The 70,050-nt window shown below is 42.0% G+C and overlaps 1 protein-coding gene across 1 annotated transcript; it reads right to left on the bottom strand.

Moving 5' to 3' along the window:
* Positions 1 to 15,387: 15,387 nt before the first annotated feature.
* IRS1 (insulin receptor substrate 1) lies at positions 15,388 to 65,650 on the bottom strand. Its single transcript, XM_027650580.1, has 2 exons — positions 61,088 to 65,650; positions 15,388 to 16,453 (listed from the first exon to the last, which is right to left on the bottom strand). Exon 1 carries the CDS (start codon positions 64,636 to 64,638, stop codon positions 61,111 to 61,113), a length of 3,528 nt encoding a protein of 1,175 aa, XP_027506381.1. The 5' UTR covers positions 64,639 to 65,650; the 3' UTR covers positions 15,388 to 16,453; positions 61,088 to 61,110.
* Between the last annotated feature and the right edge of the window lie 4,400 nt (positions 65,651 to 70,050).

Genomic DNA, 70,050 nt, shown 5'->3' with positions numbered 1-70,050 from the left:
ACAGAAGGACCCTACTGATCTGCTTTACAAATGGAAAATACCAAGAAACTAATGTAAATAGGGGCAAGCTGCAGGAAATGTTCTGCAGCCTTAAATTAACTAAGAGCATAGCAGGCATTTTGCTGGTAGTTCTGCACTTCACTTAGCTCCTACAGTCATTCAATCCTAACAGCTTCAGTGGAAAGGAAAATGAAATCCTCCAGTCCTTAGGGAAAAGTCACAGTTTATCTCTAGAAAGCATGAAGCTGCAAATCTGAAAAGATGCCAAAGTTGACAGTTAACTGCCACATACTACTGAAGTCTTTTTTTCCGCCTTCCTCTTAAACTCTTTCTTCCATTCCCAGGCCAGACTCGAGCTTGGAAGTCAGTGAATGAATTCCACAAGTACTACAGTTTGTACTTTCACCAACAGCTCAAAAGCGGAGGTATCAGATTTCACAGCCCTGTGAGGAGGCTGGCACAGCTTCAAAGCACTTCTGAAATATCTATCACTTTATCCTGAGGAGACAATAGCCTCTCCCAGGGACACTGCAACAGCCCTTCCCTCCAAAAGCTGATTTTAACACACACGGTCTCAGCTTCAGCAAAGTAACACCAACGTGTTGGAAATTTCAAGACCTTGTGCCAAGGCAGAACTTACCTGTAAAGCCTGAACCAAATCTGAAAGCATTTGTGATCTCAGCATTTCTAAAAAGACATCTTGGGCCCATCATGACTCAAAAATGGGTTGGATTCAAATCCCATATTGGCTTCAGTGTGCTAGTCCTGGTGGAAAGCAAGTGCTTTTGACAAGCTTTTTAAGTTACTAAAAATAGCTCTGTACTACATTATCAAACCCACATAATCTTTAATTTTTCTCTTGACTGCAGTTAAATTTTAACAAGACAAAAGGATCAATCTCAGAATTTATAAAGACAGGTCTCATCAAACCTTTCTATCCTGAATTATTTCAGATATAGCCATTTTTGAAAGACATAATTTTCTCATTTCTCCTTTGTTATTAAGCCAACTTTCCTAGTTTCCTGCATAGATAAAACAAGCAGAATTTTGTATATTTTTTGATAATCCATTTACAATCAAAGCCTTTCACTCCATGTCAAGAATGGTTGCAAACTTCACTTCCTATAAAGGCAAGGGCATGCCAGAGAAATGGATTTTTACTAGGAAGAGCAAAATGAAATAAGAAAGAGGAATATAAAAAGAAATATAAATAGATATATAAAAGACAAATAGACATAAATATATCCAGATCAGCAAAACTGACTAAGCAAATACTGCACTGAGAATATCCTTCTAAGTTCCAGCTCAATGGAAAATTTTAATTTACAACTGTATCATGTGCAACAGAGCTGCTACAATTCCAAACATGACAACTGGGTGATAGATATCATTTCCCATGTTCCTATATGTCCCAGTATTTCAGTTATTAAATAACAAGCTGAGAAACAGTAACACAGAGACAATAAAGCCGGTGAAAGGATTAGTCAAAATTTGTCGAAGTGTGATGGAAACTATGGGAAGAACAAAACATGAGCTGCACTGGTGCTTAGAAACAAACTAAACTAAAACAGCAGAGAATTTGAACCAAGGACAAAATGAAACACTAGACACATTCACGAGGCAGGATGGCACATATTTGGATGATCCTTGACAGAAAAGCTTCCTAAGGGAAAGGGAAAGGCCAGCTGAAAGCGCGGCAGTCTAATGCTTTATCATCCCTTCTCCCTCTTCAGAACCTACTGGAACAAACTGTACAGGGAAGAAACAATCCCAGCATTGCTGTTCATCCACAGGTCTCCTTGCTAAAGAACAAAGAAAAACAACAGTTTATCAGGAAAAAGAACATACCCTGATTACTTAATCCCCTTTTATCCCATTGCTCTGGTGCTCTGCACCTGCACTACTGCAGTGCAGTCCAGTCCCTGGGTGACAAACTGTCCACACAGCTTTGCTGCTGCACTGTCCCTCTCACAGCACTGTCTCACCTGAGTGTTTCATGCACAGAAATGAAGGGAAAAGGCTCTTCAGCTGAATTTGCACTGGCTCCATCAACTTGAGCTGGTTTTTCTCTGTGGGGCTGGCAAGGTTTGGATGCTGAGGAATCTACTCTGCTCTGTTGTTCCCACCCACCATCCACATAACTCTATTACAAACTTCAGGTAGATTATGAAAAGTGTTGAAACTGCCTCTCAGAGCCTCAGCCCTTAAGCCACTTAAAAGGAATGAGCTGTTCTTAGATGATGCTACTAAATTTGGGAATCTCTCACCAATACTGAATGCAGAGCTGTTAAGTCAAAGATCTAGTTCATCTCTTGCCCCTTCCTTTCCAATAATCTTATCATGAAACCTTTATTTTTTTATAACTTCAAATGCTGCAATGATGCTTCAGGCTAAACTACTCAAACACTTTAAAATAAAGAATCAGCTGTACATTCTGTGAGGCAGAACAGTCACAAAAGGCAAAGGCAAAATGGAAGAGTCTTCTGTGATATAGTTTGCTTTCTCTAACGAGTCCTCAAAAACAGAAACAAGGGTTAAAAAAAAGAAAAAGGAATTATCCTGAGATAACATTTTAAAAGTAAAAAAAAAAAAAAAAAGTAGAATTTGAAAACATAGCACATAATAAAGATCAGCCACAAGCCATAGTACTGGCTGCAGTTTAAACTTCTTTAAACTAAGTATGCTGACTCTTCTCCAATGTAGGCTCTATGAGCCTGTATATTGTTGAGCAAACTTTTTCCCATGAAACCATTCCCACTCCAGTTCAGGGATAGGCATTATGGTCAACCCATGTTTCTAACAATAATGTTTGGTTTGGCAAGTTGTACCATGGTTATCTTGGCAAACAGATACTTTAGCCTATGCCATTTATTTGGTCCCAGTACATTTCGAATTATTTTGATGAAACTTCAAGTGTGATATGAAGGGAAAGTCATAGCTAGTAAATCACCTGGAAAGACCCATAAAGGATAAGTCTTGATGGCCTCACCCTGCCAAAGAAACAACATTGGGTTGCTGATCTGTTACAAATTGGAAATGCTTACAATAAAAGCAGGGGGTCTTTTTATTGCAAGAAGGCAAGGAAATATATACAGCACAAAGAATAGTAATATGACCCCACAGCAATGCTCACCATAGAACAGAAGGATCATAATTCTTAGGAGCAGTCAGCACTTAAGTTCATAAAGTTACTGAGGCGGTTCTCACAGCATTCCCTCTCTCTCTCTCTGTATAAATTGTTATTTATGTGCATGCACATGTATGTGCATAAACACACACTTTTAAATATCTTAAAGGCAAGAGTTCACATCAAGCAGGAGGAGGAGAGCTGTTTCTTTATCAGCACTACCTCCCTTCAACAGAACAAAACAGAAAAAACACTGCAAATGGTAATAAAATAAGAAGACATTTAAATCCTCAAATGATGCATGATAGTTCAAGCAAACATGCTTTTTGCGGTTTTCTTTTATAGGTTTGTTGCTCTTTAATGGTTTTGTAAGAATTGCAATATTTTTCCTGAAAATACAAGTTTTTTGCAAATAATTCACAATATCTGCAAATTATGTGAATCACTTTTTATAGACCTGAATACCTTAAGAAGTTAGTTTCAGGAGTAGCAACAAATGTCTTGGTTCTCAGAAATGTGCCATAACCTCAGAGCTCAATGCAAAAGACAGCATCTGTCAGTACCTTGCACTTGTGGAAATCTGGCCAATTCCAAAAAGTTGGAAATGAAGATACTTTCTATGTCTGTCACACCAAAGTAATTTCCAGTTATTTTATAAAAAGCTCACTTGCTTTAAAAACAATAAGTAGAAAATTCACAGTGTTTAGTTGTGATTTCTGTTCACACAGCTTTTCCCCACAAATGTTCAGATGCACCTCTCCAGCTCTAAGCTGTGCTCAATAAGAAGCACAGACATGAAATACCTACTTTTCATCTTCCTCCAACCCAAACACTGACTGCTCAGGAGTTAAGAATAGCAGCAGAAAGCTGAGAGAAAACTAGGAAAAGGAGAGTATTTGAAAATTAATGCTCGGATTCACAGCATTATCAGAACAGGCTGAATGAAAGCTAATCTTACATACATCTATAGGAAATTTAATTATTTAATTTCCTTCATTGCACACGGAACAGGAATAATTATGCAATGACTACTGTTAAATGTAAATATTTGGCTATTTAATTTCATCAGCATTCTTCAGATACCATCTAAACAGATAGGCAGATTTATATGTGTTTGTCTTTTCCAGAATAGACATCCCTCAAATTAAACAGCAATAGGATTATCTAATTTACTGAGCAGCCTGCTACAGAAACACAAATCATATATGGACCTCTTTTACATGGATAGAGTTCCAGGTGGGTATCACCTGCAGGAAAGTAACTCCAAACTTACCTTGGTTCAGCAGAAATTGTTGAACTGTAGCCCATCTCACAGGTCTATTACTGAAATTGAGCCCTGGGTGAATATTTAACATCCTCTGAAACACAAACAGTTCAACATTTCTTCCAACAGATGAATATCCAACTTTAAACAACATCCTATAGAACATGTGCATCTCAACACAACAGAAATCAAAACATAACTTGAACCCCATACAAAAAACATCACTTTGTGTAATTCACTAATGAATTGATATCTACTAAATACAGATGTGAAGGCTGTTCTGGGATAACAATAGAACTGAGTTTTCAAGGGTGATTAGTGACTTTTGATTAACTTGCAGTCAGTGCTGTTGGAGCACTTGTTGGTTTTACAGACATACATTCACACATACAGACTTTGTCTGACACAGTCACTCTCATGCTTTCCCCATTTCCTCTTTCCTTACTTCTACAGTTTTACTTAATTCCCTTTTTCCTTCTTTTTATTTTCTCTTGAATCAGAACACACCTGCACCTCAGTGTATTTTAGGTCCTTCAAGAAAGAAAGAAACAAGTACAAGGAATTTGCACTAACCTCTGCATAGACAAACACACTGCTATGGGCACCGTCTTTTCCTTCCAGCAAAGTAGTTTCCCTAAACAAGCTGCACTCCACCAAAGGACTGAAAAAAACATGTCTTAAAAACAAATTAATTAGCTTCCTACAAATTAAATTTTTCTTTTCCGTACTCCTAAATCTTTTATCTACGATTTCCTCTTTAAAAATAAAATTCATTAAAGACAAATTACATTTCTGTGGGCATTGATTTGCTGAAGCTTTTGATACAGCCCATTCCGGATGCATTAGCTGATAGGACAGATCCTGCTTGGGAAGCTGCCACGGACTCCAGACAGCTTTTGAAGTGCAGTTATGCAATGGATACCACAATGTCCGAGTAGGCAAATTATCCGGTCTTTACAACTCAGCTTTTTGGGAGATGGTCAATTCACACGGATCTGGGCTGGTGTCTGTCTGTAGACACTGCAGCACTCTGTGGGCACAGCACAGCTCAGTGTGTGCTCAGAAGCTGCTGCACAGCCACCACAGCAGTGGTCATTGGGAGAAGTTCAAAATGCTTTACAAGAATGCTTTGATGCTGTCCAGAGCTGTGCTAATGGCCAGTAGCTAAACTGTAATTATGTGAGCTGGATCACAAAGTCAGGCTTGAGTTGCAAGAATTCCCTTCTCAGCTCACCCGTTCCAGACCCTGATCAAGGCCAATGTACTTTTGGGAAAGTTCAGTTCCAGTGAAAATGTAAGCCTACAGCTGAAAACCTCTGGGGTTCAGTTTTTGTTTTAAAATCTAGGTCAAGTCACTCTGGTAGCAGTGGCAGACTTTCCACACAGGTGGGGATACGCTGTACTCAAGGAGGTACAAACAAAGAAATGTTTACGAAAATCTAACTGTATGTGTTAAAAACCAACAAATTAGCATCAATTCATTATAAGCTTTGTGTCTGGTCTGACTACCATCTGTGATGGGGATTTTGTTATGCAGTGAAACGAGACCAAGACAGAGCTTTAAACAACTGCCTGGAGCACACAAGCCCTATGTTTATTCCTAGCAACATATTCATAAATTATAAAACTGAAAAAGGACGACTTTGACTGTACAGGCTGCAGGAATTTACTTAGTCATGACATGTTCTGGCTGCCTCTGTGACCAGCCTCATTCCCACTTGTTGTGTTCAGGTACTTTACACCTGAACTGCTTGGGTCAGAGATGGGTGTCTAACAGCACTCAGCTGTTTCCCACCAAGCAGGGTTGGGTGCACCCACTTTCTAGGCCTGGCAGACCCATCACATTGCCCTTCCAAGCACTCCTGCTCCACAGGGAGGGCCAATGGCAGGGTCACAACAGCAGTGACTCCCAGCTCACGAGGTGCACCTTGCTCCTGAGGACACTTCTGCTGAGCAGAGATCAGGTAAAACTAGTCAGGACAGAATCATGTGAGTGAGGTTAAATTCAGCATCCAAGCTCCACTTGGATCATGCCATTTCCATGGGCAAAGATCACAGTCAAGGATTTTGTTAGGCTTTTCCCAATCCTTGTCGGCTGTTTTTTAACCCACTGCATCCCTGCATGTCCAAGCTTGAGCCTACCACCCACTTTTCAGCTCCTTCAAATCTTGCTGGTGGGAGGAAGGGTGACATCTATTCTTCACTCTCCAAACTGGCTCTAAAACAGGGGCTCAACTAAACAATAATTATAATCTCAAATATGTTTATTTGCTGTGTGCCTCAGGATGTTTGTTTATGGAAGCCTGTGCACAACATACTCCCACACCAACCTGTGTACAGTTCCCATTATCAGACAAAAAAACTGGCAGGGAACCACGATTTCTTTCCCCTCACCCCCAAAGAATCCTTATGACATTGAACTTCCTTTAAGGAGACTCATTTTAAGCCTCGCTATTTAAAGGAAACACAACACAAAGCAACACTAATATCTTATGGACTGCTTCATATGGTAAAGAATTATCTTATTAATTCACCACCGTCTCAGAAATTAATGTTTCTTTTTCCTGTCTTAGGAAGTCAGAATACCTTATTGTGTTTGTGTATTTTAGTTCACTCGGCCATGCACTACCCTGATTAATTTTGGCAGCGACAAAGTCGGAGAATTTAAAATTATGATCATACGGAAGCATTGCATTTTCCTGCAGCAAAATCTGCACCCCTGTTTAGGCTCTCCTGACCTTTCATTTCCTGTGAAGGAGCACAGGAGGTAAAACCTGTTTCTGAAGGCACTGCCTTAAGAGTTCGCACAATTTTGGTTTTGAATTATTTTCCTTCATAACAAATGAAAATGCAAACAATGTTACACTTAGAGAGACCACAGTACTGCAATGGCACCAAACAGCTACACTACAGGAGGAATTAGACTAGAACACTAAGGCTATTCAATCAAAGAAGGTCAATCTAAATTTATCTTTGTCAACCTTAGAAAACAACAGAGAAGAAACCAAAGAATGCAAATACTAGTGATGAGAAATCTCATTCATTTGCTGGGTAAAGTTTGCTTTGAATAAATACGTGAAAAAACTGAAAACAACAAAATGTGCAAAGATGACAAAGGGAGTATTTAAGCACACTGCACTTGCAATTTGTTTCCTTTGAGTTTCACTTCTCGTTTCCTTCTCATTATAGCTACTGAAATATTTTTAGGGAAAGATTATAATACAATTACAGTTATCTATGTGAATTGTAAGTCTTACATGGCTTAACTCCTCTTTTTAAGAACTGGCTTTAACTATATTCAGACTAAGCACGTACACCTCCTGTAACTTCCCAAAATAACTTCTGGCAATCACTGGAGCTAGAAGAGCTGCTGCTTGCTGCAAAGAGACACTTGCAATGTCTACACAAAGATCAAATATAAATTTATTAGAGAGCACCCATCTGATTGTCTGCTGCAATGCAATCAGTCATTGATTCTTCACTGACAAGCTCTGGGAAGTTGTTTCTACCCTGCACACCCCCAAACCTAATAAGCAGCAAAAACATCCTCAAGGAAACAAAGAAAAACCACCTCAAAAAGCCATCAAATTCATAGAGGTTTCATCACAGCTCTTCCTAAAAAATCTCATCTGTTCAGCATCAATTTATATTCCTGTTATATATGACAAACATCCTGCTTAAATAACAAGGCTGTTAGGAAAATTGACTGACAAATCCACATCACAGTTATGACAACGTTATTTGCTTAGCAAGGATATGTGACTATTTCAAAGCAATGGAAGTTTCATTAGGAAACAATTTCACTGCACTGCCAGCCAGCAAGGTGTGTAACAAACACTGTGGGGAAGAGACCTTGATCTGAACACCAAGTTCATTTGGAATCCCATCAAAAAGAAAGTAGCATGTTCTCTGAGCCGTTAGACTTCTAGTTTCTTGTTTCTCTTCTTCTAAAGCCAGAGTAAGCTTAATACGATGCTTTCTCATGCTGAAAGGTTCTGCCTTTTGAGTAATGTTGTTACCTGTGTAATCATGTCCTAAATTGTGTTTATTAAATAATGTTAAAAAAAACCTCCAAACAAATGGTGAGTTCACTTCTTATTTCAAGTGAAATCATTCCACATATCTATTCAGGAACAAAGTTACTCAACCAGGTAAAAACCACACAGTATTCTGTCAGGCCATCATTTCCAGCTGAAGATACCTGAGAAGACTGAATCTTTTAAAACCAAAATAATAATAATAACAACCTTTTTCCACCTCTCCCCCAAAATTATGTTATAAATCCATTTACTCTTCAGTAAAACTAAAGAGGCTGTGGTTTCAGGACATACTGCCTACTGTGGCAATTTCAAGTTAAGGATTTCACACTTTCCCCTATTCGTGGGTCATTTAAGCCCAAGTCAATTCTGCTTACAGTATGTCTCCAGAAAGTTCTGCTGGCTTGTTGTGGTGTACAGTAGCAGCAGACTGTGCAAGAGGGCAAGGCTTCACTAAGCCAGCACCATCGTCCAAGAGATAGCATATGGCAGTCAAAGAACATTCAGGTGCTAAAAGTGCTTCACAGAAAAGAAAAAATCAAAGAAAAAGTTCAGAAAGGCATGAGGAACTCACCAGCAAGGTGAAGAGATGAGCTCAACAATAAGAAGCTCCCTCCTTGAAGCATCCATGGGAAGAGGTTTTAGGAGGAAGAAGACTAGCTCACTGTGACTAAAAGAGACTTCTGTTTTGACAAGGCATTGGTGGAGAAGAGCATTGTACTTCCAAGGAAGCTTTGAAGATCTGCACTTCATAGAGCTCCAGCTCTCCCAATGCTGGAATAACAAGCACAGACTCCCCAAAGCACTTATATGTGTGGGTAGAGCTATTCTTAATTTAAGGATACGCTTACTTTAAGCTTCCGTGTTTAGTAGAGATCACTTTAATGAACCTTCAGCAGGCATTGCACTGGTCTTCCTGAATAGCAGCAGTCTCCTGAGTCAGGGATACTTATGACTTGCACTAATAGACTACAAAGAAGGGTTTTGAGAACTGCACACCTGGCTTAAACTGCTTGTCTTCTGGTGAGAACACCTTGGCTGTGCAACAGGTATAACAAAACCCAGAAGTGGAAGGGACTGCTGGACTAAACACAGAATGAAACCTTCCAGCAGCTGAGTTTTTTGACTGAGCAAGATGGTATTAAAAAGAACAGAGGAAGCACTGAAGTGGACACTGAAATGTGGAGAGATAAAAAGGGCTGGATAGTACTACTGTTCTGCAACAACACAGTTTATGTAGTTCCTTTACAAAAATTTCTATGTTGTCCAACACTAAGTATTTCTTATTTGTTACTTAATCTTCCTAACAACTCACTGAATAAGGTAAAAATCAGTTTTATTTTGCATACACAAAACTAAGGCATAAATCATACTCAATGATTTACTCACATTCATACAATGCTTTCAAAGAGACAAAACCAAACAGCTCACTCATGTCCCATTGTTAGCTCTAATTTTAAAAATAACATAGCAGGCAGAAGTCTCTTGATCTTTCACATCCATGTGTCATGTTCAGACCCTTCTCCTTATCTTTCACCTCAGATAACAACTCTCTGGATTACCCACATGACTGGGAGATTGGTGATGAGCCAACAGATTACCAGGCCACTTCACACAAAGCCTAACATGGAAGAAACGCAGGCAAACGGCTTCCTGGCAGATTTAGGAAAGGGAATTTCAGCTTACCTTTTCCTGTGGGACCCTGCTGAGGTGGCACCAACAGTGTGGATGAAGGAGATGGACTGCACGGCTGGAGGGAGCTGCATAAACCCCACCAGGGCCACGTTCCCGCAGTCACAGGAGCACTGTGAAGAAGCTGAAATTAATGCAAAAACATGCTCCTGATAAGGGCATGGTGTCAGAATGAGCCACATCAGTGCCATGTGGCTGAGGAAAGCCAGACCTCGTGGTAAAACAGGCTGGGCAGCACAGCAGTGGCTGCTGAGGAGGAGGGACAAGCACACAAAGCCAGAACATGGGCTTTCAGGCTGCCAGGAGAAAGAGCAATCAGTTACTGAAACCACAGGAGTGTCTAAAGGCTATTAGAAGACACCAGTTGTTCTCTGAAGTCATTTAGAGTACAAATAATGACTTTTTGGCCCAGCATGGGCTCAATCCATGTTTTGGACTGCGACTACAACCACAGGAACTGGAATTCACTGTATTTCCATCAGAATTTTAAAAACAAAAGCCAACAACCTGTCCTTGATTTCAAAAGATACAGCCTGAAGAAGAAACAGCATCAAGTTTGCAATCAGCTCAGCAGATTGCACAATCAGGATGTGCCAGAAATTTGGGATTTGATGTTGCTCTCAAACTCCTGCCATAATCAAATTTCCAAACAACAGTTTAAAGAAAAATGAAATGCTGTTTCAAATTCACCAGCTGAAGGTGAAATAGTAAACTGATAGTTAAAATGACCATTTCTGCTTTCAGTTGATCTTCTAAAAAGTGGAAAAGCAGAGCATTACCACTGTGATGAGGAAACCCATCAGGACAGTAGTCCTGTCCACAATAACCTGAGCAGCAAAACCCTGACATACCAAGAAGGTTCAGTCATGACAGCCAATGGCCAGACAATGCCAGGTTGATTTTGAAATTAAAAAATAAAAGAAAAGCATGGATTGTGACTGCCATATACAATATATTGCAATGACACAAGCCATAGACAGAAAAGTCAGAACTTTTCTTCTTCAAAAATTACTGGTAAAAATACCAAAGACATTATCTAGCATTTTTAATTTTTTATCAATTCTGTAGCAGCATTGCTGCTTTAATGGTTTTTCCTTGCAACACTCTATCTTCTACAAACACAAGTAGGAGAGTTCTACAGGTCTTTTTCCTCTAAATAACCAGCACTTCAATGTCTATAGATAGAAGTAGGGCCCATGAGTGGCTGAAAAAGCAGAACCGTTTTATCAAGCCATGACACAGCATAACTCCACTTCCTCTTGTTCTGATTCAATATAGTTTATCTGCCTATAGATAACTTGATTTCTCCGAGATGTATTCAACTTATTCGATCTACAGAAGGCACATTGGTTTTATTTCATTCTCTTGCTGTCCATCTCCAAATACAACTGTCAAATATCCTAATACAGCAGAAATGGGAGTTTTGGGAATCCTTGAAGCCAGAGAGATACCACCCAGCAGAGCCCTTCCACAGGCTGTGCAGCATTAGGGGCATTTCCCAGCAGTTATCTTTCCATGGCCCTTGGGTTCCAAGTTCCAATTTTCAAACCATTTATCAATTGAGATCAGGAGTCCAGAACAGTACAGAACCTTTTACAAGAAAACATGTCCCCAGTAAGCTTTGCAGGGCAGAAAGTGCTTGAGTTCTCCCTCCATCCTTCCCTCTGAGAGGCCTTGTGCCTAGTTTTACTGTCTTATAGTAGACATGCAGTTCTTGGGTTGTTCTGTAAATCTCAGCCTGCCCATTGCAGGCACACATTAATGACTGGTTATCCCATTACTGCTATGCCAAATGTAGAACCCAAACTTCCAACCTGGAAGTATTTAAATACTGAAGTTAGCATAACTCCTACTTTCCCAAGTAGTCACAGATTACTCTTCACCTTTTCCTGATTCCTTAGGTATCGATGTTCTTTCAGAATATACATCTGGAAGTCACAGATTCCTCATGTCATCTTTTTGGAAAATAGCATCACATAAAGATACAAAAGCAAAAGAGCTTTTTTACAGACTGAAAGTCCTGAACTTTTTTCCACCTCCACTCTTTTACATTCTCCATATGGGCACCTGGTAAGTTCACTAACAACTTATTTATGGTATCTTTAAAGTCACAGCTCAAAGAAAACACTAATAGTCAGACAAAAACAAGGTGAACTGGAGAAGGGTGAATACCATCACTTTACACCAGTGAACCAGTCTCAAGGTTTGCAGGCTGAAAAAAACCAAAACAGACAAACAAAAAAACAACCAAAATAAAATCAGCTGCACCCAAAGCCGGGTTGGAGGTCACACAGGAGATGGGCAAATATTTTCCCTAACTTCATTATTTTCAGTATTGTTTCTTTAACCTAAGCTAGCTTTGGTGAATTAAGTTGCAGAACAAGGGCTCAAGCATCTACAACTGCTATCAATTAGCAGTTGACATGCAGTGCTTAGGCTGCTACTAAGTGCTAGACCCAGCTAATCATTCCAAAAACAATCATGAAGGCTGCTCATCCTGCTGCATCCACCCATGGCCACAGAGCTCTGTGCCTGAAATACAGCACACGCTGGTGGGACCCATTCAAGCACACAATGCTCATTACCTGGCCCCTCAGTGCAACAGGGGCATGAAAACAGCTCCAGCTGAAAGTCAGCTGGTAGCAAGATGGACACGGTGCTTAGTTCTTAAATATGCAGAAAGTAAGGCTATAGCACTAGAATAAGCTTATAAATGTGGCCTGAGTTTTCTTTTTTTCTTTCTGAATTTGTACTTTTGCTGGAAAAAAAACCAAAACAACACTAGGGAAGACATATGACATTTTTAAATACTAAGTAAAGAGGTTAATAGCAAAGACTAGAAGGACAAAGATTTATTTAGAGTTCCACAACATACATATCAACTCAGAATCAAACTGAACTTGAACACAGCAATCCTTGCAAAACCCCAAGTGTGTAAATGTTCCTTGTTCTCCTAAAGATGGCTTCAAATGGTTTTTCCAACTCCATTCATTTTCAACCAATAGCACTTATAAATGCATTCAGTACAGACTTATTGAAAACTGAAGCTATCCCAGTAACAAAGCCAGAAAGGAACTCAAATAATAACCAGAAACTCCCACCTGAAAAAAAATATAAATGCAAAATAAACTCCCAAGCATCTGAGTTTTACCAGCTGATCTAGGACTGATCCCATGTGCTCATTTTCAAACTTAAAGAAATGACAATCTGTTCTGTGGCAGAGAGCACAAAAGAATTCATAAAAGGATAAGATAGTATAGTACTGTATTTTTGAGGCATTTATGCTTTCATTAAAAAGGGTTTGGTTCATAATGGTCTGTTTAATAAAGTTTTTAATTTATAAGAATAAAAATCTATGCAATAACCAAGAGTTTCAGGTTTGGTTATGAATACGTTTTGCTTCAAAAATCTTTTCAAAACATTTGCTGAACAGGCATGTTTGACTTTACTTAGGAAAAAATAACAATTAATATAAACATCTTTAACATCTCTAAGCTGCTTCTCTGGCTGTGTGTTACTATTAACATGAATGGAAACCCATCACATCAGCACTATCCTCCCCCTACCATTCCCTTTCCTAATAACCACTGTGAATGCATACAATTTTCCAGAATTCCTGTTTTATGAACAAAATTTGCTCATAGATGTATCATTGTGAAATACTCCTACCAGGATTAAATACTGTCTTTTAAAACTTAACAGGAGCTTCCAGCACCTCCAAACTTGTGATTTCAGTAATTGCCAGTTTGCAAATTACCTGGAACAATGCAAAGCACAATGGACATTAAATAATTTTCTATTCAAGGCACTTTAACACAAGCTAATATTTAGCAACCAAATCAACACAGTGAACATTTAATTTAATTCATTAAGCTGAAGAAGACTGTGGGCAAAGAGGTTGGAGATTAGTTGTTTTAATGTTTTTACTTCTGAACACACACAAGCTTTCATTGCAACTAAACCCCGCCTGAAAAAAAAAAGGAACAAAAAAAGAAGGCTCAAGATAAAATGGGTAAATTAGAAATTTAAATACTGGTCTGATGCATGTGGCTTTCTTTTTAAAGCAAGTGTTGCCTTCTTAGATATTAATGGTTCTTTGGAAAAATCCACATCAATGCTCATCAAGAGTAACAGGTGAGTTACTCCAGATCAAATTGCCCCTTCCTTCATAAAAAAGAAGCAAAGCCTCTTGTCTGCTACTGCTGGGTATCAGCCTCTTTGGGAGGAGACTGTTCTCTCAGCAAGGGCCAAGATTTCCCAAGGCAGCACTTGGGCAGGTGCAGGTCCCTCTCAGGCTGCAGCCTCCTCATGCAGCAACATCCTCATGCTGCCAGCACCACCCCTCCTGCAGCTGCTCCCAGTGATCCGGAATGATTCAAGTATTCTTAACCTGCAAGTCCTTTTCTTAAGTGAATATTCTGACTTGACAGGGTCGAAGTGGTTTTATAGGTGCAATAATACCAGCAGATCCAGGGGAATGGTTTGCCTCCAGCCAATGGAGAGGTGAAAAGCAGCTGTGCAATGGCCCCTCGGTCTATACTGCAGTCAGAAGTGGACACTGCATTAACCACAGCCTAACCCCAGACATCATAAACATCTCAGCGGGAACAAACTCCTTCTTTGAGGGTCTGACAGCCTTCCTGCAGGGAGAGCTGGTGCTGTGAGTGCCTGCCTGTTCCTGATAACAACAATTCTGTTGAATGTGCACTGGTCCATGGAGTTGCTTCGCAGAAGCAGGAGGGACCAACAGGGACCTGACACGGCTTCAAGTTCAATTATCACTTCAACAACAATTTACTTGAAAATCCATGATCTCAGTACTTTTCCAGTCCCCAAAAGAATTAAGACTCTGCAAGTGCTATGTACAAAAGAATTTCTATCTGCATAAAACCAGAGTGGTGCGAAGGAGAGTCACAGAAGAATTCTTCCTCATCCTTCCTCTTGCACTGATTTCCAGACAATCAGCTGAGCTGTTCTTTTTAGATTTTTTGCTGAAGTCTTGCTATGTCTTCCAAGTGATTTCATGTGCTCTTCCACCAACTTCAGTGGAAGGAGGGCTGTATCCTGAAGATTCTCCAGAGAACTGAAACAAGGGCTTTAGTGAAATAATGCAAGGAAGCATACTTCCTACTACACCTAATTACACTTGACTTCATTCTTAAGCTATGGAGGTCCACAGACGTTCTCAGTGACACACAGAAACCTGGAGGGACAATTTGAGTTGAGACAGCTTACCAAGAAAACAAAAAAAAACCACCAAAAACTACTACAGCAGATAAAACAGTATCTAGTTTATTACATATAGAAAGAGATTTCCAGAATTTACAAACACCCACATTTTCATTCCAGGGAAAGAGTCAATTTGAAAAGTTCACCCTTTTTTTGTTTTCATTTTGTTTTGTGGTTTTCTGTTGGTTGTCTTTTTTGTTTTTCTTCTTTACAATATATACAATGGAAGACTTTGATTTCCTTTTTCTGATTTTTTGTCGGTTCCTGTGCAATTGATGAATTCGAGTTGACACTTGTAAATACCATGTACAGTAACGTTTGTCTTCATTGTAGTTAATACAGACTATTATTTTACAAGGAGTACAAAATTATTTTTCTTTTGGAAAGAATTCAACTCAACATCAGGGTTATCTTACAACTGATAGTATCAGTAAATATGACTGTACAATCAAGGCCCAGGGACCAATGACTCATATTATATTATTTTCTGAATTACAATCTTAAAACAAGAATAGTACCCTACTCTATTCTTAGAAGCCTTGTTTTAAGCAGGTTTCCCACTCTGTTTACAACAGAATATAGTATACCTCAGTTCCACATCAAAAAAGATGTGCTGTAGGAAAAGTTACATTTTAATTAAAAAAGTACATGTATAAATCAAAAACTATGTTAAATATTTAATACTCTTCAACCAACATTAAGTTTTGTATGTAATAATTTACAATGATGATTTGTCATACAGGTTTTCAGCAGCAAATGAAGTTGTGTAAATGTGCTAGTAAAATACCCATTCTCACCATGACACAGTGGTGGGCACATCAGTTCATGTGGCCAGCTAAGTCCTTATGGTAGAGGATGAAGTAAGAGAGACTCGTTGTCCAGGTGTCACAGTGCTTCTGCTTGGCACAACACAGGATGTGCAGCTCAGTCAACTAACTCCTGAGGTTTGTGTAAAGTAAACAAACTGAACTGGATGCATCGTACCCATTTACAGAGGAAGAAGAGGAGGAGGTGAGGTCCTAGTTGTGATAGCATGAAACATTTATAGTCTTGATACCCATGAGTTTAAAAGAAGGATTTGTTGAGGTTGTGTAGGTCATCGTTCTGAAATTGAAAGAGAAAGAAAATTAGCATCATGGGGATTTTAAAAGCTTTTTTGCAATTATTTCCCTCCTCATATTTCCTTTTTTTTTCTTTAAAAGAGTTATCATCTAAACTGAAAGTGTTAGTACCTTGAAAAATTATGGCATACATACAGTTGAACTGTACTCCAGCATGTGAATCCCAAAAGCATTTAAAACAGATGTTGGCAATAAAATTCAAAGCAGTCAGAAACACATTTAAAACTTGCAAGAGATTCACCTAAGCAGAAACAATTTAAGTGTCCATACTGTTTAACTCTGACATGCTCCTGTGACAAGGGGAAGAAAAGCTCCACACACCAGCCTGCTGTTGGCGTTTTTACCGGCTACAAGAAAGGTTCATCAGATGTCAGACCCTATAAGAGGGTTTCCTGGCCAGCTGCAAACACCACAGCTTGCATGAGAAGGATGACCAAGGAATGGCACATTCTGGGTGCAGTGTTACCATTCCCTATTGACACACAAGCTATAAAAAAAATTGTATCCAGAAAATCCTGCTGAAGTCCATAAATTTATCTACGTCCTGCTTCTCTCTGAGAAGGCTGGGTAAGTAACAAGGTCCTGCAACCCTGATAATGCACAGCACAGGTTTTCCAAGGAATGAATGCCAGAAGCTGCCTTTGAGCCTGTCCTACCAGTCCTCATCTGGCTCCAGACTCCTTGATCTAGAACACAGTGCAACTGTGTCAGTAAGTCCTCTGGACTCTGCTTTTCAGTAAGGCAGGTTATCACTCCCAGAGCTCTGATCACACGTGGAGCCCAGCTCCACTCGCTGCCGATCGGCCCCGTGTCCTGCCAGCAGTGCTACGGCAGATCCTCCGGCCCCAGTGGGGAGCAGTGTCCCTGCTGGAGAACATGGGGCTGAGGTGGCACACTGGGGCACCAGGGCTGCCTCCCCACTGCTCCCACAGCCACGGCTGGCCACACAGACAGCACCCTCCTCCTGGCCCTGCCACCATCCACCACCCCGGCCTCCTCTCCGCACCAGTCACACACAGCAGACCCGCTGGGGACTGAACAGAACACCAGTGAAATGAATATCATTTTTGTTCTAACTGGGGTTAGAGGACTACCACTATTTACATTTCAGGAGCTTCGCCTCAAATCTGCTGAAGCAAGACTTAGATTTTTACATAAAAGTGTGTCTATTTCTATATTTGATATTAACTATGCTCCTGAAAGGATGGTAAACACTGCATTTTCCTCAGTACAAATAAAGGCTTCCCATAGACACGCTGAGGTAAAAAAACTGAAAAGACCTCCTGTCCTATATTCTCTAATTGCACAAGAAACAGAATTTACTTTGTGTGGTCCTTCAAGTGAAAGGAAAGCCTATCCCTGCAAATGATGTGTGGTATGCTGTGAAAACTCCCTGGAGAATTATCTCACAGATCTCTTATTTACTTTCAACTTTCTTCTGCACTCGCATTGCGATCTACTGGAATGTTCCTACCCAAATATCTCTATACAGCTTCACACAGCTTTACAGCTTTCAACTACATTTGACCTAAAATTAGCCAGTAATACCATACTTTATTAATAAAGACAAGCAACAAAGGAAAAATGGCTTCATTTAAACAGAGGAGCGTGATTTGTGTGCTGCATATCCGAGGTGGGTGTTCCACACCCAGCTCCCATCCAGCAGGGCCAGAGGAACAGCTGGGTGCCCACCAGCAGGGCCCAACAGTCCAACCTGCCCTGCACTGACAGGGCATTTGGAAGGAGAGCAAGTAACAGCTTTTCTACATTGCTAGACATTATTCTAGGAGATTTTAAGTACATAAATAATACATAATTTGCAGTATGAGGGCCCAGTACTACACCTCTTCACTAGTATTCAGGTCATCTAAACTCAAATACATCATGTACTCAACAAAATGGCCTGTCCTATCCAATTCCTCACCAATTCCACCAATATGCACAACAGCTACTATCGGGCATTTATTCTTGGATTCCAAAGTCAGAAGAGCAAAGGAAGAAAGAGAATAACAAGTCTACTGGAAAAACTAAACAGTTTCTAGAGGAATTCATTAAGAAAATAATACTGAAGAAACCCACAGTTACAGAAACCCAAGCACTCATATATTGAAGTCCTGTACATGTGTAAAAAGAGTGAAAAAACACAGCAGGCTGACATATCTGAGAGTTTGAGACAGGATGAAGAGCCAGAATCATGTAGGACATGACCTGATGCAGGTTGCACTTCATACAAATGTCAGCTGCAGGTATGACAGGGCACAGGGGCACAGAGCAGCTTCAAGCTTGTACTTACCCACCAGGATCTTCAGCAGTGCAACATGGAAACCTGTTTGTCACCCTTTCCTAAAAATGATTCGGTAGCTTTTGTTTTCTTCTAATTTTGTCAAGTTAAAAAACACCGATATGCTTTGCTCTGGACCACTTGAAACTGCAGATTGCAATTATTTGTTTTCATACCCAATTCCTCTGACCAATCTCTTTCCATAAAACGCAAATTATGTAAGTGAGAATGACAACCCTTGCTGCTATTACAGTACAGCAGTGCCTGCTCTGTCTGCATGAACAAAGATGTATAGAAAACAGCCATTCTGAGAGCAAGGCTGCTCCTCCAAGGTCACTGGAAATACACTCACCCCATAAGGTTGTGTATATCCAGGGAATACTTATTTGCACCTAATGCATAGACAAAAGCCTCATCCTCAGTTTCAGCATACAAATGCTCTTTGCTGGACTTAAAAAGAGTATTTCTTAAATTTCTGACAAAACAATCTGAATCTCCCCTCTCCCCAGTGAACTATTACAGTACGTTTCGAAGCGGAAGAACCTTATTTGGAAATGAAGCAATGGGTTGGACACCTACAGCCATCAGCATTTCCTTAACAACACACAAAACAGTGCAGAAGACAAGGGTTTTAATAGAGAGTGCGAGGTTGGCAGCAAGCTGAGGTAAGGATCATTAAAACTACTGACATCACTGCTGGCAACCAGAGAAAAGGGAAAACCTGTGTTTAATCTATTTCCTATTCACCACAAGTTTCAGCTGGAATCCCCAATAATGCAGTTTGTGGTTGACTTTATGGAAAAAATTAGTGATGCAAGAAAAATGTACTGAAACAAACGAGTATCTTTAAAAGTTACTACAAGGTACCTTTGACAAGTAGTCTCTGCTCAACATCTGTTACAACACACATGCAGATAACACTGACAGACATTCCAGCTGGCAAAGCTTCCTTCTCAAATCTCCTAGTCCAGGATGGATACAGCACAGCTAGCTGCAGTTCCTATTACAGCTGAAATCCCATTCTTAAATCCAGTAACTAAAAATAAGTTGGTATTTCATTTTATTTCCATTATTGGGGAGCTGGAGAAGAGAACCTAAAATCTGAACTAAGAGCAGAGTGTCTAGACAATTTAATATATCTTTCCTGAAGTTAACAGAATTTTCATACATTACATAGATGTGTTGTTAAAATACACTTTGAGTGTAATCCTTACTCCTTTCTTTCAACCCAGTCTCTTTGAAAGTAACCAAGGAAGAAAAATCAAAAGTGAAAATTCAAGCAATGTTCAAGCAAAACACTGTCCAGTAGCCAATTAAACTTTCTTTTGCTATTAAGAGGCAATAACGTGTCTTGTCCCTAAAATACCAATGGAAATGCCATTCCAAAGGGTCATTCAATTCCAAAACAAGTCAAATAGCACCAAGTTGCTGTTGAAGTTCCATGATCATTTCATCAAATAAATGGCAACTACTTTGTCACTGATTAACACACCAGGGCAAAACATGGCTCCCAAACATCAGGTTTGTTCAGTACACTGTGACACCCTTCCAGTGTCAGCTGGCATCTGTTTAGGAAACAATTCTACAGGTGACAGAGCCAGGTCAATGAAAAGATTATTACTGACTGAAAAAAACACAGATTTTTTCCAAATCTACTGAAGGAGGATCATTTTGCAACTCTGCCATCGACCCTGCTAATCAAACGTGTTCTCCAGAACTGTACCTATCCCATCAGCATCTCATTTGAAGCCATGAACAACAAGGACTGGTTGAAGACTCCCTGTCATAGTTGTAAAAAAAAGGTTTTAGAAGTTAATGCATTTGCTGTTTATTTTAGGATCATATAGAGTATCTTATTCTGTGCAGATTAAACAATGATTTACCACATAATGAACAGATCTACCTCGTAAAAAACCAAAAAGCTCAGGAACAATAGTTCAAAACAAAATGAGAGCCATTATGAACATTCTCCTGCAGAATTCCACCAGTCCAGGTCTTCCTGCAGCCTGGGCACCCTTTGCCCGGGCAGGTATAACCGAGTGTCTTTAGAAACGCCGACACAAAGTAAACACATTAAGAAGTCCTGAAAAACTCATTTACAGCTCTTGTCTTGCTGACATCTGCATGAGTCATCACCTAATTATAATGAAACGGTGCGTACCTACCTAAAAGCTGAATCCATCCCCGTTTCGTGATCTCCATACTGATGAGCAGAAGCAGCGCCTGTTTACATTTTTCTTGGCATTACTAATGTGCGCACAGATACAGGAAGTATCTCGTTCGGATAAATTAAAAACATCAACCAAAATTTAGGCTAGCTCAAATAACCTCTTTTCAAAGAGATGCAAATAAGCTGTTTCCCCACTCACAGGGACGCTGAAAGAGCAAAGGAATGCAGGAGAGAACAATGGCTGCTCCAGTGTGTTAACTACAGCCTGAATCTAACAAAAGGAATTCCAAATAGAACCAAACAAAGTAATTACCACATTGCTATTTAACTTGACAGGCTGTAATCTACATTTAATAGAGAAGCTTTTCTTCCTTGCCTATTTCAGCTTTCCTGCGAATGTCCTAAGTGGAGAATTACTGACGATTTGGTTTCACCAAGTCCTTTCCTATCAGGCAGGGGAACTGAATTTGGTGTTTCCACCCCGTTTTCTTCTTCCTATAGGTAATCTTTCACTGCTGTAGGAACCTAAGTAAAGGTACAGATGATACAGATGATAGTCTTCCTGCCATTGGTTCAGACAGAATTAATGTGTAGCAAAAAAAAAGAAAAAAGAAAAAAAAAGCTGTTCTCACCACAGCAGATTTTCCTCTTTTCCCCAGAAAAGAGGACGGTGGGAAAAGAAAACAACTGTGAGACTTTAAAAATCAGATGAGCAGAACCAGGTTTTTACATTTAAGAACCCATTTCCTGGGTTGTAAGTACAGTGGGAAAGCACAAACTAAACCACACACATTCTTTGGATGAGCTTCTGCCCAGCAAAGAATTCGTATGTTTGATTTCAACTTCACAGCATGTCAACCTGATTTATACTCATTCAAGAGAAAACTAAACCCATCACTGAGGTCAGCAAGAAAGGCTGCTGCCACAGACAGGAAGCCAAGGACTGCCTGCCCCGAGCACCTGGCATGGGAGAGTGAAGCTGCTGGAGGTTGGATCTGCCTGGTTCCCCCATAAGGAGGAGGACACGAGCCAGCTCTCTGCACTGGTATAAAAAGATACAGAAAAAGGAATTCACAAAGTTTCTACATACAAAAAATATTGAAGGCATCTCCTGCTCTATTACACAAAACCAGCAGCAGTTAGGGGTTTGAGCAGGACTGATCACCCAAATACTGAATTTCTGATTAAATAGTTCATATTTTCAATTTTGGAAAAAAAAAGTTAACGAGTTTTTGATTTTTTTGAAGACTAAAGAAAAAAGGTACTACTAAGTCTAGCAAGAAAGAGCTTAAATTCAACAGTGTGTTTTGTAAAAAATTCTACAACTTCTCTTGCAGTGATAGAGCTAAGCAAGCAATAAAACATAACAACCGTCCAACACTTGCAAAAGGTACAGAAATCCAAGAGCCTGGAGATTTTTGGTTGGTTGGTTTTTTATGAAATGGCAAATATGGGAACTTATGACACTATAAATGGGATTCTCACTTTTTTTCTTCCAATTGTGTAAGGACTGAAGATCTGGACCTTTCCCCCTCCTTTACTATTAGTCTAGCTGAGTAATCAACTAAAGGTCGAGATAAGCTTACAATGAAGAAAAACTCCCTTTGTTTCAGGACTGAAAATAATGATGTTACTATGAAGCCAGGGATCTCATGAGATCAATACTCCAAGTTCATCCAAATCTTCTCATAATGCCCCTGTAATACTCTTGGTAGCACTGGTTGTGTTTGATACCCCTCAGACAAACCCACCACTGGCCCAGGGTCTTCTCCCCTCGCCAGACTGCAATAATGAGAAGGGATATCAAACCCTAAATGTGCATCACCTAGTTAACAGCTTCAGCCCTAACAGGACAACATTGCTGCTGGTTTTAAGATTCAAAGAAACTTGCAACTTCAACAAGTGGGGTAATTCGTTATTTTGGAATTTACACTGTTCAATTCACCAAGTTCTCAGCCTAACCCTGAAGAATTTGGGGCATTCACACTTCCCCTGATGACCCAATAACCCACAACCAGTTCAAGAAAGCAATGGTGAAGTGCACTTTGTATGGCTGTACCCTTCAAAGAGGAAAACACTGCTCAGTATTTATCTTTATCAAACATATAACCATATATGAACAATATTAATAAGGGGAATCCAGAAACAACTTCCTTATGCGATTTGTTCTTCAAAAGAGCTTTCTTGGAACTTTTTTTAAAATTAATTTTATGGCAGTTTGGAATTCAATAAAACTCTCTGATGCTGGGAATCACTACAGGGGCTCTGCCTACAGGGAAGCAGATGACCTGGGTGCCTTTAAATGCACTCACACCCTCCCAGCTTGTTAGTAATTTAAACAAACACAACCGAATTTGACCAAATTTGAGTGCTCTGAAGCTGTGCTCATATTATATCAACTAAATTACATCAGCAGTGGAGCTCAGCAACACGTAACATCCAGTGTAGCTACCACATAATCAGAACAGATCTCAGCTGCTGCATATTCATTTTTTATTCTTCTTCTGTGAATCTATATTTCACATGCCTTTCTGGCACTGTGGTCTGGTTCCCCATTCCAAAGTCAAACGCTGCCACTTTCTCCTGTGCTTTTCTGACCCGACTTTATAATGCTCATTTTCTGCCAGATTTACTTTTCTCTGACAACATATTAAAAAACCCTACATAAATAGTCTCAGCTGCCTTGAAACTGTTCTCATGGTACATGCTAAACTGTGAGAGTTACAACTTTGAGCAAGGAAGGATTCACACCATTCAGCTTTGCTGGAGCCATTTTCCTCCCAATGGACAAATAAGGGGAAAATGTAGAATAGACAGAAGAAAAATGGCATTTAAAAGGAAGGGATACAGAAGCCCCGCAGGGGGATAACCTGGCCAGCTGACCTTCACTTTGAAATTTTGCCAGTGCAAATTAAGTAGCTAGTCTGCAGCATGTCTGGCAGCAGCGTGGGAAGGAAGTTGTGCAGTGATTTTGGATGAAACACTTCCTCAATTCCCAACAACAGCGCATTAAATATCAAAAAAGGTTAATAAGGAAGTATTGGAAAACACATTGTGAAAAACATGCCAAGAAAACAGAGGGGGAGAGGATAAGAACAAACAAAATATCATGAAGTTGACAAAACTGTACCAGGAAGTTTCAAAAGCCAAGGTAAAAGCAAAGCATCCATTATTTTGACACTATCTGCTACGCCTTAATACAAAAACTACCATACAGCATAAATAACATTTGAAAACAAATTAAAGGCTGTGTTTTAATAAAGTGAAAGGAGAAGGCCTTTGGTAAAAGACAAAAAGCAACAGCAACTTTGTTACACCTTGAAGTTAGACTAGAAAACAACTGTTTAACCACAGATTTAGCTTCTCACCAAGATATCACCATCACTGTGATATCAAATGAATTATATTAACCACTTTGACCCATTGCTTTCTGCTTTGTAGACCAAGATAACAAATCTTACAAGACTGATATCTGACATAATGTTTCAGTAAGAATGTATTTTCATGTACATCCATATAAATTCACAATTTATTCCTAGTTTCTAGCAACTTGCACTCATTTGACCTGACCTTTTTACCTCCTATCTCTGCCATAAATTCTCTAGGAGTCACATGGCATTTTCCTCTTCCCAGCACTTCAAATCTGATGTTCAGATTCCTTTGGCACAAAAGCTGACAACTGAAATCCAAAGCATCAGTCATACCCCAAAGCTGCCAACAGTAAAGTGCTGTGGCTGGGATACACAACCCAGAGGCAGGTGGACAAGCACACAACCGGATGCAGAAAGACCCAAAATCTAATTCTGCTCTTGGTTTGATTTGACACGTAGTTCTACTCAAGTTCCTTTGCCTTGGTCTCATGGAAAACAGATAAAACATCCACCCCATCTACTGTCTACATGAAATTTTCTTGTGAGGAGGGGGAAAAAGTCATGATGTCTCAAACATGCACAGTCACTACAACACCGAGGGAATTATTTTTCTGCCTTAATCTTCCCATGTCTCAGTGCTTTGCCTGTGAGCTGTGAACTGCTACCTGACAGAAGAGTTCAGACTGTGCCAGGGGCCAGACAGCAGGATGGGAAGTGTCTTGACAGTGCCCACATGACAACAGACACAGGGCAGCATCTGGACAAGGTGCTATAAATAAAACATCGGGCCAGCCAGACACTGCTGGGAATAAAAAGAACTGAGAAAATGCTTCATTCGGATCACTGCCTACAAACTGAAGGATGTACGTGGGAAATACAAGTTTCTTGCTACATGGTCTTAAACTACGAGAATGCAAATGCATGAGGGTCAGGGCAAAAGTATCAATGCTTACAAAAATAAGTAACATTTGAGTGTGACTGTACATATGGGCAAGCATTATTCCACATCAGAAGAGATGTAAAGAATTAAGTAAACTCTACATGCAAATACAGAATTTTTAGCTGGAAAAATAAAAGGACAACAAAATTCCAACATCAGAAAACAAGCCTTTTTCTGGTAAAGCAAGAGTTCTACCCTTCTCCTCCCACTGAATTAGCAATCAACATACCCTGGACTGCAATGGGATTAACCTCAATAATAATGCTGAGCACTTTAATGAGCTCTGAGGTAGTTCATGGCTAAACTATTCATTGCACCATTTAAACACCGAAAAACTTGTTTGTATATAGATTAGGTTTTCAAAACAATTGTCATCCAATTTATTTCCAGAAACCACAGCAACAAGAAAATAATACATATAGGGAGATAAAGGCCACAAAGGAAATACAATTCTCATTACAAACAATGGAGCTGTCTCAAGTTTGAAGTACATGGGCAGAGGAGGCAGCACCTGGCAGGCACTTGGGGAGGGGGGAGCCTTATTTGGATACAGCTGTGGATTAAATACAAATTATAAAGACCAATCAGACAAATCAAGTCTTTTACTGCTGTTTCTTTAGAGTTTCATTCAGCAAAATCCTAAAAGCCTGAATGACTGCCAATGTTATATTTAAAGTTACTAACAGCCTAAATGGACTAACCTTCACATGCTCAATTGCCATGATTTAAATGGGAAACTAATCAACAGTCATGTTAGTTATTTAATTTGAACCCCACTCTAGCATTATGAAGCTGTGAAATCACACAAGCGGAAGTCAAAGTAGGTAAAAGTTTTTCTCATCTCAGAATTTTCAGATATTTTAATTCAATAATTCTTAAACTCTTTTGAAAAAACATGCCACATGAAATTCTTTCCATGTAATCAAAGTTGTTCACAACAGTATCAGTAGGAATCTCACTGAATGATAAGACACTGTATTATTATAACACATAAATCTTCCATCAGTTGTCAAATCCAGTATTAAGGATAACCCTTTAGAAGCTATTAGTATAAGTCAATTGAAAATTAAAAGCATATAGTAATACAGATTAAAGGCTTAGCACACACACTGAAGGATCTGTACATAATATCACACCTCATTAAGATGTGTTGGTTAATGAATGACTGAAAACATCCACTAAACATTAACCTTGACAAAATATAAAAAAATTCAGCCTTATCATGCTGTATCACTGCACCATATAATCTCATAAAATGCAAAGTTCTCTGTTCTCATAAGCTACCACACAAATTAGTACCACTGGCCACCAAGTGTTCCAAGGATTTGTAACTAACTTGGCCTGCTGATTGTGTCAGTGATTACAAAAGTGACTGATGAGGCACTTAAACCTCTCCCCAGAGTAAGGAGCAGAGCAGGGTGCTCAGCACCCACACTCAGCCCCCCACACTCATGCCCTCATCAGCCCCAGCAGTGCCAGTCAGATACTGCAGAGAAGCAGCAGAGGGGGGAAAGGGCCAGTTAATATATGAGACAAATCTATAGGAAACAGAGCTTCATTAGTTCCACTGCTCACAGATCAGCTGTTTGTATAAGCAGTTTTGCTTGGAGCAGTGCTTTGTCAGTATTATTACTGTTATGTTATGCAAAGAATGTATTAAATTCTTAAATATTACATGAGATTTAATGGATTGTGTATCGCATGTGGGAGGTCAAACAAGGAGGGTAATGTTCCATTCAGCATTATAGATGTAACTTAAAAACCAGAAGCCTGCATTATACTTCAAGGAGCAAGTCCAGATCAAACATGCGCCTGAAATGGAGGAAGGCAGCCTGAAAAGTAGCGGGAAAATAATAAAATAAAATTAGGAATATAATTTAAAAAATAAGCAGTGGTTGTGACAAGCAACAGTGCAGTTTTCAAGAAAGTTCTCATTGCTCTGATCTCTGTTATAAAGGTAACCCAAACCACAGCAGGACTGCAACCAAGCAGCTGTGCCACTGATGGTACCCAGCACTAAGTGACTTCCAAAGCCACTGTCTACAGTAAGAAGTTTTACAGCTCAGTCTCTTTTAAAACATTTGCTGCTTTCAGAATCTAGATATAAATTCTTCCTGTATCCCTCCCTCATCCAACAGAACATTGCATTTGTTTTTTAAGTTCTTGCTTCATTTGGAAACTCCCTGCAGCTCCAGTGGCAGGGACTGTGAATGTCCTTGCTGCAGCAAGAACATACAAAGAATGGCAGAAAGTACTCCAACTTCTACTTTTCACCTCTAACTTCATGACAGAGCCAAAAAAATTCTAAGTCTAATTTTAGGTCGAATTCTCTTAAGTTCTATGAGAAGGTATATTGCTTATCACACTTTCCTGTGACAGGAGTTTTTTACTTAGCACATGCATTGAACAAAAGGTAAGAGTATAACACCACTGCCTCTAAGTATGTATATATACAAAAAGGAGCCAAAGTAGGCTATAGGAGCATGAAAAAAGTAGTTCAATTGCATTACTGGGAAAAAACCTTCCAAAATCAGGACAGTTCCCTGCCTCAAAAACAAAAACACCCACCCCCAAACCTCTGTATTGTCAGAAAAAAATTCACAATTCCCAGTTCAGATTCTGAGGACTGTTAGAAATAAGAATCCTTATGGAAGGAGAAAGTTAAAATAAAGAACAGTTATTTTCTACACATACATGCATCCTATATTGGTAATGATTGTTTTTCTATTGTGTTTTCTCCAATCTCAATAATTGCATATTCATCTCTCACTAGTTGCCAACTACGCATAATGCTTAATGCAATGTTTAATTTTAATTAAGAATCGTGACAATTAGAAGTCAAGAGTTTCTGCAGCATCTGTAGGCATCTTGTTCTACAGAGACAACATGATGAAATACAAACACAGGAACCTTTTTTTTTCTGTAAGTCAAAGTTCTGGTACTTCAGCATCCTAATTGCAAGAGAAAAGATACACTGGGGTCTGTGGAAGGACAAACAGTGGGAGCCAGAGCTTTTAGAAATAATAACTGAAGGTGTAGCAAGTTCTACTGTAAACACAACGTGGCCTTTCTCAGTTACTCAGAGTATTGACACAACAAAGCCTCGCTTTCAGGCAAATACAACCCCTGAAACGTAGCAAGTGCTTCCTTCCAACTTCAAGGTCACTTCAAAAACTGCAAAAGATCAGCACTGTCTGAGGTATTGGTTGGAAGGGATGAAAAACGAATAGTGTTCTCATCTCACTGAGGATGGTTAAATTCTTTTAGCTAAAGTTTTGCAGTGAATTTCAACTGGAGGGAACTGGTAACAAGCATGGGAAATTTCAGCCTTAAGCACTGAAAGTTGTCAAAAATATGAGCAGATTAGATGTTCTGCCACTTTACCATTGAAAATATAGACAATATAGTCATTCACATGACTTTTAAAGTAAAAATCTCCTTGTAATATACATTTTTAAAAGAATTAAGCAACTTAGCTAAAATACTCTGAACTTCCTTGTAGGACACAATGTAACAATTATGTTAACATTAACTCATCTTAGACCATCAGATTTTTGCTAGCACAGTTTTTGCATAACTGTAAACACAGATTTTTAATAAAAAGTCCTATAATAACCCCTCTTTTACTACTATTTTTATTTGTCAGGTGTCTTCCACATGGGTTTAAGAATATGTCCTCACATACTCTTCCACACTCCTATTTTCTTTCCTATGCTCAGAAAACACCTTGCTGCTGCTATATTATTTCTCAGTTTAAATATTCAAGAGCAGAGTAAATAACCAAATTTTTCTGCATTGTTCTTTCGGTCAGGGCAATCTTATAATGACAAAAATACTATATTCAGAGGTGTAAGATTTCAAAGCTGTGTATTTTAAATCTTGAACTGGCCTCTACAATTATACGATGTACATGAAATATAGAAAATATTAACCCACTTAACTAAACAAAGCCATGCTTCATGGAAAATTAATGGAAATATAAGAAAGGAAAACGAGTTTGGAAACATGCCACAGTTGCAATTTAGAGGTAGTGATTAAACAAGGGAAGAACAGATTTCTACTGACATTTGGCTTTAAAACATTTAAAGAAGACTTTCTCCTTCACTTAAGAGTTTACAAATCAGATTCAGTTACAGGAAGATAATGCTGTAATCTTCATTTACAACAAATCCCAAATTTAGTAAGCAGAAGTAATCAGTAGTAACAAACAGATTTTAGCATGGAGAGAGCAAATATCTGAGCTATGGGAAGGGCAATGTAAAAAGCAGGAGCCTCCTGCTCCCACCCTTCTACATCAGCTGTTTCTTTGGACTTCCCTGACTGTCTCAGTGCAAGCATTTCTATAAACCACTATTCTTTTCTTTCTTTTATTTAGGAAACCAATATGCAAGTATAAACTATGTTTATAAATTTATAATCCATATTCTGTAATAAGTAAACAAGTGCCCATTACTTAGAGGCCACAGATGAGCATAATATTAGATTGTAATAGAAAACAGCTGCATTTCCCTTTCTAATTGTTTACATTGCCAAAGCATCCACTCTTTAAAATACTCTCCATACAAATCAAAACATGTTGTGCCTGAATGAAAGACAAACAACAACAGTAGTTTTAAAACACATGCACTGTAGTATCATGCAAACTAAACTGCAGCCTTTTTAGACAGGGTACCCCAGAGGTTCCTTGCTGTCAGGTGGCAGGGAGAAAAAGGCACACTTCACTCTACTGCAGATCACCCATCCCACCGCCCAAGTAACCTTGATATTGCAATCATTTATACAGGTGTTTTTATGTGACTTATCTCACTTTTTGCCTTCAATTTGCCATAAGACTGTTTTATCTCCCCCTCCCTGTATACACACAGAGGTAAAAATTACATTCACAGATTCATCAATAGTTTCAAAAAATGCACCCAAACCACGATGCAGAAGTTTTCACAGCTCTTGTCCTGCAGCAGCCTGCAGGCTCACCTTTTGAGAGGCAAAACAGAAACACTACAATCACTTAACAGTTAAAGGACAGCCTTTGTGTCAGCAGCAGTACTTTGAGCTGGATTACCTTTTGCATTCGCCTGCCACAAAACAGCGGTTCAAATAACTGTAACCGGCACTACAGCAGTGCCTAAAAGAAGCTACATTAGGCAAGAAACTGAGTTTCCCCAAAAGAGGAAAATAGCTTATATAGAGGCTCAGATGTCTTGTGAGAATATAACTAGACTTTTACTTTCAGTGATTTGAACATTTATCAGAAAAAAAGCTTAAAAGAGGCCCTGGTATACACAATACTGAAATCAAACTATCTTAACAAGCTATATTTGGCCTTTTATAGCTTTAAACCATTCTCTGCCCTTGGTGGTGAAGATCAAATAAAGTGTTAGTATCCATATATGCCCACATAAGGGCATATATGCCAACATTAAATAAAATACAAAAAATTAATCTCATGTCTACACACTTAAAAAAAAATATAATTTCAAGCACCCCCCATTTTATAGGCTGTAAAGACAACACAAAACCAGCAGTCATTTATAAATCAGTATAACATCAGTTTACCAAGAGGGAACCAATTACTTGCTTTGACTTTGAAAAGAATTTATATGTTTTTTGGATTAGGTTACAGGAGAGAGGGCTCACCAGCCCCTCTTCACCTTCTCTGGATTTGGCCCCTTTCCAACTCAAGAAACTAATTGTACTCCCTGCCCCACAATGTGCAGCTCCTTCTGCAGCTGATACTTCATTTTTAAACTTATCAGCTGGGTGGTGGGAAGTCAAAAATACTGGAATGGATTGTTTAGTGTTTAATTGTATTATCATTTGTGAAAAATACTGATTATAATTTTCAAAGGCCACTACTAAACACTTCCTATCCACAGGGCAGAGCATCTCTAACAAGTCCTCTGCTTCACAGTTTTCTTCCATCATGTCATGTGTACACCTTTCATTTGGAAAAAGCAGATACTCTGGCTCAAACCACATACAAGCACCAAGCCCTGGCTACAATATCAAGTTTAAGGGGGTGGATGTGTGCCTGTGCCCACTCTAGCAGCCGGGAAGCAGCCGGACACACCAACCACAGCAAATCCCACCCCGAGACCTTCCTGCACCTCCTGGATGTTTTGGTATGCACTAACAATTATTCCCATACTACAGCTGAACAAAATCACATGAATGGAGTGCAGCTAAGCCAGACAGCTCTTCCAAAGGAAGAATTACATTAATACTGGAAAATCATAGCATCGGGGTTTCTAATACAGTGAGCAATGATAAAAGGTGGGAGGGTTTTTTTAAGGAGTGAAAAGATAGTGTTGGTTCCATTTCATGTAGAGTAAGATATTTATAGTCACCAAACAAAGAACAAGCAAGAGTATCAGATATGTCACTAATATGATCATTATATTGCAATTTTTCTAGTTGCCACAAACATGTAAACATCTGCATGAACTGCAATAAGAGCTCTGAGTTACACTAAGAAAAAACAAGTTCATGTCACTACGAAACAAATCATTAAGTAAGATTCACACCAGATAAGTACCTGACACCCACGTGTCTTAACTTTCCTGAGCAGCGCTTCTTCCCAGCATTCTACTCCATCCATCAACTGTTCCATGATACACCTGGGTGCATTTGCCAAAATCCTTGCATAAGTGTGCTTACAACCTGAATGCAACACTTCAGAGAGACAGCTATAATTACTTCAGATTTCAAAGCGTATCTAACTGCCTGCTGGCTCTTCTGCATGTCCCTGCACATCAGTTGAGAACCATCATTCTAGATGGATCTATTTTTGTAATTTTGGAACAACTACAACTAACCTTGACAGAGAGCAACTGAACTGCACGTTTATGAAAAACATTTGGGGGGGGGGAAGACAACAACTTCTTACTTGCATTGTATTTTGTTTTCACACCAATCACAGAATAATTTGAAGGAATTCAACATAATCTTTCCACATCACCCAAAGGTCCTAACAAGGCACTAAGAACAACTATCAGTATAAAACATCACACCCCTATAGATATTTTTGTTTTTCTTAAAAAGTCAAGCAACTATGTAATTACACTGCTTTCTTCTATAATTAGAAGCTACAATATATCGGGGAAAAGACAACACCAAGGCAGCCTGTGGCCACAGCACAGGGCCAGGCATGCTCTGCAGCACAGCTGTGTGGGCCTCTCTCAGCAGAGCTGCCATGAAAGCCAACACCTCCACGTTCCACTGCTGGCTGGATGCGTGAAACTAAAGTTGGAAGCCAAGCAGAGCACCATCGGGGGTGAAGTTGGGTGTCAAGGCAAGTGTGTGGCCAAGTGAGAAAATGCAGAGGGAGCCTCATATCCTCCTTACTCAAGTAAGGAAATAAAGGAAGTAAACTAAAGAGTTATGGCAACAAATCTGCAAAGCAGATTTTGAGATGACAAAAAGACAGATGCATGTTTTTTAGTAACACGAAATGCAAGCGCATTTCCTGAGGAGTCAGCTACCCTTCCACAACTAGTCTCAATGCCAATTATAGCAGACAACGAGCTAAATATAAAACCCCATAAATCTCACAGTTTGAGATAACTTTGAAGCAGGTGTTAAAGTTAACTTTGAGATTATGCAACAAGACTTCAGCCTTCCCATAATGAATATGGCAACCACGTCCATCAAAGCACCCCGTGATTTGTGGGAACAGAGAGGCTGAAGAGATTATGTGAATACTTCACATATTTCTGCAAGAGTTACAGAAGGAATTTTCTGCTCACAGAACTTCAGGGATGAGAACCTGACTGTGCAAAATATCAATGGCAAGACTTTAGCTTGCAGCTTCAGTAATCTCTGCATGTGACTGGGCTATGGTCACTCCGAACTTCAGCAGCTGGATTAGTGAGGCTGTCACGGGAATACCACGATGTTTGACTTTCTCCAACAGGGAGAGAACAGATCCAGCCCACAGAGACTTGCAGCCTTCAGAACTTCATCTTTTTATTAAAGTAATTCCTCCACTCTAACCTCAAGTGCACAGACAGGCTGCCATCCCCGCACCAGCCAGACCTCAGAACGTGGTTTATTTGACAGCTCATCATATGGCCTGTCCCTTCCTAACAGGTTCCTCTAACATTTGATATCACCAAACTGCATCTTTTCTGTTCATAGTAACATACTGCAGCTCTCCCCTCTTCCTGGCTGATTCAGACCTGCATGTTTTCCTCTGCTTCTCCCAAGCCTCTGGCTGCCCAAGGAGCCTTCCCGACATGCTACGATACAGTCAGTTACCTCCTGATGGGAGAACAGTATTTCAAACAGCTTTTGTCAACCTCTCAAAGCTAAACAGCCAAGGAAAGCTTCAAATCCAGCTGCCAATAGGAATACATATATATTAGGAAGTTGGATTGAATTTCAATTTCTGCTCTACAAATATAGCTGGGGAAAAAAAACCCACCAACTTCCACAAAACCAGAGAAACTGAACCAAGTTACCACAGTTTTCTAGGCTGTGAGCTGTAGCTCTTGTCCTTACGTAGCCATACAGGATGTGTACATTACCTGTACACATCCATCTGCAGAACAGCAATACCTGTGCTTTAAGTAGCAAGGCCACTTTAATACAGAGAGCTCTCAATTCACCACTGCTGGTATGCAGTTCACAGCTTAGCCACAGAGGGAACCTCAGCATCCTTCACCTCCTCTTGTGCTGCATTTGTTAAACGCTCTCTGAGCATATTCAGACACACATTTTGAGCTCCCCCGATCAAAAGATGTTGGCATTTATCCCTAAGTACCTCTATGCAGTATGGGGGATGAGGTGGGCCCTCACACTTCCCTGTGCTACAGAGGTGGCTCCACGACATACTTAGAAGTTGGTCAGCCAGCACCAGGACCCTGTCCCTGCATAGACCAAACTGTAGCAATATAATATATCAAAGAGTGGTAGGACTATCAACAGATCAGCAAAGCAATCTAAGCAGCTTTACACTGTGGCTTTCCATAAAAAAACCAAACAGGTTTGAGGAAGATTTCATTATCTACCACTTCCTTCAATCTTCACAGTTGATAATTTCTAGGAAGGAAAAAGAAGTCACCATCATCCTCCTTCCACAACCCAAGAGCACTAAGATGGTAAGAGGATGGGGAAGGTCAGTTCCTCCAGAATTGCTCAGGGAGGTACATCCTAGAAAGGGACAAAAAGCCAAGGAGGTCTTCTCAATACATTTGTTGCATGCTGTGACTGGAACCAAACCATCCAAAACCCTGACACTTCTACGCTCAGGTCTGCAGTGTCAGTGCTTATCATGCAACCAACCACTCTGTCTGTATTCTTCTAGTGCTTACTTTCCACCCACCAAGAATGGCTTTTAGATCAGCTCACCAAACTTGCTTAATGCCAATTAGAAGATTATTTTGACCACTAAATACAGTATTAATATTTAAGAGTATTTTCAGTGCATTGAGTGGAAATACTAGACACTCTCAAAAACTAACAAAGGTACAGAACTGGCTCAAAGAGTAAATACTAAAGACTGTTCACAGAAGAGTAAACTGACATTTTTGATTTATTTTGTAACTTAGTAAGAAAGTATTCTCTTGGTTAAAGAAAAGCGGGGGGGGTTGGTTGATTGGTTGGTTCTGAAGTTAAATAAATACTTAAGTTTAATAAATACTATTCAGTATTTATTAAAAAAAAAATAAAAAAATATTAACCTAATCTCCCCTTCCTTCCCTGAACAGAAGCTCCTTTCCTGTATTCTATGAAATATATTGCTGAGATTTAAAATCTCTTTCAAGGAAGGACTTATATAATTTAGGATTAATTTACACTTTGGGCTATCAAATCTTAATGCAGAGTTGTGGAAAGAGAAAGTGTGGCCCAGGAAGGAGGGAAGGAAGGAAGGAGGACAAGCCTTTAAAGAGCTCATACCCAGTGTTCTTCCAAGACAACTACGCCCAGCAAGAAAATTCAGATGTGTATATCCACATGAATAAGAACTCTTGCTAGCATAGCCTTCACAGTGATGGATTCTAGAGCAGCTTGACATTAGACTGTGATAAAGCTCAACAGTGTCCAGATTTAGACATAACCCAGCTCTTTTCATTAATTAAGTTTTCCTGCAGGATAAAATACACTGTGGAACATTACATTAAAAATGAGACCTTTATTTCCCTGTTGTAAGATACTGAAGTTAAAAGTAAAATAAAACCCCACTACTTTTGAAAGGAATGCCCTCACTATTTTTCAGTCTTAACATTATGCAAAAACCTTCAAGTTCTCTTTATTAATATCTCATTTAGATTATATCCACCCAAAATTAATTCTAAAAATATAACAAAAAGCCACTAACAGCACTATGCTCACTGTGTTCTAGTTACCAGTGGTTACCACCCTACAGGCCACTGCTATATTGAAGTTAACTTTGTGAGGATTTTAAAAAAACACATTTACTTGATAATATTTTAATATTCTATCCTAGACTCTAGCAAAAGAATTACTCACTTTCTTCAGATTAAAATTCAATGACTTCTAGCTGTAGATTTTACTCTCACTCCTGAGCAAGGCCCACTCATTTATCTGTACCAATATGCAGCGCTGGTAACTGGGAGATCAGGGGCTGAATAAATCACAATTTTCAAAGCACACTGGGACATAACCAAATATCAGGGAGTGTGTCACACTGATGAAGTGATAAAAAGTGTTTAGAGTCTTGTTGTATAAACAGCAGTGCCCTTGCTTCCCACTACAACTGAAAGCAGCTAAGTCTAAATAAAATCTTATCACTAGTATCTGAGCCTATCCCAAACCTCTCTTTGGAATCTGAAAGGATAATTATGAGTGTGGACCAGATGAATCACATTCCCAGATGGATTTCCTAGTATTTTTTTCCTGGCTAGAAAGAAGGAAACTTTTTCCAGCTTATTAGGAAGCAATAGCCATCTCAGCTTGCAGCACCGATGCATTTAAGCAAGAAGATCTAAGAGTCTCCCTTGGAGGTGCAGCTTACTGAACATAGAAAAAGAGAGGCTTCATGCCTTCCATCCAACCCTGCCACAAATGAGAATATAATTATAAGTGAATGACAAAAAGATCCCACTACGCCTGAGAGCTCAGGAATATAGGGAATACCCAGCTGGGTCAGATCGATGGTTCATCTAGTTCAGAATTCATCTCCAACAGGGCAGAAAAGGTGCTATTTAGAGAGAACCAATAGACCATGTTCTGTGCTCCACTCCCCTCACACGCTCCCTGCTGACCATGAACTCTCCCAACCCTGTTTTGAACCTGCCTACATGGCCTGTTTTCAAAATATCCTCTGGCTGCAAGTTGCATAAATTCACGACCTGCTGTGTAAACAAATACTTACTTTCATCTGTCTTAAACTGATTCCCAACCGGTTCCATCAAGTGTCCTGTAATTCTGGTACTGCAGGGTTTCTGTCAACAAGAGTCTGGAATTTACCTCACCACCAACTCAGGATTTTGTAAACCTTGATCACACTGCCCCTTCTCAGCCACCCATCTTCTAAACCAAGCCTTTTAATGACCCAGCTCCACTCAAGGCAGCAATACCATCCCCTTGGATGGAGGGCTGCCCTTCTCTGTACCTTCCCTAAAATAAAGGCACGAACTTGTATCTTCTTAAGATGCGGGCACAAAAACTGGACCCCGTGCTCAAAACGTGGTGAGTGTTTTAAACCAATGTTTTAAATACCAACAAAGGGTATTTTCTTGTCCTCAGTACCTTTTCCTGATGATGCAAAAGGCACACACTGCACATGTGTTTCTGGCTTTTTTTGGCTGCTGCTGCTCCACATTGCAGACAATGATCCTGGAGAACTGTCAGTGACAACCACAAAGGCTTTTTTCCAAGTTGCAACCGTCAGTTCTGAGTTCAGCGTCACATAAGCATGGTTTAGTACAATTTTTTCCTTACTGGAAAAAAATTATGTTTAAAAACCTATGTTTACCTATGCTGACATAAGTCTACCACATTTTTGCCCACTTAAGTTACATGATGGCCTTCTGGAATTCCTCAGCACTGACACAGCATCCAGCTACCCAAAAGAAACAGTACTACCATTTTTCATCAGAACTGGAATTATTCTGGGGCTGGGACAAGTTAACAAATCGAGCTGTTGGGTTGAGTGATGCCTAGAAGCCACAGGGAAGACAACTGAGATCAATTAAGACCACCAGAGCGAGTTTTATCATTGTGGGAAAATTACCAGATACAGGAGATTTATTAAACAGGACAGAAATCAGGTGCAAAATAACAAAACAAAATAAAAAAAACCCCTCACACATCACACCTCCACAACTGATGATGGCAAACAGTACAAAACCTGCCATGGATTGTCCATAGAATCACAGACTGTTCATGGATGTAGCTACTTTGGCCACTTATTAAACCAACACTGGTGATCCTCTAGCATGGCAGACAGCAGAGTTCCTAATGTCATTTAGTATCTGTCAGCTATTCATCCTCACCTTCACCTTACAATGAAAAAGGATTGTCAAGGACAATCTTCAAAACTACCATTTAAAGAGTTAATGTAAAAATCCAAGAAACATTGGAGAAAAAAAATTCTAATTAAAAGTCCTCCTGGAGATTGAAGCAGGATTCTTCTGCTAAAGAATTCTGTATTTGGTAAGTTGAATTACCGCAATACCAACAGAAATTATACAAAAACTTACCCAAATTAGAGGGCTACAACAGCTTGTCATGCAAGAAAATTAACCACTAACTGTAAACAAAAGTCTTAAGAACTTCTGTGATTTATGTAAGATCTTAAGAAAATAAGTATTTTGGCTCAGCTGCATCCTGAGCACTGTTAAACCACCACAGAAATCATCATTTATCATGTGCAGCATTGCCAAGGGCTGTCCCCTAAAATGTACTACAGAAACTTCATGTAGTAAAAGTAGCAGATCTAAAGTTAAAAAAAAAACCTGGTAATTTCCATTTCTGGATAAGACTGCAGTTTGCTCTGTTGAAAGAAAAGAAAAAACCAAAACCACAATACCTTTAATCAGAGTCAAAAGTTAATTTAAATTAACTATCGAAACTCCATTGCCTTTTTTGTCAGTCAAAGGAATGAAAGAATTCTATGACTGTTCTCCTGAGCATCAAATAATTTCAGACAAAAAAAAAATGCCCAATTTTAAAAGTTAGACTTAACAGATTCTGTTGTCCAGACAGTAATTTTACAAGAGAAAGTTAATTTTTTTAGCCATACCTAGTACACTTGGGAGTCTATTTCAGGTTTGTGGGTACAGACTGCTTCCTAATAAATATAAATATAATATTCATTTTGTATTTTTCATCCTCAGAGATACATATACATTGCATGTAACAATTAGCATGTATCACACTTACTGAAAAAATGCTATAACTCACGGCCTAAACCAAAAGAACCCCACTAACTTCCAGATTCCAGAGTGAAAATTAATTTCTGATTACAACAGATCTGAAATCTACTTTCTCTGTGTTCCCCCTAATGTGTGTGTTGGGATTTTCTGACTGTTTGCTCATGTATCTGTTTTCAGAAATCCCTGTTCTGTAAGAATCTCCCATTTGGGATCTCGTGATGGATAAGTACCGCCTTCCTTTTCCTGAAATTCTGATTGTTAACATACTTAATAGCAGCCTAGAGAAAATACTTGGTACCAATGGAGTGTTATTTTCTGCAACTGAAAGCACTGCACTTCTGTGGAGGGTGCTGAAGCCCAGTCTGCCATTGGTCCTCTACAGCAGCTTCCAGCATCTTAATTCTATCTTTCCCAGTATGAAAATAATTAAAGCAGAAAACCCATGAAAGAAGAAAACTTACTTTTGTTCTCAAATGAAAAACCTTGTAAAATCTGTGCACGGTCTCCTAAGGATTTTTTTCTTTCTTTCTTTTCCTACAAGTTCTGCCTGTCAGCTGTAACAGAACATGCCCAGGAATGGGTATGGCAAAGTCACCCTAAATGCAGAGAAGCTTTTGACCCTGACTAACAATGACCACAGCAAGCCCTCCCTGCACCAGACTGTCCAGCACAGAGCTGTGACACAAACAGCAAAGTGATGCCACTACTCAGCACTTCTCAACAAGGCACCTGCTGCTCTGCTGAACAAACCACTGGCATATTCTCCACCCATCTGTCACCAAACAGCTGGATGATAAAAATATTCTACTCTTAAACGCAAAGAAAAGCATTAAGTGACTTTGCTATTAGGAACCCACTTCCATAAAATGAGAAAGAAATCTGTCTCTGATGCTTTCTGGCCTGAACTCTATGGTGGGAGCTACATTTCAGCTTCTCTTTCTCCACCACTATTAGTGGCCGGATGGTTTTTCCAAAAGGGATCAGGGCTATCTTTCAGTTTCCCAAGCAGACTAAAAAGGCAAACCAGTCTGTGGAGTGGAAGAGCTCAGAACAGGAGCAAACTAAAGGCTATTAAACATGGAAAGCATCAGTAAGTTTGAGGAAATAGAAAAAAAAAAGGAAGTATTTATGTAATGAGGAATTTTACAAAGTAGATTTTAATGCTATTGCACAGCCTATCTATAAGGCAGAAAAGCTTGAAGCATTAAGCTGCATGGTGCTACCCACTGCAGCCTCTCCATCTTGACCAGAGAAGTGGCAGCTCCCCATTCCTCAGGTGAGTATCAGGAAAGAGCAATTCAGCTGCAACACTGTTTCTTCACTTAATATATTTTTGTTTTCCAGTTCTAAATAGGCAGTGGTGTTTCCCTCAACATATAAATAAAAACAATTTTTTAACATGATTAAAGGATACAGTTTGCTTGGGAAAAACCCCAAACATTCCTCCCTATATAAATTTGTATCTTCCACTTTAAATACAATTTAAGTAAGCTTTGCACTCAGAATAAGTTTCTGTCCATTTTCACACGAAAGGCAGAAATAGTTCACTAAGATGAAGCCATTCTCAAATGCTGTTCCTTTCATCCTACAAGTTCCTTCCTTCCTTCTCCAACTCCAGATATTCAGTGCAATTCAATCACACAAGGCATCAGAAAACCTTAAATGCACTTTCATAAACTGAATACTAAAATTTCCCTGCTAACCTCACATTATGTCTGCTGTCTTTGCCTTATGAGCAGATTATGTCTTAAGAGACAAGTCTCTTACTTTGAAACATTAACACAGCTATTTCACTTCTTCAAGTTTTATTTTCCTTACAACTTTTGTATGGAGAATCTATTTTCAAAACACTTTGAAACTTGTATATGCAACAACAACTTGTTAGTGAGTTGCCAGTATACACACATTTGCTATACTAGCACATGCTAACTCAGGCTTTTGGTTCTTTACCCTGCACATTGTGAGTTTAACTTAGTGAAGCAGAAAAATTCTACTGCTATCACATTTACCTTGGTATGTATATCTAGTCCTCCCCTAAAAAGAAATCTGCCCCACATAACTCAGAGGCAATAAATAATGTAATTTATAATCTGTTTAAGACAGGGAAAGGCTATGTATCAAACATTACGGGTCATCTCTCTCCTCTTTCCAATTCTCTGCTCTATTAACTAGATCAAACATATTGGTTTCTCTAATCTGCATCTGCCTTTAAAAAACTAATGTTTTTAAACTCCCTCTAAAACACACAGAACTTAATAAGAGAAAACTGAAGAGCTGACAAATGAAATTAAGATACTGCCTTAAAGCTGCACTTATAACTTTGATACTTCTTGTTTCATACCTCTATTCTCAGTGGGAAAGAAATATTCAGTCATTTTAAAGGATTTAAAAGGCTGCCCCACTAACCTTTGAGCTGAATACCATCCACCCATCCTGTCCCTCTTCAGAGGTCACCTTTCAGTGGTCAGTCCAGTCTCAAATCACTGACCAAACACCAGAACTGAAGATGCATTTACCCTCAGCTGACTAGCAGTGCTTATGTTTTATCACTTACAGTCCTTCTACTCCCTTTGAGCCAATTATTACTGAGGTTCCCTGGACTGGGACTTTCATCTAATAAGATATCAAGTTATTAAGGGAGATAAAGCCCATGATGATGACAGATTAGTACATCTACAATGATCACCTGTTATTCTACAGCTGTTTGAATTGGTCATGCTTGACTATAAGTTAGTGGACACAGCATAGAGGAGGAAACTTGAAACAGTATCACTCAAGAATTTTCAGCAAGAGTAAAGATACTCTTTAAGAGTATCCCTTAGGTAAATTATAATGGGTTTTGCTGGTAGACCCATTCCTTTCTGAAATTCTAAGCTAATTTCAGAACTCTCTTGCCTCCCCAAGGCAAAGACATGCAGCAAACTTCCACTGGAAAACTACCCTGTCTCTTCTGCATGGCAGAGCACAGCTGTAGAAGGAAGGGGTGTGCTCTCTTTGAAGTCTCATTATTAGCACTTGTATGTGTTATATATAGCTCTCCCTCCTGCACAGCTCCAGTGATCACACAGAGTGTTTCGATGCCTCCTGCTTGTGCACATCAGTTGTCTGGCTGGTGCTCACTCGTGTGTCCCCAAAAGAGGAACCTCCCAAACTATCTGGTTTCATCACCCCTGAAATAATTGAAGATTTCAATTTAGATTACTGTGGACATAAAATGAACAAATTAGAAGCTGTTTCTCTCCTCTCCAAAGTGCTCCAGGTTGTTTTACAGGCAGTGACTGTGTCTGTCTCACCTCTGCTGCACCAAGCATAAGGTACACAGAGCCCACAACAGGAGCTGTGTAAAGACTGCAGGGAGGGGAGGACACAGATCATCTGTCATTTGTTTTGTATCACTTGATGTTAAAAAGGATCCAATTCTTATTAAATAATAGAAGATGTGCCTTTAAGATCACCATTACTCTTAAATACCAATCAGCAAGTAAAGACAGCTTTTAATTTGGCATTCCATGAAAAGATCCAGAAAGTTTTTTTTTAAAGTTCATTATTTTCCCCCTCCTCTATCTTTCTAAGTCCTGAAATATGAGGAAAACAAATCTTTATTTCTCCTTTTTTTGAAAGAATGCCTTAAGTTTTAGTCATTAAATCCTTGTTGCAGAAACAATTAAGCCCACCTCTGTTCCTAACTCTCAAATAAACAGTAAGATGGTGAAAAGTCCAAGCCAAAGTACTTGCAGATCTGAGGAACAAAACCTAGAATGTACCTTGTGGCACCAAAAAGTGTGTCCCCTTCTAGTACCCAACAGCCAAGAAAACTACTGATCTGTGCCCTAGATGCCAGTCATATGTTGGGTAAGGTAAACCTGTTCACCTGCTGTTGGTACTGACAGGCTCACAGAATAAGCCTCAAACACTGTATTTGTTCTACCAGATCACTGTTACAGAGAGTTCACAGTGACACATTTCCCAAGGAGCAAAAGCCTTTATGCTTCCAAAAGTACAGAGAGAGCAGACAGAAAGCCTTTCAGGAAAGCTATTCAAGAGTAAACAAACCAAAACAACAACAACAAACCCCTCACCTCACTGTGTAATTCAGTACAATCGCTCCCATTTCTATTAATAACTGGAAATCTTCCTTAAAAAAGCCCACAAAGCTCTCCACAGCTGAAGGACAGAAAAATCATTCAGTAATTAACACTCCTAAGCAGAAATTCAGGTTTCTAACCAGAAGTGTCCAGTGACAGTTTGGTTATCCCTGACCTAGCAGGTATGAGACAGGACCATGTAAGGAGATGCAGGCTTCTGGAATAGGGGCTGAAAGCTAAACAAGAAGCCCAGGAGCTTCTAAAAATGCATTAGACTAACCATAAAGGATGAGATTTGGCTGCTTAACATCAAATGGGTTTATACAAAAACAAAACAAAAGAACCTTTGTGCATAAGGCTCACTTCCAGCCATCAGACTCAGAAAGTTTTCATGATCCTAACACAGGAAAAAAACTAGCCCCTTCTGCTTTACACCATCATTACCGTCCTGGCCCAATGAAATAAGCACCCTGGAAAATGAATGAAAATGTTGCAAGAAAATAATGATCACTGTTTCATGTCTATTTGAAGCCAGTACAAGCCTGTCCTGCTGCTGCCTTAAGTGTTCCCACCGACTTTACACAGCAACACCACACATCATCCCCTCCTTTGCCCAGCCACCAGGGACTGCAGCAATATGAAGAATTAAATCTGAACACCAATTTCTCCCCTCCCTAAACCAGGTTACTTTTAGCCCGGATTAGGTCCCTGAGGTAGCTGCCTGCTCCGCTACAGGAATGCTTGCTCAGGCAAAGGAGGTGGCAGCACTGGAACAGGAGTAAGAATACTTCTTCAAAATGACAGTCTAAAAAGTAGCAGTAAAGGATGGTGTCCAAGCATGCCTGAAGCCTCCCTGATGCAGTGGTTCGTGTACAAGTCCCATTCATGCTCTGAACTGACAGGGTACAAATTCTCCCTTGTCCAGAGGCTGTTCAGAGACAGGGCTGTAACCACACCTGCCCCAGTAACCCTTTCTTCTTCCTGGGAAGAGGAGGCCCAAATCAGACAGCAAGTTCAGCTCAGCAAACTGACTGAACACAGGAATATACTGTCATACACTGCTCCCAAAACAATAAGGGGCTCAGGGGAAGGAGGGAAATCTGCTTTAGTCAAATGGCACTTGAGCTGATGACTGAGCCCTGAATAGCTGTCCAAGGGAATAAACAAAGTCACTGAACTTACCCTGGCTAAAATTATACCCAGTTGAAAAAAAAACCAAAACAACCCCGATCTGCTGTGAAATGTCTCTGTGTCCTCCCCAAAGGTCTAAATGATTATGCCATCATTTTCTTTTGTCCAGACCAGTCACTACTATGTGTGGTATTGAAATACTTGTATTAAAATGCTAACTCCCTTAATTCACACTTTTTGTTTCTCTCTGCAAGTTTGTATGTAGGCCAGCCTTTAATATAGCAGCACTTCTTTCTTGCTTAATCAAAGCCTTGTGTGTGAGGACACTGACGCACATTAACTTGGTACTACTCAGCCAAATCAGAACACCCTGTGTTCAGCAAACAGAAGTATGAAACAGATTTTACCAATCTATGACATACAAGTCAGAAAGATTTCACAAGCGATTTTCATTTCAAATTTTTGATTACCCTTTTTCTCTGGAAAACAATGCTCTTGACCAGATTGGCCTCAACAGCACAAAGCGCTCAACCCACTCTAATGCACACACACACTTCCATAGGAAAGAAAAGAATTAGAGCAAGTAAGAGTTCAATGGCATTCACTATCAACTTTTACATACTGATAAAGAACCCCTGGAAAAGAGTATTTCTGAACATACAGCAGCACTACAGCACTGCAAACCCTACCTACTCCCCTCTACTCTGTCTATACTGCTGAGAACACTCCACTCCAGTGAAGTCAGTGGATGTTTTGTTACCAATTGTTCAATGATAAAATACCTCCAACAGTGTGCAAACACATTACCAAAGTCATCTCTTTCTGCTGCCTTTAGGATAATGGTACAAAGGACTGCCAAGCTTAAAAATTTAACTGTGGTACAGAGAAATCAAAATTAAGCCTGTTTTCTAAGGTACTGCAATTCAAACTGCAAACAGATCCAAAGGCAAGTGTGGACACACGGAAGAAACCCTGGGGAGATGTGTCCCAAGTAGAAGGTGACGTTGCTAAATGGCTGGGCTGATGGCCCTTGGAAAGGAGATGCCACCACACAGTGCAGGTGAACTGAGCTTGCACTGAACATCTGAAACAGGACATTGCATGTTTTGGTCCAGCTTTTCTGACCTCTGGTTTCCATACCACTGCTACCATCAAACTGCCTGATGGCGACTGAAAAGGGTGTTGGGAACCCTCCAGCTGCTGAAGCAGCACGAACTTGGGGAATCCTGTCACTGACAAACACACCCACTATAAAAGGACAAATATTTGCCCCACCAGAGCTACTTAAGGTGGAAGAAAATTACTCATCCATCCAGACAGGTGGATTTCCATGAAATTATGGAGAGGAGGAAGATAACCTCAACACAGTAAGTCAAGCTCATGCAACCCAAGATTTAAGGTTCTTCTTCCAAAAAATGCAAGAAACACGTATCTGTGTTCTCTTCCATGTTTTTTTAAACACCCAAGACATACCTTTATATTAGAAAAGAGGGGAAAGAATTAAAATTCTCTCACTTCCTCGGTCACAAAATAACTCATTGTTTGGATGAGCCACTAAATTAACTTCAGCTGTAGAGAAAATGAGTCATTAAACAGAACAATCAAAAATTTCACTGGAGAGAGGGGGAGGAGGTAAGGAGGAACTTTAACCTTCCTTCTCTCCTGCCAAATAAATGACACGGTAGTTTAAAAAAATAAGCAGAATGCAGTAACACTTCTTAATAAATAAGGCTTGAAACAGAAAGCTACAGAAAACTGAAGCAAAGGGAAAAAACAGAGCCAAGCTACAAATGACTGTAGTAGCTCTTGGAGCATTTTAATCCTGTAACTGTACTCATATACATCTGGAAGCATTGCATGGAGCAGCAGAAAGGCAGAGCTATCTTTCAGAGGTTACTTCCTAATGTAGATCTTAATGTCAGAAGGTCAACAAATAGTTAAAAGCAAGTTTTGCTTTTACAATCACACATCTGCCAAACAACAGACATTCAGTTTTGTAACACACCACTGTGGACAAGCATGCAAAAGATCTTTTAATAAAAGAACAAAAATTTTCTTCCACGATTCATCTGAGTTACTATGAGAACAGTAGAAAATGTTTTAGGAAACGGATGTTTCCTTCTATTGGAGTCAGTTACTTACTGAATCCTCATATAATCACTAAATTTGACCAAAAATTGAGGGCAGAAAAGTGGTAACCCTGCCTGTTTCTCATATGACATCTGAAGTAACTATACCAGAAGGTCTGAAGACGGCTGTCTAAAGTCATTACATATATTTTTCATTTTCACACGAAAATGTTTTCCACATATATATGACCTTATCTAAACTAAAAAGGCTAATTTGTCAGTGTGGATTTTAATTTTGACAGAAAATGTTTGTTTGAGAAGATAACTAACATGGACAGCCAAACTACTATGAGTACTGAAGCAGCAGGTGCAGGTTTGCCAGTAAAATATGTCTTTTCTCAGATACAACTTGCTATCTTTTTGCCTGAACCAAAACAAGCCATAATTGAGAAGTGGTTTTTTTCAACAGCATAAATACACTTATACTGCATTCACACTTGAAAGTAGCACCTCCAGGGTGAGTGAAGAAGCAAACACATTTTGGTAAACCCTCTCAGATTTTAACCCAGCACACCTGCAAAGGCTCCTGGGGTGAGGGACTGCATTACCGCTGGTTTGGATCACATCTCACTGAAGGCACAGCTTCACAGCAACCCTGCAGGCCATCTCAAACACAGCTTTTGCAGCCGGCAAAAGGAGAACCCAGCCCAGAAGCAGCAGCAGTGTAGGCTAAGACAACTTTCAAGGGCAGTGTAAGGTACTAATCGCATAAGATGTTCTATTGAAGATTTGCTACCTGAAAGAATATTGCAGATGAGGTTTCACAGTTGGTTTTAACCAATCTAGGAGCAAGCTCCTGTCTAGAGAAACTGTTCTGCATTCCCTCCTAAATACATGTACAAGTGCTCCCCAGGGGATGCCAAAACCAACTCTCCAGAAGAATATGTGGACAAGGAGACAGAAACAACAGGGTGTCCATCCATTTACTTTAAGCTGATGGTAAATCTTTGTCCTCCATTCAGCTTCTGAAGTGGAATGATTGCCTACAGTTATCACAGCTCTTCCTGGCCTTAATCCTGTCACACCTACCCAAAAGAATCAGAAGAGAATCTCAACAATGGTAAAAGCTGCAAGTATAACCATAGGATATGCAGATAAAGCCAGAGATATGAAAACAGATATCAGATTGTGATTTGTATCATTCTTGACTTCACAAAACCAAAACAAAAACCTTCAAAAAGTTACAGTAAAGAACAGTAAGAAGCTACTATAAGAGTGCATCAGTTAAAAACACAAACAGGTTGCAAAGTTCTACACATAACAGGGGTCCTATAATGAAAAAGCTACACCACACCTTCTGTAGTCCTGTTTACTCCAAGCACAAAGCAGTCCTGTTAACAGTCTGTTGCTTTTACCTGTTCCTTCAACCCAAATGCAAATGCCAAAATGTGACCCAAATCCATGATTAACATCACAGGAGTTATCTGATAAAGAAATAAAAGCTGATGAGCTACTCTAACAAACACAGAAGTAAACAAGCTTGAATCAAGACAGATCAAACGTCTCATCAACCTTCAGGAGAAGAATTTTTGGAAAAGATGAAATAACCAAGGTAGGAGATAAATTAGACGTTGAATTACAGATCGTTTAGAAGCACTTTAGAGCTAACTCATTACTATACCTAATTAAAATTAATGGGGACTTGCTATTAATTCAAAAAGAACAGTGTAGTAACAGCTTAAAGAAAAAGAGAGAAAAAAAGTTAAAGGGACACATGCTAAACTGAGGCATGCTGCCCTAGTTCCACCAACTTCAAGTAGGTACAGCAATTTACATCAGTTGGAAATTCCTCCCCTTCCCCACCAGGGTGAAAAATACTTCATAGCACATTCATGGAGAAGGATCATTCAAACCTTCCTCCAAAATATGCCTACACAAAAGGTGCTACAAACACCTTATACAATTTTTTTCCTGTAACAATTCTTGGCACATCAATGCTTTCCACTGCTGCAATCCCACAACGTTATCAGCACAAGTAACTTCATTCATACCTATGTTTAAAATTTTATAACAGCCTATCAAGCTAAGAGATTATGAATCATTCAAGCCATTAAAGCCCAATTACATCAACTGAAATCTGAGCTTCCCAGAGTTATTCCAATTCCTCTTTCTGCTCACTCAGCCCCTGTACTCCTTCCTACACAACTTTCCCTTCTCTAACCTTGTGAAACTCCTCTTACAGAAACTGCCCAATTTACACTGCCAGTCTGTCACTCTTATCCTTCAAAAGCTTTACCCACCAGTATTCTGTACTTGTGGTTTTCCCCTCTCCTCTCCTGCTCCCAACCACCAATCATTCCATATAGTCTGCTCCTGCTCCTCTGGATCAGGCAACATCCTGTAACGAGATCTTTCTTTTCTGTGCCCACACTTCATCTCTGCATGATTATATCAGTTAAGATACACTTAATTACCACGTACATACTGACACTTGGCTTCACGGTGGATTAATTCAAATTAAAGTGATTAAAATAATTAAATTTAGATTAGCAAACGAGGAAACTTTTTTTTAATGTTCTTAATGGTCATTCTCAAACACCAATAACCACTAAACCATGCTGATCTGCAACATAACCTTTTAATTTAGCATTTAGTATAGCCCCTAGATACACAATGCTGTTAGTGTATATTTATGCAGATTCTTAGCATGAAATGGATGACCAATACAGGTCATTATTTAGTAGCTGGTTAAATTTTATATTATGACTTTTCAAGCTGTGTTTTAACAAAAATCAGGATAAAAACTAACAAAATCCCTGAACGCATAAGGAAGTTACTTAACAAGATAAATGCCGCATTTAAAGATAATTTGCTTTTTTTTTTTTTAAGCCTCATTTCCATTTAGTAGGTGAAATTGAGTAGGCTTGGCTACGATGGAATTCAAATTTTCAGATTTAGTAGAGTTCTTGGGATTTTTTAGCTCAAAACTTCTGGAAAGGAAATCTGCTTTCCTGTCTTTTCAGTTAACCTCATCCAGTTTTGAATAAGCATTAGGTAAGTCATATACTAAAATGAAAATAAATTTCTCTGGGTATCTACTGAAGCAGCTGCTGTTCTCAAAATTGAGGTTTTAGTACTTCAAACCCCAATCATGTTCACTAGAGCAATGGGTTTATTTTCTCTAAACACTTGGTAGTTACATTGATTCGTAGGTCCGTCTTGATTTAGGCAGTATTAGTATATTGCAGCATATTGAGTCCTGAATACAGGTTTATTTTTAAGAAAGCAAGACAAAAATTACTTCAACCTGAACCACTCCACTTTCTCAACCTCAGCTTGCCTTCTCCAGGGATGTGCTACCACCACCTCAGGGTCAAAATGGAATTTTAAAGAAATGTAAATATTTGCTCTCTTCCTGGGAAAGCACTACATAGGAAGGAGGGAAAAAGAGGGGACATACATATGGGGAATTGCTTCAGTGTCATTAGAGTTTTAGCAAGCTGGTAAATGTCTGTGTAGGCAATCCCTTCGCTCTAAAGGGTATTTCCTAATTAAAAATATGCACCCCATTTTCCAGAGCCTCCCTACTGAAGAAACATCTCACCACTGCCGCCCAATTAGATCAAATTGGGTGGCTGGCTCTTTTTGTTCTGTGCATGATAATACAAAGACTCTCCAAGTTCCTGCTCAACAAAGGCTTGCGTGAAACAGGCTTTGAAGACACAATAACATTCCTCTTGCGAGTTTCAAGCCCGGAGGCTAAAAGCACCAAGTAACTATTCATTCTTCCATCTTGAGACACATTCCTAACCTAGTTCAAAGGCCTGAAAAAACATGCCCTAGCTACATGCCTGCACACCTTCAGAAGGGCTTTTCCTTTCTATCAGAGCTTGCTAGAGAAAGAAGTTTCATACAGGAAAGAAATAAAAGTATTTCAGAGTTTTGTTTCATTTTTAAGAACCCTTAAATTGTTTAAAGGATTCGAGACTGTCTTGCATGTGAACTGATCGGCTACATTAATCCATTTAAGAATAAAGTATCACCATTTACATGTTTAAAGTACAACGTTCACTCGCAGTCCACCAGTTCTTTTACTGCTTCACCAAGAAGCAGCTGTGGGAGGAGGGAGTGTGCACAGCAGCTGGAAAAGGACAAGGGATGATTTGGAGCTGTTTGGCTTCCATCACTGCTCTTCTATTTAGTTTCATCCGCCTGTGTTTTGATCTCAAACTGCTAAGATAGATGTAAATCACACATGGCTATCCACCCATATCAAGATATCCAAGGAATTCAAGACCATTCTGCATCATGTTCACCAGATGCCGATAAAATCAACAAAATACAAGGTTATTTCCAAAATACTGACATTAGAACAAATATTAACTTTCAACAAGAAAAAATATTTACAGTTTTCAACATACAGCTTCCTAAACAAACTAAATTCCTCTTTATACATTTTATTTTGCTGTTCCTCAGAAACCTGAATGTCATTATGTGTAAAATAAGGAAATATAAACGGTTACTAAAGAATACGTCAGCCTAACTACAGCTGCTGTTTACTGGTATGGATCCAGCACACAGAAACAGTGAAGGCAGCAGAGGTGAGACCCCTCTTTGCAGGCTAAATCTGCCCAAACATTCTGAAGGACTCCACCCCAGACATGCCAGCCAGCCTGCTTTTTTAGATTCTTGAATTGACACACAGTAGATAAAAAGTTTCCTTTGTTTGAAATGATTTTTAGTACACCCAAGCTTTAAATACTAAGGTTTCCTTACCTGTATTCCATTTTATGTATGCAATCAAGCAATTTAGTACCCCTCGCTTCCCTTTGTTCTTTAAAGGACAGCCAATATTTTTTTTTTGTTCTGCAGTGTAGTTGACACTATTAAAAAAAATATTGTCTGCGATCTGCAACAGAGGAAAGTGGACCAAATGCTAAAAATACCATAACACAGCAAAGCATCAGGGGATGGTACAGTGTGCCTCTGCTTTGCAAGTAAAGAAGCAGTTCCCACCTATCTAAAAAACACTTTTGTCCTCCTAAGGATTTAAATTAGTCGCTTTCATTTTCCCCAGGTGAAAATAGTTCAGTTTGAATTTACCATCACTGCAAGAGGCAAGTATTGCTCATTTTCCCCTTCATGTAGCCATGGTACAGATCTTCCTTCCCACCAAAACAAGGAATACGTTATCTAACGGACATCTAAGAGACATTTCAAATCCTCTGGCAAGCTGAGCTGTCCTACCTCTTTCAAGGACTGTGCAGCTGAGCTACCTGCTGTTGGTCATTTCTGTGAAATACAATCGTACTATGAAAGGAAAATCTTGTGGATGCATTCCAAAATTTAAAAATAAAAATTAAGATAACATTGTCTTAGCCTCAACAGAGTGAACAACTTGTTAGTTTATGTCCTCATTGTTCAACAACATTCTGCTCCATAAATACTATATTTTGCTGTTTTGAAGTAACAAGTAATTCAGAATTTGTGATCAAGAATTACAGGAGAGGAATCAGTAATTAGGGCAGCACAAAGTTTTCTGAGGAACTTAAAATTAACCCCATCTTTCAGAGACCACTCAGCCAACATCACCATCATTTCCCTACAGTGCCTGTATGAGTCAGAAACGGAACAGCCACCACCACTTCAGAAGTCCCCAATCTTTATTTCTCTGGGTGTCACCATTAGAGAATGAGTACCATGAAAAAGCACATTGTACCATCCCAGAGGAGGCAGCAGACTGTACCAGCCCTATGACATGGCAGGCGCAGCAAAGGACTTTCTGTTGCACCTGCACTTTCCCCAGAGAAGTCCTTTTGTATTTTTCCTGCGTTAGCATCCGTATGAACACTCCTGCATCCCACACGCATCACTGCTGACAGTGACTCCCAAACACCTTGTCAATCACTTGCACAGGAACCATCAAACTAAGCTGGGAAGTTACTGGAGGACCAGTGTCCTTGCTCTAGTAATTCTCAAGGCATTTCAATAAGTGACTAAGCGTTACTCACACTTGGACACCAGCGCTCCCCTGCAGTACACACCAAACACTTCCGAGCTCCAAGTTTGCCTCTGAATCCAAGAGGTCTCCCCTGTCACTCATTTCCTGTTCTCTAGGGGTTAAAATTCTCTTTTCTAGCATAGCAATCTTCTCTTCAAAATGAAGGCCAGCTCGCTGAAGATTAATTACCATCCAGTGTTTTAATCTAAAAGAGTCCCTCACTGACACACATCAGCTGCCACTCGAGGTGTCTTTGCATCTCTTGCACACAGCCCAAGGCTCCAGCACAAGTCCCAGCTCCAGCCACAGCATTTCAAGCTCCTCGCCTCCCTTCCACTCCTCTGCAATCACTTACAAACTGATAAACAGCCTGACTCCAGCTGAGATACTCGTAAGAGGAGAAACAACCTCAATCTTCTACCTCCCATCTACACTTCCTGAGGTTCTTTTACTCCCTCAACCAAGACAAACGTCTTTTCCACAACTCTGGGCACAGCTTTTGCACAGGAATGTTACTAGTGATGTAGAGACATCCAGTAGCTTGTGAGGAGAATGAAGGGGGAGTTTGGTTTTGGTTTGGTTTTTAAGTCTACAGTTGAGTGAAGTAAGGGCAGAAGGAAACCATACAGTCACTGGCCTAGTCTCCTCTGTTCTGCATTTGAGCTTTTTACTCCTTCAGGGAACTGTGCCTCTGAAGGAAAGCTCCTGTGCACAGACCAGTTTTTTATTGACTGGCAAACCCAGCTTGAGGAGTTCCTGCCCTCTAGTTACATCTTAAGAAATATTTGTGCACCACACTGAAAGCCAGGCTGCTGAAACTGGACAGGGACCAAGGCTGACAGGTAATTCTCATTTTTTCTAATCACACAGAAAGCATGTCCAACCTCAGGTGCCCTAGTGAGTTAAAAATGACTAACCTACACAGAGTGGAGGAGGTGGGGTGAGGGGGGAGAAAAAACACAGTCAATTGAAGCTGTAGATGTTCCCAGCCCCTACCTTCCTCTGTTATATAACACGTATCATCAGAGAGTTCAAATGTGCAAGTACACTTCAACAACTCTGCTAGCTGTAAAGTGTACAACCTAATTCCACTCTTCCTGAAGCGTATTTTATTTGAAAATTTAACAGGTCATTTCTTCCCCATCCCCAGCTTCCAAAAACATAGAATTTTACAACAGTTGATGTACAACTATTGTACACAGGCAAATCTTCTGTGATGCACCACCGGAACGGCACATTTCACCTTCCAGCTCAGGTGGCTGACACCACATCTTCTAACTAGACTCCCCAATTATTACAAGCAGTTAAACACACACAAACTTTCACTGTCTCACCTACTTGATCAAAAACTACTCTGAAAAAAATACACTTTGCAATTACCCAAGGTTAAATTTCTAATAATAGTCTTCACAGAACATGACCTAGATATGTCAAACGTGATCAGAGAGATATATATCAAGACATCTTTTAGTTAGTTAAGAGTGCCAGGCTTATTTAAATCTCCTTTATCTGTTCACACCTTGCCTTTGTTAAATTTCCCATCCTTTCAGAAAGAGGAGAGTAAAGCTGTTAAACTTGAAAACATGTTTTTAAAGTTACCGTGTCCCCTTTACTATCTCTACCTCATGTAGTCAAAATAATAATCACCACAATCACCATTTATGAAAAACTCAAAATTATCTAAAAATAGGATAATGCTACTCATTTTTGTGAATAGGTACTCGAGCATATCAGGTCATGTACAGATGACCAAAAGCCAGTTTTTAGCAATCTGACAAATTGAGAATTCAGACATGTTTCTCCATATTACTATATTTGTGTTGCAGCTTTTACCACAAAATGAAAAACACAAGATCTGCTGTAGCAAGCCAAAATAGCTTTGTCATTTGAAATTTGCTTTTACAATATATTCTTTAAATTTAAAAAATACATGGGCATCTATACTTACTAATCAATAGGGCAAATTATTAAAATAATGAACCCCATTTTTAATCAAATTTATAACTGTCCAAGTAGTAGAGTGTAAAGAAGAAAATACTGTAGTTAAAAGAACCTGTGTGAATATAGTTCTCGTTTTATTATATGTATTTTATAAAATCAAGGGGGGTTAATGTTAAAATTCACTCATTCTGATTTGTCTTGTACCTAATTCAGATTCATACCTGCGGTTTACTGCTCATGACAGGGATGCTACAAAACAAAGAGTTCAGGAAAGAAAAGCTGGAAGCAAATTCTGCTTACCTTACATCATCCTGTTAAGGTCAGCAGAATATCCAAATACTAAAACAAAATAAAATCTAATCACAAGAAAGGAACACATGTGCTTCCTAAACAGAGTGTCTATCCCAGTAACAAAGATCAAAAGAAAAATACAGAAGCAAAAACACCTTCAGAAAACTGCATTACAGTGCAAAATGAGCACCTCTAACTCCCTGTGTATATCCAGGCTGTCCACATTTCTCTATACTCATTCTCAGACTTTCAAGTATCACCATTCCAATTCCCTTCAGACCCCAAGCACCTTGCAATTCTCTCCATCTACATCATCATATCATAGTTTTTCTGTGTCCCCCCAGTAATTTCTCTCTCTCATTTCCATCTCCTTCCCATCCCAGTTTCCACAGCTGCTCCCAAACCTGTACCTCAACTTCCCCACTGTTTTAAGTCAGCAACCCCCAGTCTCCCTTCCAGCCATAGCACAGGTCCCGTGAACAGCTTTCCCCTCCTTTTTCCTCTCTTCTCTTAAGAGTACTGGTTTGTGTAACTCTGTCAATCAAATGCAGTTATCAGTGTCTATTGAGACCTGGCACAGAGGTTAAACCTAAAATAAAATTAGTTTTGGAAAATAATATCTCTTTCTCTTCCATATCACTGGAGACTAAAATTTATTTTTTTTACAGCTTACGTGACTTTATTTACACAATAATCGATTCTGAACAGATCCACTTTCAGAGCTTCAAAAAACTGGAAAAAGCCACCCCACTTTCTTCACAAACAGGCCATAGTTGCACTTAGTGCAACTTACTCAAAAGAATATTCAAGTACATTTACTTTCAGTACTTGTATTCACATATTTATGAAGTCATGAAAACTCTACAGTCCTAATGAATATAAAAATTTTAGCTAATGTAAAGCACTCCTGAAAAAACGCAACATACTCAAGACATTGGTCAGATAACATTCCCACTTCACAGGTGCTTGCTGCATTTTATTTGAGTTGTAATTCTGTATTTATGAGTGTTATCTAAGGAAACATATGATCTCCCTACAGTTGCTAGTTAAAAATGAGCATCATCCTCACCCTGCAATGTCCTGTTTCATTTTTAAATTTAAACCACATTCAGAAACCAGTTTAAACATTAATTAAATGTGTGCTAAAGAAGTCCAGATAGTACTTCATAATTATCTGAATTTGTTTATAAATCATTCAGTTTCAATTTCTAAGCCAGGAAGACAAAAGAGAAACACCTAAAGCCATTAATTATAAGCTTGTGGTCTTGTTAAACAGAAGAACTGCAAATACGCAAGTATGTGGAGACACAGGCTCAATTTTGGCAAATAATTAGCTATGGGAAAAGTGGTGTGTGCATACAGTAAGAAATGCACTGTTTTGTCTACAGTAATACCCATAAAGCATGGAAAACTTTCATAACATACTGGTATTTACCTTGGTGGTGACCCAAAATTACAGAAACTTCTGTTCTTCAGTTCTGGAAACAACCTTCCCCTAGAAACTTAATTTAATTGTACAAGTCTTGTTTCGGCAACCTTGTGGGTCCCTTCCGACTCAGTATATTCTAGGATTCTATGATCTGCTGTGTTTCTGTTGTTCCACCTTAAGTTTTTTAATTTGAGAAAAAGAACCTAACTATTGAAAACTAATGAAGAAATAAAATAAAAAGCAATCAGTGTCCTAACAAAAATAAAACCCACGTATATAACACAAGAACTACATGAGTAATTTTCTGTTTACCATCATGTTTATTTTCATGAGACCCACACAAATGTTTAGTTCTTCCCTTAGTAGTGTTTTGCTTTAACTGGATACAGGCAAAAGGCCTAACAACTGTATAGATGCCATTGTGCTGCATTCCCGTTGTACTGTATTCCATTTTCTTACATCACCAAAACAGCCCAAACCACCCCTGCACTGGGTAAAACAGGCACCATCAAAGCTGCAAGTGAGCCAAGTTACCACTTGCTTGCACTACACATATTCTATTCAGTGTTATTAGCACTCAACTTTCAGGAGTTCTTTAACTCATCAACAAAATGGAAATGAGGCTTTGAAGCTTTGGAGATCAAAGCCACATACCTGGATTCATGGTACTATCCCACTACAGCCTTTCCTGCTTCTCCAGAGCCAACATCTCATAGTTTCCTTTTTGGAATATCTTTTGACTATATGCTCAGAACACAAGCTATCAGCAGTTCATCTTCAAAGCTCCTGCTCATCTGAGGAGCCTCCTCACAGCAATCCCAAAAGCAGGATCCACAGCAGATTCACAACATCTGCTCACCTGTAGTATTGCGTTTCTGTGCCAGGGGTTTGGTAGTGGGGGCTACAGGGGTGGCTTCTCTGAGACGCTGCTGGAAGCTTCCCCCATGTCTGACATGCCAGACAGCTCCAAGAGGGACCTGTTGCTGGACAAGGCCAAGCCCATCACTGACAGTGGCAGCACCTCTGGGATAACATATTTAGGACAGGGAAAGAAGGACTGTACAACTGCAGAGAGAGAGAGGAGTGAGGATATGTGAGACCACCTGGATATGTCAAACCACACTGCAGACCTCAAGGTCAGTGCAGAGGCAGGGGGAGGTGCTCCAGGCACATGGACCTATGGAGGTCCATGGCAGAGCAGAGATCCACCTGCAGCCTGTGGAAGACTCCACATCAGAACAGGAGGATGCCCTAAGGAGTCCGCGACGCACATTGGAGCAGGTTCCTGGCAGGACCCAAGACCCTGTGGAGACAGGAGACCATGCTGGAGCAGATTTCCTGGCAAGACTTGTGACCCCATGGGAGACCCATGCTGGAGCAGTTTGTGAAGAACTGCAGCCCACAGGAAAGACTCACATCGAAAAAGTTTTTTGGAGGACTGTGTCCCATGGGAGGGACCCCACACTGGAGCAGGGAAAGAGTGTGAGGAGTCCTCCCCCTGAGGAGTGTGATGAACTGACCAAAACCCCCATTCACATACCCCTGTGCTGCTGGGGGGAGGAGGTAGAGAAATGGGGAGTAAAGTTATGCCCAGGAAGAAGGGAGGGGTGGGGGATAGGTGTTTGAAGATTTAGTTTTTATTTCCTATTATCCTACTCTGATTTGACTGGTAATAAAACTAATTTCCCCAAGTCCAGTCAGTTTTGCCTGTGACAGTAAGTGGTAAGTGATTCCTCCCTCCCTGTCACGAGACTCATGAGCTTTTTGTTATATTTTCTCTCCCCTGCCCAACTGAGGAGGAGAATGATAACAGTGGCTTTGGTGGGCACCTAGTGTCCAGCCAGGGTCAGCCCACCACATCCATGCATGCAAAACTCTAAGCAGGAGGCAAATGCCTTAGAGCTACACTGCTCCTTCCCCTCACTTTCTCCATGTCACAGGCTGCTGTTTCCGAGCATGACCTGGCGACTGCAGCAACGTGGCCTTCCAGCTACAGTACAAAAGTCCACTCATCAGAGTATCCAAGCACCAAAGAGTCACCAGCTAGGCGAGACACACATAACAGTAGCCAGTTGTCTGAAGGAGAGGTAAATGTTTGGGCAGGAGAGCATTCAGAACTGCATTGAAACTGCTGCACTTTTAACAGGATGAGAGAAGAGAGCCAGGGCAGGGCCAGCTGTTTGGTAACAGCCAAGAATTTATGACAGGGAAGGCAATGGGATTGGAGAGAGCAGAGGAATGCTGTGGGTGCAAGAGAAATGGTTTTCAATTAAATCTGGGAAACAACGTGATTATTTCAGCCAGTATCCTTAATGTTAAGAGGAATAACTACACTTGAAAGAAGTTAAAAATACTTCAGAATCTAATGCCTGAAGAACTTTGAGGCAGCTGGCGAGGAAGGACAGGAGAGCAGGGAATAGGAAAGGAGTTAGCTAGCTTGCAGTAAAGCAGCAACAATCATTTTACCCATTAGATGAATGGCCAACATTTGAGGTCCTTGTCTTGTAGACTGCAAAAACAGAAAATTCCACAATGGATAAAACAAGAGTTATCCAGATAGCTTTGGCCTTTGGGGTGGGGTGGAAGGCTGCCCTATGGAGAGGGTAGAAAACTGCTCTACGGAGAGGAGAAAAAAAAAGTGCATGTGTAGTCCCACTGCCAATTCTGCGATTAAAAGTGTAAAGAAAAACCCATGAAAGAGATGGAGAGTAAAGAAAGGGTACTTAGTGCAGGCTTCCTCATCCCTTGTTCTCATCCCTGCAGCTTCACCTTCCCTTCCCAGCTCCAGATGTTTTCACCTCTCAGCTGTACCTGCAAACATACCAAGTAGCTTTTCCTTCCTCTTCCACGTTGCTCAGACACCAACAGGAGAAGCAACAGCCACAACCTCCCCACCCTCAGCCAAAGAGCCTCACCTGCCAGGAGGAGCACAGGGGAAGCTGACCCAGGCTGGACAGCCTGGCTGCTTGCTGGGAAGAGCAGGCAAAGCTCTGGGGAACTGGAGCACCCCTATTGCACCAGGAGTCTTCAGGGGAATGGTTTGGCTGAAGGTGCTCAACAACTTTTTCAGGCATGTGCAAACAGACTGCTTGCAGTCCTGTAAATCGCTCACCTCCAGGCAGATTTTCTCAAGAATGGCATAAGGTATAACCTACATGGGCCAACTCCCCTGGCAAAACTAAGTTTCACCTCCAAAGCAAAAAAGTACAAGGACATGCAAAAAACAGCTGTAAAAATAGCTGTTTGTTTAACACAGACAAAAAATCATTGGGTTTCTTTCCTTAACATGCTCAACAGATGGGCTAGTCGGGCTGAATGTTGCAAGGAAAGCTTCAGTTCATGGCAAGAAATCTGGGAAATAAGAGTCTAAAGGGTTAATGTCTGAGAAAGTAACAAACAACTAACACAGCTTTATAGTGGGAAGGGAAAGGGAACAGCCATGGCTACAAACTCCCCATATAATTACAACCTGATTCTTCCCCTGCCTCCCAGAAGCTGCTGTGCTTGCTCAGTCCAATCCTAATTTTGGGAAATAAGAACCAACTTCAAACAGCAATTACTCTATTACACACTGCTTTTTACAATGCTGCCCTGAAAAACATCTGCATGGTATTTTTCAGCCAGTTCTTATATTAGGTTTTCCACATCCTAATCTTTCACTGAACAGCATAATCACAGTAGGCACCTACCTACCACCACCATGGAGAGCACTGCCACAGCTTTTATGTTAAAGATGACACATAGTTCAATTAAATAAGTTGTCTATAACAAAAGGAAAGCAGTGCAATTGGAAAAAAAACCTGTGTAAGCAAACAGTTATGACACTGCTCCCCCCCCCAGACCTGCCTTCTCATATCCCTGCACACAGACTTGCCCCTCAATCTCAGCACAGCACAGGCAGGGGGGAACAGCAATGCTCCCAGCAAAGTGACTTGCTGCACAACTTGCTGCATCCTCTGGCAAATTCTCTCCTGAAGAGTTCATAACACCAACGCTCTCCTAAGCAGATACGGATTCCCAGGGTAACAAGAGGCAGCTCAAAAACAGTCTAGATGGGTTCTTGCAAGCACATCCCGGAACAGAGAGACGGTGTGGCTGTGTAAGTTTGTGTACATTTGGTCACAAACCCTGTATGGTGACAGTCAGCACACTCCCGTCAGGTAGCCACAAAAATAATCATTTCCTACCAGTTGCCATTTCAACCAGATCATCAATATTTGCACTGCTTTTAAACCTTACCTTGAACTTTGAAACCGACCTGGTAATCCCAGGTCACCTAAGACTAACACCTAATATTGCACTGCTCTAAAGGGCAACAGCAGCAAGTGCTAAGTAGCAAATGTGAAGAGACTGTTTTGCTTTAGTTCAGGTTATAAGGTTGGACAACGTTTAAAAATGGTGAATATATGATCACAGGCGTGGTACCAACACCAGCCCTCGGTGTTCCCTGTAGCAGAGTGAACAAGCAATACAAATAGTAAGGTTATTAAACTTATGATGTAAACAGTGGTAAGAGATTCATCTCCCAGTGTCATTGCACATATTCATAGTAACTACTTAAGCTACAGTGATTGCTGCTGCTCAACTATGTAGTAAACCTAAATCGCTCGCTAAAATCGAGGGACAAGATTAACTAGATAACTATCTGCTAGTGCTGGCCTGCTGCTGAAAGTGAAAACACTTCACCTTTCACAAAAGGGCTCACACAGGTGCACTTTGTGAGCTCGAAACAAGATACATTTGTTATGTGCTGCATGAAGCTCCCACCCAACAGAAACATCACACTGCTTGCAACAATGCTCCTACTCATCTTACACATCTGTAATCAACGTGCAACAGCCTGGCAGAAGTTTTTCCCGAATTAAAAATTAAAAGCTTCAGGAAGCAACAGAACGCATCAGTCAATGCCAAGAATAGTTCTTAAGGCCCATTTCTTATGCTGTTTGTAACACTGTGGTGGGTGTGGGACAGCCACACTTAGTATCAACTGAAACACAAGTGACAGATACAATGCTCTAAAGACTTTGAAGGCTGTTTTCAAATTCAAAGCACCTTCCAACAAAACCGAATTAATACTGGTCACAGCCCCGCGAGGTGGATGCTGTTAGCCGTGTTCTGCACACCGGAGAACACGTGCTGGCACGGTTCACTGCTTTACCCTTGGCCACGAGTGTGATTACTGGCCGAACTAGGATTACAACGGGAGTTTCCCGTTTCCAGACCAAAGCCAGAGGTAACTTGCTTTCACACCCACACACTTTTGAAGCACAGCTAATTCTGAAAAGCAAAGAAACGTGGCAATACCGTACGCACAGCATTGTATCCCCAGCTGAACAGGAGCATCCAAGAGTGCTTTCGAAGCACGGCCAGGCCCACGCAGGTGCGGGGCAGCAGTTGGACACTCGCAGGGATGCAGGGCGTCTGGTTGCTTTTGACACTAAAACACGCTGCACTGAGGCCAAAAGGCACAAGGAAACCAACCCACCGCGTGGCACCCCAGCAGCCTCCCCGGGGCTGTATAACTCCCTGAACGGAGCCTCGGTTCGTCCCGGCTCACCTTCCCCGGCTCGCCTTCCCCGGCGGGCGCCCGGCTCCTACATCTCCTCCCGCTTCTGGAAGCTGATGCTGGCGTACGCGCTCAGGTCCTCGCCGCAGTGGCCGCTCCCGCGCGGCTGCCCCGGGGGCTTCGGCGGCAGCGGCTGCTTCGCCTCGGCGGGGGCGTGCGGGTGGTGGTGGCGACGGTGGCCGCAGTCCCTCACCAAGTCCAAGTCGATGTAGTTGAGCCCGTTCTCCAGGGCGGGTGTGCCTCCCGGCTCCCTGCGGGTGGCCGCCTCCCCCGCGCCTGGCCGCAGCCACACGTTCTCGAAGGAGGCCGAGCTGTGCCGCTTCACCTCCTCGGCGCCCCCCGCGCCGCCGCACGGGAAGGGCGCCCCGAGCCCGCCCGGCGCCCCGCGGGCGGCGCTCGGCGTGGACGAGAAAGTCTCGGAGCTGTGCCGCCGCCGGCCGCCCTGCGGGTCGGCGCGGATCACCTTGGCGCTCTGGTTGCGACCGGGGCTGAGGCTGACGCGGGTGAAGGCGCTGCCCGTGCCCAGGCCCCCCAGCAGGGAGGAGGAGCGCGGCGGCGCCGCCGACAGCTCGGCCGGCGGCCGCGGCAGCTCCGGGGACGCCGCGGTGGCGGCCGCCGGCGGGGGCTTCTCGGGGGCGGCGCGGCCCCCCCGCACCTCGGCGTAGCTGAGCGGGCGGGCGGGCGAGCCGGGGGACGGGCTGTCGGCGCAGTCCGAGCAGGAGCCCCCGGCGGCCGCGACGCCCCCGCGCTGCATCGCCACGTAGTCCCGGCAGGGCCGGGCCGCCCGCGCGGCGGCGAAGCCGGGCGGGCAGGGGGCCCGCGGCGGGCCCGGCTCCATGTTCATGTACTCCTCGGCCGCCTCGCTGCCCGACGGCGGCAGGGCCATGCCCAGGGCGCCCGAGGGAAAGGGCGGCTTCTCGCCGGCGATGAACTCGATGTTGACATACTCGCCGGGGCTCTTGGGCTCCGGGGGCAGCAGCAGCGGGGGCTGCTCGCGGGCCCGGGGCAGGGTGCTGGCCTTGGGGCCGCCCAGCGACAGCCGCGTGGGCCGCGCCAGGCGGCCCTTGGTCTGCACGGCCGTGTCCACCTTGCGCGGGGGCTGCGCTTGCGGAGGGGGGCCGCCCTCGGGGCCGCCGCCGCCGCCCAAGCTGTCGCTGCTGGTGGAGGAGGACGAATCCTCGGCGGCGTAGAGGAGGCGGCTGGAGCCGAGCGCGATGCGGGGCTGGGGGCTGCCCTCCTCGGCCACCCTGCCGCCGCCCCGCCGGTGCACGTGCTTGAAGGAGCGCGGCAGCGAGAAGTAGGAGTAGATGGGTTTGTGGTGCGCTGCGGTGGCCACCTCCTCCACCCCCGGCTGCCCCGCACCCCCGAAGTAACAGTCAGGCGGGGTGCTGGTGGTGGAGCCGCTGGCTGGGGACATGTTGATGTAGTCGCTGCCGCCGCAGGGGAGCTTTCCTTCGTTGCTCTCCACGGAGAGTTTTGGGTGGTGGCCGGCACCATTTGTCCAGATCTTGCCATAGCCTGCAGAGCTGTTGTCGGGGGAGTAGCTGCCGCTGGGGGACATCATCATGTAGCCGTTGGAGTCCACTGTGGCTGGAGGGTGGCGGCCCCCCCTGCCAGGGTTGATGATCTGCTGTGGAGCCGACACGCTCTTAGGACTCATGGGCATATAGTCACCACCCTTTGGGGGCGCCCCACCACTGGGCACAGGGGCTACACCAGGTGACATGGGCATGTAGCCATCATCTGTGTGCGGGGCGGAGTTGGTCCGATGATGGCCACTGTCCAGGTGGTGCATCTCCAGGCACTCCTCTGGGTAAGAGTGAGTGGGCACAAAGGCTGAGTGGCGGTAGGAGGGCAGCCGGCTGCTGCCACAGGGGTAAGAAGGCAGCATCTCCGTGTACTCCTCAATGGAGGCCACTGAAGACTGTGAGGGTGTCTTCTGGTGGGAGATGGTGGGTGAAGTGCCCGCAGAGTGAGTCCGCTTCCTGAATGCCTTCTCTAAGTCGGCAACCTCCTCACTACCACCTCGAGGACAGCAGGGCGTACTAGGATAGCGGGGCTGCTGCTGTGGGTGGCAGGTGCGTGGGATGAAGTGGCCATTGGGGGCTGCCAAGCTGCAGCAAGAGGAGGTGGCCTTCCCCCCCATACAGATGTAGTTGAGGTCTTCATCACCCCGGGCTGGTGGGGTGTGTCCCAATGAATCAGGGGTCACACTGCGGAAAGAGCTGCGAAAGTCACATGGGCTGGAACCATACTCATCAGAAGAAATAAATCCGCCGTCACTAGGGGAGCCGGAAACCGAAGCACTGGACCTTCGTGGAAACAGGCAGTCTGAGGTGGAGCCGTGGCCACTCGTGCTGCTGGATGACAGGCTGACTGGACTGGTGGCCGAAGGAGAGCAGCGCGAGGAAGGCATTGGGATGGACCGGCTGTGGTTGAGTGGAGGATGGAGCCTGGAGTTGCCACGGTGTCTATGTGAATGAGTCCGGTTAGCACTGGGACTAACTGGGCTACCATCCACAGAGGCAGGTCTTGACATTGTGCCTTCCCCATCACTTGATGCTCGAACCCGGAAAGAGCTGGGTTTGCCACCTGTACCTCCACCACCAGCAGGAGAAGTGGCCGTGACACTCTCAGTTCTGGACCGCCGACTGAGGCCCACTTGGCTAGGTGGAGGGTTGTTGACATGGTGCCTGCTGCGAAGGGGCACAGAGATGGGGTTGGAACAGTTTGAGGAGGACTGGCTCTTGCTGCGGGGCCGGAATTCCTCACTCATGGCTCGCATGGCCTCTAGGATAGTTTCATGCATGTTCTGAGCCACCACTGAGTCATCCACTTGCATCCAGAACTCACCGGGCCCAGTGACAGCTGAGCGTCCCACCTCAATGAAGAAGAAGTTCTCAGAGTGACCACAGCGGCGGATATTGAGCAGCTGCAGCACCACAGCAGCCGCATCTGAATTCAGCTTCACAAAGCTGATGGTCTTGTTAGTCAGGCACAGGCGGTAGATGCCAATCAGGTTCTTTGTCTGGCCTAGGCCCTTAGGCTTCAGAATTACTTGCCAAACTTCTTTAAAAGCTGGGCCAGGGGCTACCTCACCATAGCTGTCCTCACCTGCTTCCCCCAGTCCCATGCTGCTGCCTCCAAAGGTGACATCGCTGTGGTGGTGGTGGTGATGGTGATGGAGGTGGTGGTGGCCCTTGGCCCTGTTGTGCAACTGCAGCAGCGCTTGGTACCAGCTCTCCTGTTCAGGCTCGCTGTCAGCTGCAATGGCAAAGTGCTCGTCCTTGGTGTAGAGGGCCACCAGGTGCTTGTTCTTGGAGTCAGCCCGTTTGTTGATGTTGAAGCAGCTTTCTAGTGGGATAGAGCGCTTGGGGGCCCCTGACTTGTGTCTCCATTTCTTCTCATTCTCATAATACTCCAGCCGGGCGGGTCCAGACTCACTGGCTGCCCTCAGCACAAAAAATCGTTTATGCATGCTCTTGGGTTTGCGCAAGTAACCCACCTTTCTGACATCTGAGAAGAAGCCCTCGTTATTATCCGTGGGGCTAGCCATGACGAGAGGCAGTGGAGCTGCTACTGCAGCTCGCAGTCTGCAAGACCCCAAAACAGACAAGCCAGCCGTAAAAGGCAACCACCTAAAATAAAATTCATGCAACAACAATTAAAAAAAAACAAACGGCAAAATAGCTCAGGATCCTCTTTTGAGAACAGGACGGGGGAAGGACAGAAGCAGGGTGAGAGCAGCTGTTCAGTGGCCGAGGCAGCTTCCAGCACCAAATCAGAGTTTGTGTTGCTGTTTATGCCCAAATCGCCCTTAGATGGGTAAGCTCGTCCTTAAAAAGTCCAGTCTCGATCAGTCCAGACGAAAGTCTTGTCCCAAGAGCAGCTGCCGGGAGAGACGCATCTTCCTTTGCAGGGGTCGTGCTCCGGCGGGGCCGGGAGCGGGGCGGGGGTCCCCTTCCTCCGCTCCCTGCTCCCCTTCCCCGGCTCAAGTTTGCCTCCGCGAGCAGCGATCTCTGTTGCAGATTAAATATCCTCTCGGGGGCGGAGATTGTTTTGCAAAGTCCGGGGTTTGCACCCAAAAAATACACGCTGCTTTCCCCCCTCTCGCCCTCCCCCAAAAAAGAGAAAACAAACAAATAAAAATTAAAAAAAAAAAAAAGGCGCCCACAACACAACCTCCCTTCCCCAAATATCAGCGCCGAGGCTGCTGCTCCCGCTCGTGTGTGCGGAGGAGGCTGGCGACCCCATTCAGTCCCATCTCGTTAGGCAGAGAAAGTGCCATTTCCACACGCGGCGCAGCCCGGCAGCGGCGGGAGGGGAGGCAGCCCGAGTGCCGAAGGAACATCCTCTCTTCCTCCTCCTCTTCATTCCAGGCGGCAGCGCCTCAGCGGCCGGCGGCGCGGCCCCCTCCCGTGCCCCAGCCCGGCGGGCGAGCGGGCACCGCCGCGGCAGCTCCTTCTCCGCCGGCTTCTCCTCGGAGTTTCCCGGCGCCCCGCACCAAAACAGGCGGCGGGGGCCGCGCTCGCCAGTCCAGCCCCCTCCGCCCGCCGCCGCGGCTCAGGCTCACTCCAAGGAGAACAACACGTGACGGCGCCAGTGCGTGGACCATCCCCGGAGCCGCCGCCGGGCTCCCGGCCAGCGCCGCCGCCCCGCCCTCCGCCCTGCCCTCATTCAGCGCGGCCGCGGGGCCGCCGCCAGCGCGCCCCCATTGGTGCCGCGGCCCGTCCGTCACGGCGGCGGCGGCGCCCGGCCGGGCTGGGGCGCGGCGCGTAGTAAAGGAGGCGTAGACGCCATTCAGCGCCGTGTTATTTATACCCGCCGCCGGCGGCCTCTGCAGTGTGGCGGCTCCCGGGCTCGGCCGGCTGGGGAGCAGTTCCTGCCCGCCCGCGGCCCCGGCGGGGCAGCTCCGGGCGCGGAGCCGCTGCGGGGGGAGCGGGGCCGTGCCCGCCCCGCGTGGCCGCGGCTCGTTCCGCTCCCCGGGAGCCGCTCCCGGCTCAGCCGCGGCCGGTCCCCGGCAGGGCCCTGGCGGGAGCGGGGGCTCGGCCCGGCGCTGCCTCCCCGGCGGGCGAGGCCGGGCCCCCGCACAGCTGCCCCGGGCCGTGCGGCGGTTCCCGCGTGTCCCCCGCCGTTCGGTGCTGAACTGAACCGAACGCGCAGCGGGAGCGGCCGTGCCGGGTCCGGGCTTCCCCCGCGGCGCCGAGGACAAGTGCGGGAGCCGTGCGGGCACATCCCCTGCTCAATGCTGCCCTCTGCGGGGGCGGGCCCGCCCTCCGCTTGTCTGTCGGGTCGGCGTGCTGATTTGGGGGGTCGATTTGTTTTTCCCTAGTGCTGTTAATGATGGGTGACCCTGGGCATTCCGTGCAGGGCAGTGGGTCTTTAATTAGCCCTTTGCTGGCACTGCCCTTCCCGAGCAGGCTGATCCCCAGCTGGTCAGAGGTGAAAGCGCCACAGCAGTGCTCGCACCTACTCTTTAAGGTTAATATTCAATATAAAATTAGAGTCTCGTTTGGATTTGTGTAAGTCCAAGCAAGGAACAAATAATTTGTAGGCTTTTTCTAATACATCTGCATTACAAAGTTTGTTGCCAGGTAGATGATGGTTGTGCAATTATTTGAGATGAGCATTTAGCTGATCAAAAGGTGAAAAATTCCTTGAAACAATTACAGAAAAACATGGAGAACCCAGAAAGGGCAACAAGCAGCACTGCAAGCCACCCTCTCACGTTATCCTATACATAACATGGTAAAACAGAGTATTGTTTAAAGGTATTTACCAAACGCAAGACAACAATTTCTAATGTAGGAGCAGAGTCTAGCTGGTAAAACACAAAGAATGAGAAGGAAAGACAATCCAACCTATAACAATAACCTATATTATCAGCACATTCTTTCCTACACTTCACACTATAGTTCATCATGACAAAAATAGATTTGTATTGATATATCCATTATACATACAGAGATAAATCTTACTTCAAACCAAATGTATGTCTATCCTCCAGCAAGCAGAACGACAGGAAACCTCTCCCCCCAGCCCACACCATGGAACTGAGGGACAAAATTGCAGCCCAAAAGGCATATTAAGATCAGCTATCATGGCTGTCATTAATGACAAAGTATGTTTTGTATGAAGAGGGCGCCCATGGCTAAAAGGTCCTGTGGCAGGACAACAGCTCCTAAATCTCCTCTCCCTGTACCTTCCCAAGCACAGGAATGCCTGTTTATGCACAGAACATATGTAACACTTTTTCAATTAAACATTCTACACCTAGTAGGTAAGCTTACTAATATTAAATAATAATTTGTATTTGCTCTGCTCCATTCTTTCTCTTGGCAGGTGTTTCATTGATATGCCATGTAGGTAGAAGTAGAATGATCTCTTGATGGAGAATAACCACTATCGTGTTTGCATTGTGTTGCACAAGTGAACATGAATTTGAGGGTAAAAGCAGGAGACAGTCCTAGAATCAAAGAATTTCTTGAGTTGGAAGATACAGGGATTATCAAGTCCAAATCCCTGCTCCTCACAGGACTACCTAAAACCCAACCATATGGCTCAGGGCATTGTCCAAACACTCCTTGAACTCTGACAGACCTGGTGTTGTGACCACTTCCCTGGGGAGCCTGTTCCAGTGACCAACTACCCTCTCAGTAAAGAACCTTTTCCTAATGTCCAATCAACTGCCCTTGAGCCTTTCATTCCATTCATACCGTGTCCTGTCCACAGTATGTGGGCAGACAGTGTATTTAACTGTGTTTCATTCACTTAGGGAACATTATCTTCAATAATAACTGGGTTTGCAGATACAATAAAATTTGGTTGTTCTTATCTGGTAATCAAGGGGATTCAGTAAATATCCCAGAAGTGCTTTCAAACTGCATACAGATTCATGTCCTTTGCCCAGCAGAAGTAACAAGCAATAACTAATACCTCCAGCATATTTAGAAAACTATTTTTTAGAGATAGTTTGCATCATGCCAGACCACATCTTGGAATTGTTTTCTTGCTTTGTGAGTTCCAAAGCTCTGAAATACTGCACTTCTCTGTAAGGTACATAAGCATGCACACCAGAACACAAAGAGAAGAATGTACCCTTATTTTTTGTATTTAAATACTCCCCCTGCTTTGAATTTTGAAAATTCAGACTTTGCAATTATTTGCAAAGGGGTTCACATCATAGAATATCCTGGCAGAAAGACAAGGCTTTAATTCCCTGTATAAATACCTATGGCTGACTCTCTATACAAAAAATTAATCTTCAATAAATGAGAACAAAATTTGGGTTGTTTTTTCAGTATCCATGTCCAAATCCTAAATTCCATACAATCAAGTTTCTGCAGTACTCTTTAATCATCCCCATGTTCAGATCACACACCTCAGAATATATTGGAACTAACTATGCTCTTGAAGACAATATGACATAAAGAAAGGAACGGACTGTAATAGAACAGATAAGGATCAAAGTTCCTAATTTTTATCTGCCTTAGTAAATTGTCGAAGATTAATTTAACATGGGGTAATCTCATAAGGAATAAAGTGCTTGAGACAATAAGTTCTCAGAGTGTCACTACTAAACCTGGCAGAATAAAGTGGATATTTTGATGGAATAATCAAAACCTGTGTTTTGGTAATGCTGCATTGGTGGAATGGCATCCCAGGAAGGCCACTGCCAGGATCCAAAAGTAACTAAAGAAGTAGTGTTGCTCTAAATTACAATGAAGATTAGTTTCTCTTGCAGCCACCTTTACCTGTTCACATTTTGATTCTCATCTAGCTGCAAAAATGGCGTGAAAGTACGAGTTAAGACTAAACATGCACCCTTAATGCAGTAAGAAAAAAAAATACTATTCTTTTCAGGTTGCTGTCATAGGCTGATGATTTTTTTTCCTCTGCCATCCACTACTTTTATAGCTTTAATGGCTCTTTTTTCCCAACCTTTCTCTCCTCTACCACATCTCTGTGCACTTTGTTCACTTTCTTGTGTACCTGACTGTTCTGTTAAAAGTGTGCTTGACTTGTTATTACTTTCTTCTAAAATTTTAGGGTCCACTAAAAATCTCTCTTTGCATACAAACCAAAGTAAACATTCCCCAAAAGTGAAGTTACATCAGTAAGCCTCGAAGAAAAACAGCATGACTCTTGTTCACCAGCTTCATCATTCCACTTTCCAGACCCACAAGTTGCTCCCTCTAACCCCCACTCCAGACTGTTCCTAAAACACTTGATTTCATTTCCCACACCCAACTCTTCAGTTAAAACAAAACAATTCTATTTCTAGGCATCATATCATGAAAAACAAACAAACAAACTAAACCTCAAACAAAAAACAAATAAAACCCAAACAAACACAAAAAAAACCCCAACCAAACAAAAACAACAGGTCAGGAAACCAAAACCTTCTGAACATTATTTTCTTTCACTTCCTACTGAGTTGGAATCAAGTTTGTCCAGGAGCAAGAAAAATAAGCCACTGTACAAGGAAAGGGGAGCCAGATGCCAGTGACCTCCCCAATAGCAGCCCACTCCTATTGCACCAAATGAGGTGAGCAGGGCAAACTGGTGCTTTTTTAATGTAAGATTTCTCTTACATTTAAACAGAATTCCCTGTACTTCAGTTTGCAGCCATTGCCTTTTGTGCTTACACTGGGCACCATGGAGAAGAGCCCAGTTCTCTGTCCATCACATTGACACAGGTTGATTTCCAAGGTTGATTTGATTGCATATTTTATTTGTTTAAGCTCATTTGTAGTATTTACTTTACTATGTTCAACGGTAAGGATGAAACTTGCGTAACTTCTCCTTCAAAAATAGCATGGCTGTCTCTAAACTAGTTAAATCATTACTTAAGTAAACAAGTTGTTTAATTTTTCTGTTAAAGGAATGGTAGTAATATCATGATTACAGATCTTGCATCCCAGACTTCTACTGTCATCTCTTAGAGGCAAACCAAGAACACATATGG

The sequence above is a fragment of the Corapipo altera genome, unplaced genomic scaffold, assembly GCF_003945725.1.
Source record: "Corapipo altera isolate COAL_440 unplaced genomic scaffold, ASM394572v1 54, whole genome shotgun sequence".
NCBI classification, from domain to species: Eukaryota; Metazoa; Chordata; class Aves; order Passeriformes; family Pipridae; genus Corapipo; species Corapipo altera.
Note: the sequence above shows the minus strand (reverse complement) of the source record. Positions and strands in the feature narration are given on the sequence as shown.

What these genes read in the sequence shown, in the direction of transcription:
- IRS1 (XM_027650580.1), bottom strand. Translation starts at nt 64,638, where the DNA reads ATGGCTAGCCCCACGGATAATAACGAGGGCTTCTTCTCAGATGTCAGA.